The sequence below is a fragment of the Hakea prostrata genome, unplaced genomic scaffold (assembly GCF_041222555.1).
Source record: "Hakea prostrata isolate BN-2017 unplaced genomic scaffold, UWA_Hpros_2 contig_18, whole genome shotgun sequence".
NCBI lineage: Eukaryota > Viridiplantae > Streptophyta > Magnoliopsida > Proteales > Proteaceae > Hakea > Hakea prostrata.
Genome location: NW_028291137.1, coordinates 307,736 through 379,824, shown reverse-complemented (window position 1 = coordinate 379,824; position 72,089 = coordinate 307,736). Strand labels below are relative to the sequence as shown.

The window sequence follows — 72,089 nt, the reverse complement described above, 5'->3', positions numbered from 1 at the left end:
TGTTAAAGGTATAAAACCAAAGTATGTACGTTACGTTTTATAAAACGTATTTATAACATATAGTACAACTCAAAAGAGATAACCCAAACCGCCCAACTCGAACCGGTTTAGCGTCATTGGACCGACCCGTTCCCAAAAAGCTGCTTTTACAGGTTGGACGTCATTGTTTAGATTATTTTAATGGCAGAACAATGCGGGCCCCCCCCCCCTTTACCCCCCCCCCCCCCCCCGCCCCCCCCCCCGCAATTCCCCCGGACCTCAGCAAAATTGTTGTGGGCCGTGACTTGTAGGGATCGTGATTGCCATTAAAGCATTAAATTAAATATGGGAACTTATTTTATCTAATTGTAGCCATCGGTTTAGCTTGTAAGTCCTAGATTTAACTGAGTCATGATGGGGTTAGGGAACGTGGCCATGCATCTTTATGACAAGCTCTACAACGAACAGGCTAAGCAGCCCAAACGTCGCCTCCAAAACTCCCAAAACCAACCCCACGTAGGAAGCCCAAGCGACACCCCTACAGAAGGCTTTGGAGGAGAGCCCAACGTGCCAACTATGCAAGAGACGCTGAAAAACGATTACTGCAATTCCAGGATCAAGGAAGAAAGCAGCAGCAACTGGGAAGAAGGTGGCGCGGATGGGATTTGCTTTTAGAAGTAGGGACTATCTAGCATAGGTACATTATGCTCTATAGCTGTGGCTGCTGCAACAGTTTACATCTTCATTTCGGGAATAAAAAGAGAACCATCACCAAAACCAAGCGTCGATTCCAGTCTTCAAACTTTGAACTGTTGATTGTAAAAGATCAAAGAAACGGTTGATCATGCCAGCAAATTAGATCATGCTAATTCGTAAGTGAAATTTGTACTTAGGTCTTCCGAATCCAAGTCCCTCATTCCCCTCCCCCCTTCAGTTGATTTTGACAAATGCCGACATTTTTTAGGTTTTATATGGCGACTTAGGTGGGTTTAAACATGATGATTGTGAACTCACTTTTATTCTTGCTAATCCTTCTTTTTCTAGACCAGCGACTCCAATCTTTAGCTTCATGTGATTTGGAATTTGTGGAATTATTTCTCATCTTGGCAGTTCAATTATTTCTTAGTTTTGCAGTAATTTATTTGTTGCCACTATTGGGTCCTTGATTTATGGCGGGAGGTAATAGTTGATTCATAATCCCCAACAAATTGCGGTGTTCATTTTCATCGATTACAAGGCATCTTACTGTCATCGACCTCTCTTATTCTCCTAAAGCCACACCCTAATTCAGTTTCTATTCCTTTTTACGTCCTAACCTATTTTTTTTCATGTTGTTGCATGCTGGTAGATATTCATGTATGTTCTTATATATTCTTGGGTTTAGGCTACTTGAAACTATGTCAATAAATTTGAAAGTTGGTAATTAACTATCAATCAGAGTCTATGCTCTGGAAGTTGGACTGGCTGGTCCGATGGTCTGAACAACTCCCTATGATGATTTCCTATTGTCTTCATTATTTCTTCTCCCTGTTACATTTTTGGGATCTTTTAGTGTAGTTTCTCTTTTTAGGCATTTGGTTTCATGACAAATTGGGTTAAATATGTTGTTGGATAGGAAGGACATGCATATTCCAAGACAATGTTGAAACATCTGGCTTCTCAGTTTTTGGTAGGGTTGCCTTATTTTTATCTTTTTTCCACCTGTAGTTGGTAGTCTATTGTGGGCTTCTATTTGATCTTGAATATAATCAAACATTAGGAAGGTGGTGAAAACTCAAATTTACATAACTACTTTGTTGGGGATTTTAGTATGCCTTGTTTTTAGGACACTTGGTTGATGTGCAAGGTTGGCAGCCAACGTTAGAAAACTTTAGCTGAAGCCTTCAAATGTGGATCCTATAAATTTGCTATTTTGTATTTGTTTTAAGATAATTGAATTCATGAACATACATATAGGGATTGATGGAACAGATCATGGTAACTAAACAAAACCACTTTAATAAGGAAGAGTTGAGTTTGGAATTCATTAAATTTAAGCATCTTTAGTGAGGTTCATTGGCACTGTAGCATCTAGAGCATGAAGACCCACAGGTACAGATAAATTATTTCTTTTTTAGTATTTTTTGAATTTGAATCAGGTCATTACTAAGTGGTGTGGCAGGAATACTTGCCCATCAAATTTTTCCTGCCTTGTCATCGGGACTGTTTCAATTTTCCCAACGAAATCTTTCAAGTTCTTATCTTACTATGTTCAACTGACAAACCTCATTGAATACACTTAATGCATGTAAATGGCGTTAATAGAGTTTTGAAGCATAATAATCATACTGCATTTATTCTACTGGAAAAGGGCAGATCATACAAAAAAAATGACTCAGTTGAACAATGAATAGCTGGCACCAGAATAAGTTGTATGATCATAATCTCAACTTCCATACTATAGATAACAATATGTGGTTAGAGACTTTTTGTTATTTGAAGTGTTTATTATTATTATTACTATAATTATTCATGCGCAACTCACTATACTCTCTTGATAGGTTTGGGATTGTGCAAGAAACATGAAAATAGGTATTGAACAAGAGAAAAGATAAGCGAAAGTGATAGCAAAACTTTCCACCACAAGTGTTGGTCAGTTCAGTAACGTACCATATTTGGTTTCTCCACTGAGGATCTCTTACATAACCATTTACTAATAGAAGGAGACATTAATATCATGACCTTCCATAAGTTTTTGAAATCAGATCGTCTTTCTCAAATAGATCTAAAGGGAGTGGTACAAGCTGCTTGGTTTCTTTCAAATTGATTGTCACATCAATTTCTTGAAGATCCCCACACCAAGGTCTCAACACTTATATATTTGTAGGTTTTTATTTGTTCAACAAAGGAATTGGTCCCCCATTTAAGCTCCCATTGATCTCTTAATCCTGTAATTTGACTTGGATATCTCATTATTCTATCTTGGTTTACTCATACAATTTCTTACTTAAGTTAGGCCTTATATGAATATTGGATTATTTTTTAAGGCTTCTAATCTGTGTCGTTTAGACCCAACTTCAATAGTTTCTATTCTGAAAATAGTCAATAGATAAAAAGGGGTGTGTTGAATCATGCGGTACAGAAATGACACTTTTTAGTAAGGGTCTGAATTGTTACTCATGGCTTTCCATGCTGAATAGGTTTTGTTTCTATAGTTATTGCATGGTTTGCCAACTAGAAATTTGAATTGTATTGTGCTATAGGGTTTCTTTCACACAAAGGTCAAGTTAAGAGACCTGTCAGGGAGGGTGACTGTCTAAGCCAACGGGTCTAAAAGAGACGCTAGGAAATTGCATTGACCCTTGATTCAATTCAGTAGGATGTTTGTTTTTAGATTTTGTTCTAGAATTGTAATTTCTGAGAACTGTTGAGTTTATGTGGTACTCATGATGTTGATACTGTTAATTTATTCTGTAGTGTTTAAACCATAAGGACAAAGTAAATGTTAGGTAATAAAATAAAATGATATTCTTTTTTTGAATAAAGAAAATAAAATGATATTTAGTAAAATTGTTTTCTCATCTGTATTTCCAAATTTTTACTTGCTTCAATAATTTCTCTTTTTTCTTCTCTCGTATATACACGTGCATTGCACGTGCAGATTTTGGCTAGTAGTAAAAAAAACCTACTTCCCAAAAGCAAAAAAAAAAACCTAGCATCTTTGTATTTTTTTTTCAAAAACACGAAAAAACTGTGAGATTTGTTATTCATTTTTTACGATGCAATTTTTTGAATTTCAAAATGACTAAAAATATAAGAGTAAAATTGGTACTTCATATGATTTTTCTTAATGAATGTAATATCTTCTTTTGGCTTTATAATTCTAGTGAAGAGCAAAATGGAAATTGCAAACTTAATCTTAATACTTTTTAAACATAGTTAGAAGTTGGGCACATATAACTGGTTTAGTTCTAATTCACCAACGGCTTGAATTATGTTTGTGACACATGGTGCACATCTAGAGTGGCCGTTCTTTTGTGTGCTGCGGAGGATTTCAACCCCATGCACTAACAAACAAGTAGATGTGCTTATGTCATAGCGGTGATACCCTCCAATGTAAAAACAATAATACCAAGAAGGTCTTAGATTCGATAGAGTCTTTGTCCTTCTTGTCCACAATGATCTTTATATTTAAAAAAAATAATAAAAAATGATCACCATTTATAATCATAGCCAAAAAAACATTTGTTTATTTTTTTTGAAAAAAAATAGAACAACATTTATCTGCATCAACCAAAAATGCAACTGTTGCCAACAACAGTCTTTTAAAAAAAATCAAAGCACCATTCAATTCGTAACCCAAAAAAACATTTGCTTGCATCAACCAAATGCTTAAAATGTGAATTTCTTACCAATGAAGACCTATCCCGCTACTTCATGGGGATGGAAGTCGTTGGTTATGGTGCAAGAGAACTGCTAAAGAAAGGCTTTCTGTATATTGATGCATGGATTGATTCTTGGATACATGGAAAACTAGCTCTTGCAGCCCCCCACTTGCTTTACCTCCAGAAGATCATTGTAAACCAATCCGATCGGGTCCTAGAATGTTGGACTGATAAGAGAATGGTGGCCGGCCACCAGACTATGAGGCAAGGTGGGCAAAATTGCCGAATTTCGGTGCTGGGCGAAATGAACCCAAAACCAATCTACAACTTTTCTTTTTCTTGGATCTTGTTTGTTATCAATGGTCCTTTTCTGGTTTCTACCATGATTTTTCGGCTTGCTTATTGCCATTTATGTTCTAGTCTTCCGGTTCGTTGCCTTGCATTCTCTGGATTCTGGTGTTCTTCGTTTCTGCGACTCTAATTTTGTAGATCTTTGGTGTATTTTGCAGCTTCTTTGGTGGTTCTTGTTACTTATGTGGTGGTCTTTGTTACTTTTGTGGTGATTTGTTGAATCTGTGGCGTGTTTCTTGTGGATTGGGTGCTTTTTCCCTCCCTCTCATGGCGGTAGAAGCGTTTCATGTGCATAAAAAAGGAAGCATGGGCGGTTCCAGGGATAAGGAAACGATGATGGTGGCACCACTTCTAAAGGAGGTCCATCTTAGAGGTGTCTGCAAGCGTCCTTGGGGACGATACGCCGCCGAGATCCGAGATCCCTGGAAGAAGACGAGGAAGTGGCTAGGTACCTTCGACATTGCAGAAGAGGTGGCTAGGGCTTACGATGAAGCTGCTAGGACTCTTCGTGGTCCTAAGGCAAAGACCAACTTCGGCAATGGAGGTTTTGCCACTACCTGATCTTCTACTACTCCAATTTACCGAACTATGGGCAAAATCTTGCCGAAATTTCGTACCTTGCTATGAGGATGAGATTACTATGAGTATTATACCATTGTCTCCTAGAGAAGATAAGTATGTTTGGACAAAAATGCATTAGGGATCTTGTCTACTCTGTGGCTATCTTTCCATTAGATTTTAGGGAACTGTGTAAGAAAAGATGGTTCAAAATTGCACAAGGAGGAGATTAGACATTGACACTTTCAGGCATGCTATCGTATCAGTTTCCTTAAGAATTTATTCGTTCCCACCACTTTGTGCAATAGGATTTTAGCGAATAGTCTCTCAAGATACAAGAAAGCCCAATAAAAATTCATTTCAGAATTTTATTATATACTTACAAAATCCAAACCACAAAGTATTTATAGGAATTTAAAAGCTCGTTTTGTGTGTCTAAGGGGTACCTATAGGCAAAGAGATACATATTCTGTAAGTTCATGACTCTATACAGATATGTACCTCCTTATATAGACACATCCATACAAGATCAAATATGAGCCGTCGGATGGTTCGGCCGCATGATCCGATGGTCAAGATTGATCAATTATGTATCAATGGCGATATTCCTTTATCACAGCTAGATTACTAATGCTAATGTAACTATTGGATCTACTTGGATTCTGATGGATCAGCCTCTATTAACCTTGATCGAGCATTGATTAAAACAAACGGTCCAAATTAGATCTTGCTTGAAGCAATGCAAGCGTGCCAAGTGCGTGGGCCAAAAGCGCCTCAACAGCCCTCATTGCGCATGTGCATTTGGATGGTATACTATCACTTGTACACTACATACATGATCGTATCTTACTATTCTAAATTATAACTAATAGGAAGAACCTATTATTAAACTCAAATCCCGAAATCTCGGTTTCCAATGTAAGTCTGAACTTTCTTAATATAGAAACTCAAAGAAGACACTTAATTAATTTAATAAAATCCAAAGTAACATATATCCAACATTTTAAAATTACAACAATTTGAGTACATATTGGTTGAGACTTGTTCTCCCAATTGTGCAAAATATACATCAAAGATTACCTACAGCCGAGCTACTGTTGGCAAAAGAATGTGTCATACCAGGCTGTTGTTCTCTTTGTGGAGCCAATATGGTCAATTAAAATCATATCTTCCTTCTCAGGATAAATTATTCAACTCTATTCATCAAAACCCATCCAAAACCCATCGTCGGACTTCTCATTTTGCAACCCAGCTATCTAAATGTTACAATCATCCAACGTCTCCCAAAGACATCCACAACTTAGATGGCTAGCACCGGAGAAGCATTGTATCCAAGTTAATGTTGTTGGTGCAAGAGATCATGGGAAGAGATCATAATGGTCAGTTTTTATTTTGTCAACAGAAGGACGTGGAGAAATGGGTATTCTTGAAGCGAAGGCACTTGTTGTTCGACAAGCTCTTTCATGGGTGAGGCCGTGAGGGAGAAAGGTCATCCTGGAATCATAACTGAAAGTGATAATTTGACAATGATTCACGTATTGTCACACCAACAAGATCACCCACCTTGGAGAATACATGTAATTTAGGACTCAAGAAGAATTGCAGAAGGCTTTTCGATTGATCAGATTCCGACATATACTAAAAGAGATGCAAACAATGTGTTGTTGCAGATACCGTTCAACCTGATCGAACGTACGAACCCCCTGCAAAAAATGTGGTCGACCAGGGGTCGAGTATCGTTTCTGACGAGCAAGTCAGTCTTCTCTTTCTACACAAAACATGCTACTCTAATGTAAATTTTGAAGTTGTTGGAATAACTCAAGAATGCATAACTGATAATGGTGAAGATGTCAGTATTTATAGCTGTTTGGGAGCGGTTACCTGTTGTTCTCTGTGTTAAGAGTCGTAATAGAGTTCCAAGGGGGCATTTGGTTCCGCAATTCCTTGGAATCCGCTTCTGTAGGGAATCATGAGTCTGTGGAATTTGGTTCTGTAGAATCATATTCGTAAAAAAAAATTGTTTGGTTACCCTAATTCTAGAAAGTGAATCTGTCTGAATCTTTCACGATAATGGTGATCTATGGGAATCATCCATATTTATATTTGGGGTTGAATTAGGTGAGTCTGTTTGGAAACCACCTCTTGAGGTGGTTTCCAGTGGATTCAGTTTTTTAGTGTAAATTGTGGATTCCTGATGATTCTTGAAGAATCTGGATTCCGACTCAACGTGTGAACCAAACGATTTATTTTATTGGAGTCATGATTCCCTGGAATCTGATTCCAGGGAATTGCGGAACCAAACGCCACATTAACTATCTCTCTGGAGTTAGTAGAATTCTATTCAAACTGAGTTGATAAGAGTTGGTGTAGACTCTTAGTCCTATCTTCATAGAGTTTTGTTCTTATCTTTATACAAGAGTTGATTGTGACTAAAAGACTTGACATGTGGTCTACTTAGTTCGATCTTGGTTTGTCCAAGATCTGGTCAGTTTGTAGCAGTTTGGTTGAACCACTTGGTTCGATCACTACATATTTCAATTTGACCACAACACAATACGATGGATATACTGGCAAACCATGTGGCTTAAACACAACACGGCTTTTTCTTGACTGCTTCCCCACCTCCCTTTCTTAATTTTTTTTTTGGTAAACCAACTTTCATTCCAAAGACAAAGAGACAGGATTATCTGAGTTACACATCTTGGCAAACCATGCAGTGGATACTAGTGAGTCTTTCCTACTCAATAAGGAGACTACCTTCCTGGCTAGAGAGTTACCAATTCTGTTGGTAAAAAAAAAAAAAGTTATACATTCCATCATAGTTTTAAATTTAAATAAATTTATTTTCCTACCCAAAAAAGAAAAAGCTCAAGACGTAGAACTGATAAATGTATGCTATTTCTAACAAACAAATAAAAATAAATGTTTGCTACATGGCAAATAAAAGAGCTGAAAAATGCAATATCTAGACTACCACTACTAACCCAACTCCTCTAGAGTCCAAATCTTCAAACCTTTAAGGTAGAGTTCTATGCTCTCCTCATACTTCTTTACCATACATTTGGAGAAGGGCTCATAGGAGACTTATTAGAGTCACACTTTTAATTCAATTTAGTAAAACTCAAAGGTAGACACATCATCCTAATATGTAGTCAGGAGATCATACAGGGGGAGGCAAAGACTCCTCGAGATGCATGCATCATGGACATTTTTTTAAAGCATTCCCCAATTCCCCCACCCCTGAGTCTGGATCATTCCTCATCGGAATAGCACTATTTGCCCCTAACACTTTATTTTTTGGCCTTAATCTCGACTTTCATTTTGAACCTGATCGTTGCCCTAATTTTGGCAGTATCCTAACCCAAATTTTGGCCTTGATCCTAATCCTAATTTTGTCCTTAATTTTGACCTTGATCCGGATATTTTATTGCCGTGGCAAATAGTCAGTTTCAATTTCCCATTTTCCCGAATACTTAAAATACTACATATTTACCATTTAGATTAATATAAGCCACGGTAGATACTTACCGTAGCAATAGTTTGAATCATGTATATTTGAGCACTTTCTTTTATATGATAAATTGATAATCCAACTCCATACGCTACGGTAGGTACCGTGGCGAAAAGGAAAATATATACTACGGTAATAAATTACCGTATTATAAGCATTTTTTTAATTCTCCGATAAAACCCCAAATCTTTTGCTAGGCAATGTCTATTTTACGCGCCTTCTACTTAGTCTCAATTTATTCTGGCGCGAAACTGATAAAACCCTACTTCCTACTTCTCTGAGAATCAACTCAGCAGTGGAGTTTGTCTTTCCTCATCTGATTCTTGAGCTAACTACCTTCTCGGTGGATCAGTTAAACAATTTGTCCTGTAATTGAGCTAAAAGAGAGTGGTTCAGTGGAGAAGGAATTGTTTCTGGAGTTCACGAACCAGGCATTACAGATCACATTAGAAAGGAGAAGCTATAAGAGAGTGGTTCTAGGGTTTTAGTGGTTCCAGCGGAGAAGTAGCGCGCGAAGCTTGATTGACGCGAAAATGTGGTAAAACAAGGAAAGAGATGCTATAACACTTACAGTGTCATCCCTCTGAATTTGAATTTGCTTGAATTGGGAAGCAGCAGAATCAGCCATCAAGCGGATTTGGTTTGAAGGGTCAAAGACATTAACTGGAAAGTGACTGAGGAGTCTTTTAAATCTGGAGGCGGCGAACGACCTGGCTTTGTGAATGTGATTCAGCTTCTGTTGGTGCTGCAAAGTGCAAACTCAGAAGGTAGACGGAGATATTTCATTTTTCCTGATTTGTCTTTCTTCCTTACTGATCGACCATTCCTATGATCTCCTCCGTTTTTGTTTTGGAGCTGAAACTAGTAGTCTCGATAGTTCATTCTTAATTTCATTTCTTTGTTGTTCAGATCTCACTCTTCTCACGGTTTATATCTGTTCGAGGCTGCTGTTGCTGCTGCAAAGTGCGGACTCATAAGGTAGACTGATACTTCATTTTTCCCTGATTTGTCTTTCTTCCATATTGAACGACTATTTCTATTTGGATTAGAAGATTGGTTTAATTAGATTATGATAATTCTTTGCCCACTCTATTCTTGGTTTTATATTGTATTTTATTTTTTCCTAATATGACCATAGTTGTGTTTATGTGTGTTCCTCTGTTGAAGTGTTTGTGTGAGTGTGAGGTCATTGGTTTTGTGGTTGCTCAATCAGGTATTTCATACTTCTATTTCAAACAATAAGATTGATTGGTGACCTTCACTAGCATAAAGACTAAGGTAGTCATTAATCATTCTTTATTTTTTGTTTCCTTCTGGGAAACAGAGTAATATAAGCTGATCAGTTGTATGAGTTGATGTGAAATTTGTGCTCAACTGCTTCTTCTATTTCATTGATTGGATGTCTCTTCTTTAGTAGTCCATCAATCTTAAACTTCTTCAATGACCACTGGAGTTAGAGGGTGGTGGCAACCAAATCTGGCTTTAAATGTTTGCTCAAGAGAGGCCTCTTGATTATTGGTTGCCTGATGGACTCTCAAAGTGTTTAGTGCCTTTAAATTTTGGTTGGTTGGTGATTGCTGACCTATTGTATATGGTATGAGTGCTTTTGTCACTTCTACAATGATCTAGTGGTTGTTTTTGGCATTGCTTGATCTTTTTTTTTGCCATGATAACTTTAATGTGATACAACTCTTGAAAGTATCTTCTAGATTGGCTAATTTTCTTACAGATTAGCTTTTATCTACTTCTTTTGGGCATGTATAACACAACCTAAAATATTATTGCCTATGGATAAATTCTCTGTCAGCATGTCAATGCGTTTCTGGAGTTTATGTTTATTTGTTAGTTCTGCTTTAAGATTTAACTGAAAAATAAAGTTCTGCTTTAGGAAATGCAGCTTTGCTTGTTTAATTTTTCTCTGCTCGTTTAGTTGTTATTTCACTTCTTTCTCGCAATTGGCATGAATCAATTATGTTGGAAGTGCATTGGTTATGCTTATTTTCCCTCTGAATTTCACTGGCCTGCCTTTTGATTTGGACCATGGGATCATTGGCCAGTGCAGGTTAGTGGCAGCTAATTGAATCACTTGACATTTACAACTTGTATGCATGTTTGCCTTGAATCCACCTTGTTTATCTGATAAAACAATGTCTTATGTTTTCTATTTAGACCATTATCAAAGACGGTGTGGTTCAATGTATTGAAGGTTATTCCTGCTGGATCCTTTGGTGGGGTGAGGAAGGCTTTCACCAGAGTGTGAGATTCATGTCCTAGCAGTAAAAAGGGGATATTATTGAAGGCCCATCTGTCCTTGGTAGATTGAGACTCAGAGAACACTGTGCAGTACTTCTTTAAGAATTATTATGGAATCCATTTAACATTAATTAGGATTTGTTCTCCCAAATTCTAGTTCATGTGCATGTAAACGAGTATGGATGAACTGAAGTGGTATTTGTGGCTTTGATATTCTAATCTTATGTTAGAAAACTAAATACAATAAATCAGAATATATGAAAATGATAGTGGTATGTGCTTTCCCCAAATTTTGCAATTTTAGTGAACTGGAACGAAACAAAGTTCACAGCAGCTTCTCTGCTACTCATTAGAAACCCAACAAAAATCATTAAAAGAAACCATTAAGTATCTCGATGGCTGTATATGTTTATTTGATTTTCATGTTGATTAACCTTGTATTAGATTGAATTGTTTCATCATAATAGTTTAACCTTGTATTAGATTGAATTGTTTCATCATAATAGTTTTCTTTCATTTGGTTGATTCAAACTCTGCTACTTCATGCAGGTTGTTGCCAAACATGAGTGACAGTGAGTTCTCTGCTCCATCTTCGAGTGCAGTCTATAGGTAAGAGATTAAACATCTTTAGCAAATTTATGTTGGTTTAACTAATAGTTAATATGTGTATCTCACTAGAATTGAATATTTTCAGGTGGCAAGAAATCTGGAAGAGGGCCGGCTCGAGGGAAGGCGATTGAAGAACTCATAGGCAAAATTGATGATAATGGTCAACCTTGCAGCGAATCAGCTGCAAAGTTGATGACTTGGGTTGGAGTTAAAGCAAGGGATGCACAGCTACTTCCTTTATCCTATCCTGATTGGAGGAAAATCCCACAACCTCTGAAAGATGACGCGGTGAATAAGATATATGTAAGATATATTTCCTGTATCATATTTCTTACCTATATTTAGATGTTTGTATTCATATATTGCCTAGAGCTAGACTAACTGTTACCATATTATATTTGTAGGAAAAATTCAATCTCCCTGATAGTTTAAGGAGATTGGTGGAAATTAAGCTCAATGAAAGATGGAAGGAATTTAAATATGAGCTTAAGGTAAATGTGTTCAACAAGTACGGAACACATGAGGAGAGGTTAGCCCATTTAGATAAGCGTGTTCCATTAGAACAATGGAATATACTCCTCGAGACATGGAGCCAAGAGGCTAGTCAGGTATGATGCCTAGAATTTTAGCTCATCTTGTGACAAAATAGTAAATTATGTTAGCAATAATATTTCTAATCTAATTCTGTGTGTTTGAAAATATTTTAGGCTATGTCGACCCGCAATATTAACAATAGAAAAAATTTAAAATCATTACACAACACAGGAAAGACTTCTTTTGCTGTAATTCGAGAGAAGAAGGTATATGATGTTATTTGAAAGTATAAATGTTGTTTATGGAAGTTCAAATGTTGTTTATGGTAGTTCACATGTTATAATATTTTATTGTTTCTTAATTGTATAGCGTCAGGAGCACCCAGAGAAAGAACCTCCCACTCGTATGGAACTGTTCAAGATTACACGTGACCCTACAGACGAGGTTGCTAATGTGATCATTGTAAGTTATAAAATCATAAATGAGGTACTACCATTTTATAGCTTCAATTAATACAGTTTGTAATTGATTTTTGTGTTTCAAATGTAGGCCAATATGGAAAAACAACTCAATAAACTGCCTGAAGAAATGCGAGGGGACCCTGCTGTGCAAGATGAAGTTTTTAGAGATTGTGTAGGTGAAGATGTTCATGGTCGAGTACGGATGTGTGGAGTTGGAATAACTCCAACACAAGTACACGGGACAGCAAGAGAGCTCAAGAAGTCATATGTTAAAGAGAATACACAATTGCGGGCTAAGATACATACATTAGAGGCAACAACATCGGCGCAGGCTGAAGAGATGGCTAGTCAGGCTGGAAAGATAGCTAGTTAGGCTGAAGAGATAGCTAGTCAGGCTGAAGAGATAGCTAGTCAGTCTGGAAAGATATCTTCACTTGAGGTTGGCTACTCTTCACTCAGGGCTGACATAGAGTTCCTAAAGGAAGAACGACGTACTTGAGGTGAGTATGGTTCTTAAAACAAAATTATTGCAAGGCTTTGTTAGATTCAAAGGTATGCTTCTCTGTTATATTGATTTCAATTCTGGGTTTGAATAGTGTTATAGCATGTTCTGTCTTTAGTATTATAAATAATGAAAATTTTCAACACATTATATAATCATGTTATAGGGTAATAATACATGGAGGCAACTGAGATGTAAGCCATGATCTATAGATATAGAGCTCACAGAGACCGAGCTCATTTTAGGCCCAGTTGCTGCAAAGAGATATAAATGGATCAGGCACAAATATGGAACCAGACCCATGAAAATAACTCGAATGTCTATGGTTCTAGATTATCCGAATTTGGATCCGGATATGGATATTACCTAAACGGTCATCCCTAGTAGCAAATTTGTTTTGAACAGAGCCTAGTAGCAATTAATGTCATATGGACATGGACAGAAAGTATTAATGTGAGGTATCAGCACCACTGCACTGGGATAAAAATCTCACACCAAACGAAGATTATAATAAACAACTGAAAATTTGTGAAATTTCAAATCCAACCTAACATATCTGAATTCTATATGGTGGTTAAAAGCCTAACTGTTCTGTTTGTTATATTGATTTCAATTCTGGGTTGGGTTTAAAATTTATTTAGTTGCTGCTAAGGTTGGTATTGGTACCATTCATTTGAGGCTGTACTATCTGGGACTGGAGTGTACTTGCAATGTTACTGTAATGGTTAAGTAGTTGTAAAATACTTTATTTATTTTGACAGAGGCCATGGAGCAGGCAACTTTACATTGCATTGCATTGCATTGGGGTGGTAGTTTTTGATAAAGCAAAACCTCAGAAAGGAGTGGGTTCTATGATACATCAACTAAGAATGATACCTGAGCATTCTTGAACAGGGGTGTGTATAAAAAAAAAGTCTTTTTTGTTGGTAGGAGTGGTTGGTTTGGTTCAGTATGTAACAGTTTGGGATGCCTCCTATACTGTTGCGTATACTTGGCTTAGTCTTAGACTTTTCATGTTGGTGTAAAACCCTGTTCAACCTTAACTCAAGACTATCAAATAACATAGGATGGATCTTATTGGCTTGAAAAAAATTAGCTTTTCTAGTTCAGCATCCTAACACTTTTTTATTTTCTAGTTCAGCTTCATATCTTACAAGTGACTCTCATAGAGTCATAAGTGAGTGAACATAAACAAATTATCTCCAGATAAAATGAGAAATGAATCTTGAAAGGAAAAGCTATGCTCTATTTGATGTGAGAGATCAATCTTTTGTGATTCCATTCTGAAAGAACCATTGTATAGGAGTAGATTTATTGAAAGGAAATTTGAATTTTCAGATAGTTGAGTTAGTGTTTGGGTACATGGGCAACTCAACTATCATGTTTCTTACATAGAGTGCAAATTGTTTTCACAAAAGTTCAATACAAGCACACTTCTATTGAAACAAATACAAATATACAATGCATAAAGGAATTCTACACTCTTTTATATATGCCTCATAAGCTTCAGTTCTTCTTCACTCTAATATACTTGTAAGTAACCAATTCAGGTTCTTCTTACCTTTGTATATATCTCTTCTCAACAACAGATCTAGAGAGAGATCCCAAAGTTAGTTTTCACCTCAGCCTTGTAAATGCTGAGCAGAGGAGGGTCTATACTGCTGTTCTCTATGCAATGCAGTTTCTGGATTTGAAAGCTAATTCTAACATCAAAGGATGGATCTTATTGGCTCGACTATTCTCTGTTCAAAAGAGATACACGGATGCTGAAGCGGCCATAGATACTGGTTTGAATGAAACTGGAGAGTTGGATAAAGGAGATTTACTACGGACCAAAGCTAAACTGCAGATTGCACAGGGTCAATTACAGAATGATGTTAACACATATGTACATCTGCTTGCTGTTCTTGAAGTTCTTGAGGATTACAGAATTGGGTAGGCTGTGTAGCTCAACTGCTCAAGTATAACGCTAATTCTCTCAGGGTGCTTTATGATGTTTTGTAGCTCTAAATTTTTCTTGTTTCATGTTATCACATTGTGCTTTTTAGAGTTTAAACATTGCTCTTGGGAAGTTACTGTTAGTCTTGGATTCACTATATTGCCACAGATCCTTTTAGTTTTTTATGGTGCCACTGGAGGATTCAATGATGTAATCATGGTAAAAAATTCGAGGGAAACTCAAGTTTCGACCGGGTGAAAATGGGAAACTTAGGTGGAAACTTGGGAAATTTCGAGGAAACCGAGGACTTTTTCGCACAAGTTTCGACAGGTTTTAGACACTATTTTGGGGTGGGATTCTGTATTTAAGCTAATTAGTGTATAAAGAACACATTGGCACATGCATTTTAGTAAAAAAATCAATGTAAATATGTCTTTTAAATTACATAACATTAATGTAAAGATGACCGAGAAGTACACAATAAAGTTAACTATACTTAAGCAAATAAGCATAACATTCAACATGAACATATTAACTTCTAAGCTCTAACTTCTAACTTTTAAGTTCAATTCGAAATATCAAATAAACTCTTAAACATCAAATACAATGTAACTAGTAATAAAAATAAAATGGGAAGTACAACTCACTAAGTCAGTGCCAATAGGAGTGCCTCGGCGGATCCATCCCGTGACTTGAGTAGTACTGTGCTTGTGACATCCTCTCCTCTGACCAATGGACATAGACATCCCATGACATGTGATGCCTATGGTTGTCGAGGTAATCGACAACTGCAGCTCTATAGGTCTGGTCATCAACATGCATAAGATATCCGATCTGAGGGAATGCACAATAAGGATAGGGAAGTCCTTCTTGATGAATCTCAGGGGGTATGGGTTGGGGTTGCACCCCGAAGATCTGCTCCACAAACATCTCGTGCCCCCGAATCAAAGCATCTCGTATAAGTTGCACCCCTATGCACATATACCGTCCTCCCATCGACGCCGGGATAATACATCCTACCCTGTTCCACTTCCACTACCGTATGTCCTCCATAATCCTGAGGAAACCCCTAACAATAAGATGCACTACTATAAGCCCCAGAAGAAGATGCAGCACCGCTCTCGTACGAGTGGGGATCAGCTGTTGCCGGTATCCGGTATCCGACAAGTGGAGCCTCTTGACTCATCTAGACTCATAGATCCTATGGAGCCTCGCCAAGCTATTCACTTCAATGGGATTGTAAGACCCGTACAATGAAGTGTCATCCTCATACCCATGTCCATGGTGCTTCCCTTTCCCTTTCCCCTTCCGACTGCAAGTGGAACTACGACCTGCACCGTGGTCGACATCCTGGGTAGCATGGGTGAATTGACTCTCCCCCGTGAATCTTAATGGCCCTCCATGTCCCTGACTCTCAACCGTTGGCTCTGGTGGTGGTCTCTCCGATGGTTCAGCTGAATCTCGATCAGCTGGCCCGTCACCACCATCATCATCATCACCACCACCACCATCATTATCATCATCATCATCATCACTCCCATTGTCATTCCCACTAGGGCCACTACCAAGTCCATCATCATCATCATCGCCTGCATCATCCTGTGCACGACTAGCGGGTGGCCGAGTAATATCATCATCATCATCATCCGACCATATAATATTATCCTCACCGACACTTTGGATGCACCAGGGTGTGGTACAAAGGGACGGTTAGGCTCGGTGTGCACTCTCCCTCTCGTGGCCAAGAACTCATTAACATCAGCTCCCATCTCTCGTGCAATTTGACTGCTGGGTCGACCTCCCGCCTCATCCAATAATGGCTCTCTGACCCACTCAAATAGGGGGTACTCCTCCTCATCATCATCTATGGCAAAGATGTCAGCCAACTCAATCTTGTCCCCATTACCTTGCTCTTGACCTAACCTAATGTGCTCCTCTCTCAACCTCATATTATAATGAACATATACAAGATCCTCCAGCCGCTTCACCCCCAAACGGTTCCGCCTCTTAGAATGTATCGATTGAATGTGCTCCGATTACGCTCGCAGCCGGTGGCGAAGATGTCTGGGAGAGCACTCTAACGGCAATCTTAATCAAGTACTCCGAGTCTAACCCGTATTGCAGCCACCACTCAGCTGCAAGAAACATAACCAACCTAATTAATAATAGTAAAAATAAATTGTGTCAAAAACTCAAATTGAGCATCTAAGACTTAGACTAACCGACTAAGTGACTAACCAGGAGTGGTGTTCTCCCTAGCCCTGAATAGCGATCGAGCGACCGTAGCTACCAAGTAGCATCTCTAAAAGCCTTTAACTGCGATAAATAATTACAAAGTTAGTATTAAGAAACAAGTATTTAGCCTAATTCTTAAGTACTAGACTACTAGTCATCTCACAAGTCACAACTTATAGTCTTACCTCATTATTAATTAATGCTTGTTTTGTCGCATCCGGTTCCAACCTTTCCACTACTTCATGGACTGCCCGGATCAAATCTGTCCTCATCCCAAGTTCTTTACTGTAGTGGTACATGGGGTTCAAATAATAGGCTATCAAACAAGCCAACAAATGAGATGGTAAGAAACTATAAAACTACATAATAAGTATTACGTTATTAACAATTAAGTATTTAAGTAATAACTTGAAAATTTTAATAACTTTCAACTCACCAGCCAAATGCAATGGATGTTTCAACTGCCTTTCCCACCTTTCTTGGATGATGTTAAGGAATTTCTGGTTGCCCCTAGGATAGACTTTCTTAACCATCTCCTTCATCATCTCAACTGCAGCCCATATATGTGGTAAAGTTGGTTTCCTTTGTTGATCTACCAACTTCAAGACTGTCACCACAGGGTCTAGAAGCTTGATAACAACTCTTAGATTTGCCCAGAAGCTATCACTGGATATGGTAGCCCGTGCTGCTCTCCCTGCTGGTGATTCTGATTGGGGCCAAGCAAACCAGTCTTCAAATGCAAACATAGCACGTAGTTGGGCTTTCTTCTTCTGAAAACTCGTCAAGGAAATCCAATTTGTGGCAAATCTTGTGACCCCAGGCCTCACCAAATCACCACCACATGTCCTCCTCAACATATCCAAAGCAAATCCATGGTTATATATGAATGTGGTCACATTTCGAGCCCGCTGAACCACATTCTTCACAAATTTGACTTCCCCCATGTCTTTTAGCATCAAATCAATACAATGTGCCGCACAAGGAGTCCAAAAGAGCCTATACCTGGGATCCTCCATCAACTTCATCCCAGCCTTCTTGAAATTGGCGCCATTATCGATCACAACTTGCACCACGTGCTCGACTCCAACCTCTTTCACCACATTCTTCAACAACCCATATATGTATTTTGCATCCTTCTTGTGACCGGATGCATCGACAGACTTGAGGAACACCGTCCTCCCATCACAATTCAACATAAAATTGATGATAGACTGTCTAGTGGGACCAGTCCAACCATCACACATCACTGTCACCCCATAGTGCATCCACATTGGCTTAAGGCCATCAATGTAGGCTTTCAACTCTTCCTTATGCCGTGGGAGATATACATTATATATCTCATATGGGGTTGGCCCAACCACCCCACGTCCAAAGACCACCGATCTCATCCACCATCGCCGTATAATAAGGCCCCTGTGCAGCATTTGCCGGAACACTGTGATATAATGCCCACTTAGAAAAGGCCATCCCCACCTTGTCCTTCACATTACCCCACATATGCTTTAATTTCTTCTGTTTTGACTGTGGCCTCGCAAACAAGTCAGGATCAGTGCGTAGTATCTGCACATCAGGATCGGCCTCAATGGGTCTAGAAGCAGTAGATGTGGCACTAGGTCGTGATCGTGGGGCCCATGGTAATGGAACTGACTCTCTGGTACTGCTGCTCCTCCTCATCACCGGAGCTGCCTCCACTTGCCCTCCCAACATCCGGATCTCCGGATGACCCCGCACCCACGGCTCTCTCGTGTCCTCCCGATCTCATCGAGTCTATAAGACTCCCTACTCATCCTGAGTACTCTCTCCATCTCTGCCTCTGGGGATGATGCATCAGCTGGATCTGGATCTACATTTGTCTCTCCCACCTCCACCTCCTCTAAGCATGCTGCCTCGAACTGATCCCTCTTTGCTTTCTTTTGTGCCCTCTTCTCTTGCCCTCCTTTCACATACTTTGTCATTGCCACTTTAACTTTATAAGGGACATTGGGGCATCCAACCACATTGCGGTCCCCTCCCGCTAGATGGATCTTTAGTCTAGTGGCCCCACCTGATCCAATCTTTTTCAAACAATATTTACACTCTGACTTTTTCCTATCATCTGTCAGAGGCTTACCATGCTGCCAAGCTATGTCAGACATTGTGTTTCTATCTGAATCTCCAACTCAAAACTCAAAAGCTTGTGCCTGAATCTGAATTCCTGATACAAACATACATAATATTTAATAATCACCGTTAAAAACTTAAAATAGAAACCCAACAGTCCAACACTTAAATTTTAATCAAAGAATTAATACTTTAACTGTTTAACATCTAAATACAAAAACTAAGAAAAATTCTTCAATTTAAGCTTGCACTATAATGGAACAAGTGAACAACAATAGAGAAGAGAGAACCAGATAATGGCATATTTCATTAACAAGTTATGTACCAAAATTTCTGGATCAAAATTCAGACATCCAACATTGAACATTCCAACTTGAACATATTCTCTGTAAGTCTTCTATTAAGCATGCTAAACAGCTAAAGATTTAATTTTTTTAAAGCTGTAAATGGAATACATCTATTAAGCATGCTAAACAACTAAAGATTTAATTTTTTTAAAGCTGTAAATGGAATACATCTATTAAGCATGCTAAACAACTAAAGATTTAATTTTTTTAAAGCTGTAAATGGAATACATGAGCCAACTTGCAGCAAGACTTGATGCTGAAAACACAAGAATTTCAAGGGGAAAGAAGAGAAGCAAGGAAATGAAGCTAAAAACCCAAGGAAATGAAGCTAAAAGCAAGGAAACTACTGTTCACTAAACCATTCAAAGCTAGGTTACCTTCCAATAGAGCTTCAAACTTTGAAATAATCCACCAACAAGTGCCGATTTCACCAAAGGAGTGCTTGAATCTACTTGAAATCATGCAAAACCATGAAAAAAGTTCGAAAAATGGTCGAAACCTAGCGTCGAAACTCTCTGCCTCCGCCTGCGTTTCCCGATCGAAACTCTGGTTTCCTAGAGTTTCGATCGAAGATGGTGACTTTTTATAACATTGAACCGGCTGGTTCAGCCGGTTCACTTAAACAAAAAACCAAGTTTCGAGATTGATCGAAACCCTCGAAATTTCGCAAATTTTCCCAGGCGGTTCAGACTGGCTCACCCATATTTCGACCCAATAGGAAAATTTCGAGGGTTTCGACCGAAACCAATGATTTTTTTTTGGTACCCACTGGTTTCGTTTCGGTTTTTCAAAAGTGCGAAATTTCAGTCGAAATTTCGCATGTTTCGGTCGAATTTTTTTCCATGGATGTAATATTCTTTATACAAAATAGCATTAATTCTCATCATTCCTTTTACATCCTAATATTTGGTTACTCTTCTTAGTACAGTTTCTTCTTTTTTCTTTTTTTCTTTTTTTCCCCTTTCTTTTCAAGAGAAGATAATTCCTGTTATAAGTTTGTTCAAATCAAATTACTAATATATTCATCTTACTAGGTATAGAGTACGGAGAGAGGGGATGTGAAAATGAGAATACTATAAAATAATAAAAAAAAGAGAGAGAGAGAGAGAGTATTTGCGACGGTAGTAAATTTCCGTAGCAAAAAAGCAAAGGATATTTGATAAACTAAGTTGCCACCGTAAATAAATACCGTCGCATATACTTGACTAATTTGCCACGGTAACTAATTACCGTGGCAAAAGCTAACAGAACCGACCCTCACAAATTTCTGTCGTAAATGCTTACAATGGCTTTCCAACCGACGGAAACCCGACGGAAAGTTGCCGTCGGGTAAATGTATTTGCCACGGTATCTAGGCTTTTGCCACGGAAAATCTCCGTGGCAAAAGCCCTTTTTTGTTGTAGTGTCCTATTCTTGATTTTACCTGATTTTCATGTTAACCTTGATAAGGCTTTGAGTGTGACCTTAATTCATTTTGATTAGATTAAATTATGAGTTCATTTTTATATTATTTTTAGGGTAATTTTTGTTTGGACCCCTTGAAGTTGGACTAAGTCATTTTTACTTTCCAAAAACGTTGAAGTCTTTCATTTTCCTCCAATATGATATCTCAAAATAACTTATCAAGGATGGATAATAATGTTTGTAACTAAAATGCCTTCTTCTTCTTTCTTTCTTTGTTTTCTTCTTTTTTATTTTTATTTTTTTAACTATTATGAATGATTTACAGTTCATTTACTTGTTAAAAAGGTTTTGAATAAGGATTTTTTTTGAATAAAGATATTCATTTATTGAATAATGTGAATGAAAACATACTTTATCAGGGATATAGTCAATATCAAGGCCAAGGCCAAGGATATGGCCAATCAGGGGTAGGGGTAGGGCTAGGGCCAAGGCCAAGGCCAAGGCCAAGGCAAATGATAAGTGAATCTATTCTTTTATATGAAAATAATAATAATAATAATATTTATATTGAATTGAAACCATAAAGGAAAAATGAAGACAATGATGATAAAGAGAAGTCATGGTTGAAATGGGTAAAGGAGAGCATTTCATCCTTCTCCCTAAATCTCAACAATAGAAATAGAAACAATTTGAGATGATTTGTAACAGGCAAGGTGGCGGTAGCTAACAGAGATGGGTGGTGATCGCTGGGGCAATTTTCGTCGAGGTGTAAGAAGAAGATGGTGAAGGGAGAATCTTTTCATCCCCTAGGATTAGATACACACTGGTTACCAAAAAAAATAAAATAAAATTAGATAGATACACACTTAGAAGGACATTTGAATCATTCGCATGAATAAAGGGGTATTTATGTCTTTTAACACATGGAAATTTAACGGTCAATGTTAAAAAAGCTAACGTTAGCTTGGGCAGATTGAAATATTGATCTTTTATAGTGGGCAAACAAGATTTTAGTCAAAAGCAAGTGGGCAAAATGAAAAAAACTCAAAAAAGAAAGGGGATCAAGAGCGTTTGCCCGCTTCCCAAATCCCACCCCAACGTCTCCTCCGCAGTCACTTTCCCGTAACGGGAAAAATCAGCAGGGAATGAATGGCAACCGTAAACTGCTGCGGCTTCCGTCGCCTAAACTCGCGGCCATGGCTTCAGAAGGTCCGTTACCGTTCCTCTTCAACTGCTGCTGCTTCTTGCTCTTCAGCATCCCCATATCCTCCTCCTTTTGATGACTCAGAAGCCCATGAGTCTACTGCAGCTACCACTACTAGTACTAGCACAGCTACACCATGTCGGTCTCAGTCGTTCTTCCCTAAGAAAGGCCAGACATTGGAGTTGGTTTGCGAAACCCTAGCCTTCAAAGCCAAGGGAGTCTGCAAGGTAGCTGACACTGATTTCGTCCTCATGTGTGATCGGGCTCTCCCTGGCGAACGATTTCTTGGCCGTGTCACTCGCAAGAAGGGCAGCTATGGCGAGGTAGATAATTACATAGTTTACGCTTTCAGTTTAAATTGGGACTATTTTCCTCACGGTTCACTGTTGAGTTCACTGAATAATGAATCAGTAATGAATGAATACGCACAGGTACAGAAGATACAGACAATTTCTCCACCCTGGGATCTAGTGGATGCCCCTTGTGAATACGCCTCGCATTGCGGCGGTTGTAAAACGCAGAACCTGTTGTACGAGGCGCAGCTCAGAGCCAAGGAACAACAAGTCCATGAGTTGATGATTCATGTTGGCAGATTTTCTAAAGATGACCCAGATTTTGTTATGGCCATGAAGCCCATTGTCCCGTGCGACATTCAATTTCATTACCGAAACAAGGTTAGCAGTTTAAAACTTTTTGGCCTGTTTGCTCTGTTTGTAATGTTTGGAGTTTCACTGAATTCGGTCTGTAAGTAGCACAGGCATTTATTATTAGTTGCACTGCATTCGGTCTGTGAACTATATTAGTCGCAATGACACAACCTGCAAGTGTTTGCTGTAGATCTATATGACCTTAAATACAACACATACTCCCTGAACTCTGTCCACGGATATATGCTTGCTTAATTTGGTTTCTCTCTCGTGTCTATAGTAATGGAATAGTTTTAACTCATATTTAAATAGTTTTGCAGATGGAATTTTCATTTAGTACACAAAGGTGGCTACCTAGGGATGCAATGAAGGAGGAGCAAGGGGGTGGAGATAATTTTTCTTTGGGGCTTCATGCCCCAGGGTTTTTTGATAAGGTCCTCAATGTTGATAAGTGCCTCCTACAAAGTGAGGCAGCCAATATGGTATGCAATTTCTCCTTTTCAACCATAGATTTTTAAACAGATTATGCAAATGGTTGGTGTTAGATCTACAAGGCCATGTTTTTTTGGGTTATTTTTGGGGGGTTTTTGGAAGGGGGGGGGGGGGGGCCTTTCTATACTGCAATCCCTGCTCTTTTGATCTCAGTAAAAGAAAGTGCAATGAATGTGCGCTCCATCATCAGGCATTTAACTAAATGTTTGATGGAGGTTGTGAGATTGTGCATGCAAGTACGGTGTTGAATGTGGGGTGGAAAAAGGTCTGCAAATAAAAATAATTCTTTTTCATAAGATGACTTTGTTTGAGATTTTTCACTTTCCAAAGTTTTCATCCACTGTAAAGCCAATAATCGAAGCTTTTTTGAATCTCTTATATTCCTCAAGATCTAAATTTATGATAACATTCCATGATTGAATGGTAAGAAGTAAATATCTAAACTGTGGGGTGGTATTGGAAAAAGGACTTGAATTAGTGGGTGTTACTGCATAAACTACATGCTCCTTAAAATGTCTGTTTTTTTTTTTTGTTCTCCCCCCCCCCCCCTTTTCCTTCCTTTTGTGTGTGTGTCCATGTGTAAAGAAGAGAGTCATTGTGCAAGAGTTGGAGTAAGAACAAACATATTTATAAAGGAGAGGAAGGTAGAGATGTACAGGCTATAAGAGGTCACAGTTGTAGGTCTATATGAGTCACACTGGGAGTTTCTGAAAATGTCATGTCACTCATTCAAGCTTGAATTCAGCATCAAAGCAGAGAGCAGGCTAAACACTTTGGAAGTCATTATTAAAAAATCTATCACGAAGGGCTTATGTAGAATTCTGCACAACCAACTCTACTTTTGATTAAGCATCCCGAAATGATTCATTCTTGTTGTAAAAAAGATGTTTTTTTTTTTTTCATTATTTTAGCGAAAATATCCAAATCCTCAAAACATTGCTTAATCACCAAGTGGAAATCTCAAAAATTATAAACCTAGTGGTAATCTCCAACAGTATAAACCTTACTCGAATCATTCTTCCTCCAATTAGCATGGTTGTCCATGTCCTACAGAAAAGTGGGGCTTATGTGGTAGAAAAGTGCTCAATTATGTCCCTCTTGAAAACTGAAACCCCCTTTTTAGGACTTGTACCAAATTACCAATCTTGCTGATATGAGTAGGCCTACTCCCCTTCTCAAACCTGAAAATTTGGCCCAAGAACCAGCCCACTGGTCCACCAAGTGCACTGGCCAAACCTTACAATGGGTAGGTTGGTCTTTTCCCACTTCTTTTGGACACAGAATGTGATGAGGACATTAGTGAGTAGTTCCGAGTTTACCGGCGACGCCGATGTAGAGATCATCCCATGACAACATCTATGTGGATGGATGATGAGCTCGGAGGTTATCAAAGGGCAGCCCAGGCAGCCCAAGCCACCACCATTCAGGCCATAGAATGTAATGTTCGGACCCTTGCAACATGACTTACAACCATAGAGGGACAACAAGGGCAACAAGGACATAATGCTCAAGCCACTAGACTTAGGAATGAAAACTACCAAGTGGACCTCCAAAACTTTGACCACTGCTTCGAGGATCTTGATAGAATTGGGGATAATTTCCAAGGTAATGGACGAGGTAGAGGTAGAGGTCGTGGAGCGCATGGACATCGTGGTCTTATGCATCATGCAACCTATGAGCATGACAATGCTCTTGACACCCATGATAGGGGGTTCGATGAGGGTTCTATGGAGGATAGTCAAGGGGGGGCCGGTCGAGGCCCCATCCTTATGATGGCCAAATAGATGCGAATGTCTTACTAGATTGGATTAGACAAATGGATGCAGTACTTTGATTTTTATAATATGTCGGAAGAGGTTCGCTTTAGGTTTGCTAAGATTAACTTGACCGGGGGCGCCCCCAAGATTTTTGGACAGAATTAGAGTACCAATAGAACAATCTAGGACTTGAGCCAGTGATCACTTGGGTTGAGATGCAAAAAAGGCTTAAAAGGGAATTCTTACCTATCACTTATAGGCTGAACTTGTTGAATGAAATGAACATCCTAAAGTAAGGGAAATTAACTATGACTGAGTACATGGCCAAATTCAATGAACTTAAGATTAGAAGCCGTACTCGTGAGGATGTTGAACAAACACTTTCTAAGTTTATTATTGAACTTAACTCAGATATCCGGTCACGACTTGCACCCCACTTAGTGCGAGATGTCCTTCGAGCCTTTAGGATTGCTTTAGAACTTGAGACGTCCATGAAGACTTTTCCTCAAAAGAATAGCTTTCAGTCCGGAGAATCTAGTTTCCGAAGGTCTACCCCTAACACTACCAATTTCCAAAGACCGCCTGTTAATCCACAACACCCAAAAGATAACAAGGGTAAAGGCATTTTGGGAACTCTCCCCATGAAAGCTGGCCAGCTCCATTGTTTCAAATGCCAAGGATTTGGGCATGTTGCTAGGGAATGCCCCAACAAAAACCTTTATGTTGGAGGGCAAGACCATGTGGATTTAGATCAGGATGATGATCAAGAGCCTGAGTATGAAGACCATAGACCAAATGAGGACATATCTGATGAGGATCTCGATATGGTATATGGGTTTAAGCTTGGAGTTGTGCGTTGTATGGTATCACAACCCAAAGATACTGATGATTGGCGATGGACTAATATTTTTATTACCTACACTAGCCATTAAGGTAAGAACTGTTGAGTCGCCATAGATAGTGGTAGCTATATGAATGTAGTTGCTCAAAGTGTTGTTTCCAGAATGGGGCTCAAACCAGAGGCTCACCCCAAACCGTACAAGGTTGCTTGGGTCGATCAGTCTACTATCCCTGTAACCCTTAGGTGTTTAGTTCCCCTACATTTTGCTAGTTATGAGGATAGAGTGTGGTGTGATGTCCTAGAGATGGATGTTGCTCACATCATTCTAGGGAGACCATGGTTATATAATAGGGGATGTCACTACGTATGGGAAATCTAATATTTGTATCTTTGAATATAAAGGGAAAAAGATTCGATTGACCCCTAGCGCCCCAAAAGAGTTTAAGGTTGTGGAGCATAAAGATAGTAACATCGAACAAACTTGCTCTAAAACACTTGGCATACTAAATCAGCAAGAATTTGAAGTTGAGTGTAAAGAATCAGAAGTTGTTTATGCTCTAGTTGCCTCGCAAAGTAATCCAGATACACATCACATATCAGACAAATTTGTTAATAGAAGTCTAGGGGAACTTGTTGCGTTGTCTTATAAGAGAGTACCTTACCAGTTGGGATTAGGTCCTTACCCAAGCCGAGTTTGCCTATAATAGCTCTAAGAATTGAACCACTAGTTTGTCACCTTTTGAGGTTTGTCTAGGATACCAGCCCAAGGCTCCTATAGACCTTATTCCAGCTATGTCCAGCTTTGGGACTTCCCCATCAGCCGAGTCTTTTGCGCAAAGACATATCCGATTTACATGCAAGTATAAGACAACAAATAGCACTGAGTAATGATCAATATAAGTCCAAAGCTGATGTGCATCGACGACTGCAAGAGTTTCAAGAAGGAGATATGGTGATGGTTAGGATCAGACCGCAACGTTTCACTAAAGGTAAAGTGAGCAAGCTACATGCTCATAGTGCAGGACCATTCGAGATTCTGAAGAAAATAGGAGCTAATGCCTATGTTCTTAATCTACCAATTAACATGGGGATCAACAATATTTTCAATGTAGAGGACCTTGTCCCCTTCCATGGCACTCCTACTACTGCATCTTTTTATCCAGATGACCTTGACACCCTTCCCTTTGTTTTTGATGACCCTGCTGGTAAGACCCCTTCACTCCCTACTACTTCAGTACCACCTATGCCTAAATTTCACAACAGAGTTGAGACAGTTGAAGAGATCCTTGATGAGAGAGTTACAACTACAAAAGAGGGAGGTCACAGAGAATTCCTTGTTAAGTGGCGGGGACATCCTGAGATCAACAACACTTGGATCATGATGGCGGAGCTACAACGACTTGACCCAGACATGCTAGAGTACTACTAGAGCCTTTATTCACCGGAGGTGAATTCTTCAAAGTCGGGGAGAGTTGATGAGGACATCAGTGAGCAATTCCAAGTTTACCAGCGATGCCAACGTAGAGATCATCCCACGACATCATTTATGTGGATGGATGATGAGTTCGGAGGTTATCAGATTGCTAGGATCCTATGGTTCGATGAGAAACACTGCTCCTAGGCAGTTTGTCATGGTATTTTCCTTAGTCTTAGTGGGTTGGGTAGTAGTTTATTATTGAAATATTTTAATTTCATGTTTGAGTCTTTATAGGCTGGGCCTAGAGTCTATTTGGGCCCAATTTTGAATTATTTTGTGTTTGGGTTATATTTACAACTTAAGTTGGGGTTATTTTGGGAATTAAACAGGTAGGGTTGGGAGAGATCAATTTTTTTATTTAAATCTTGTATGGAATTCGTTTTTGGCAATCAATGAATAAAGAAAAGAATTAGAAAAGAAGCTCACGCTGCTCTCTCTCTCTCTCTCCTGGCGGACTAGCTCTTCCCCCTCTCTCCAGCCAGGATCAGCAGGTAACATTATCTCTCCCTAAATATTTCTCATTTATTCTTTGGCAGTAGTTTTGTTTTGAACAAAAACTTCCTAAGACTCCCTTTACATAGCTAATTGTTGAATTCCTTCTTAGAAATCAGATATTGATTAGGATAGCTTTATTTTCTTTAAGTTTCTTAATACCCTTGCATTCAATTTAGTGTTATGGTTCCAAGATCCCCATCCCCGTGTTTCCCTATTGATTCTTGTTTAGTTGTGCTTACTAGTAAGACTTATTGTGTTTATTTCTCTACTTTAGCTATCTTACATGCATGATTAATCAGAATTCAAGTGCTGCAAAATTCATTTCTTTACTATTTGTCAAGAATAGGTGTCTAATTCTAAGAGTCTAGTAGCCCACTTTGTAGGTTCCTTAGTTTCTAGGGTTTCTCCTACATCAGAATGGGTCCAGTAAATTTTCAAATATTCTTCAGAGTCCATATCTACTTTTTTTTTTATTTGTTTATTTTATTTTATTATTATTATTATTAAACTCCTAGTCGAGATGGAGTTCTAGTTGGAATCAATTTTAAAGTAAGATTCATTCTGAATAATTAGTTATTAATTTTGCAAGTTGCTTTTTGGAAAATTCATTTTTAGTGGTTATTTATTTTTTGAGTTGTAAAGGGGATTTAAATTTATAAAGGATTCCCTAGTGGAGTCCAATTTAGTTTCTTGATTGAGTCCAAGTCTTTTCCCTCCAAGTGTAAGGCTATTTAAGCCCCCACCTCCTTGTAAAGAATTCAGTTGAAAATTAAGAAAATTCGAATGCCCCGGAGTCTTGGGAAGCTAGCCCATGACTTGGGTTGAGAGTTTTAGTGAATGTTCTGCAATTGCAGCTTTGTTGTTCTTCCTTCTCAAGCTTGGTGACAGTCCTCTTCAACTCAAATTCAAAAAAAAAAAAAAAAAAAAAAAAAAAAAAAAAAAGAAAAGAAAAGAAAAGAAAGGAAGGAAGGAGAAGAAAGAAGGGGAAAGATTCCAAGATCCATTCAAGATCAACCAAAGCAGCCCATACCTTGATCAATTCATCCCTAACCCCTCCCTAGACCAACCGCATGCTTCGTTTCCCCACCTCATCCTTCCTAGGGTGAGTTTGGATACTCTATTACCATATAAACCATCCCATCTTGGGTTCTGTTAAAACCCTAATTTACCCTAACTCTTGCCTAATTTATTGCAACCCATCTTGGTTTTGTTAATCGGGCTCTGTCCATGTCTTCTCCCAAAACCTAGCCAACCTAAAATCTATCCCATCTTGGTGATTGTTAAAACCTTAACTGTTACCTGATCCTTCCCGCATAATTCTCAACTGCAATTGTTAGTCCTTATTGCTGGTTCATAAGGAGAGTATCCTGGAGCAACCCTAATTTTAGGGTAAAATAATCAAGTGCAAAAAACCCTAAAACTTGGGTTTCATTGTTTGCTTCCAACATGAGCAAATTAGTTCATGAGCAAGCATCATGGTTTGAGATCTTGTGAGATATCTTGCTTTTTTAAGAAAGCGAGACAAGATCAAGGGCGACATTCCCACGTCTCTTTCGAGATCTCGCTGGAACTTTCAATTTTTGCCCCTTTTCTTGTGGATCTTGGTTGGATTTCACTTGCAACTACTCTTAGTACATCTACAACACCAAAGGAAGATCAATCATTTTATTCTCGAGAGTCGAGATTGTGATACTTATATGGATCGAATTTTGATGACATTTAAGTTATTGGATGTGTTTGATACACTTGCTTTTCATTTATATGCTTTAAAAGTTCTATATTACATGTTGTATAACCTTGCATTCCCCAGTTCTGCAGTATTTCGATTTCACACTTAGGGTAGACCCACTGATATGGGCCATCGAGTTGGCCCCAATAAAAGACCATATCTTGACCGAGATCTCGGTTTTTGGAAGGGGCAAGATCTCGCTCGATAGCAAGATCTTTAACCATGGCAAGCATTTTAGTCAATATATGGTAATAATTCTTTCTTTATCTTCTCATCTGGGCTGTTACTTTTGAGGAGAACATGGTATCCTGTTCTCGTATAATTGCTTTTACTACTGGTCTCAATATTTGTAAGTATTTTCTACTTACATCCAACATATGGTTTGAATAGTTTGTTGTTGTTATGATGGATATGATAGTTTCTTTTGCTGAATTGTTGGATTCTTACGCCTCTTTCCTGTGAACTTTCCCTCCCTCCCATAAATCAATTATATACATTTGTTTTGGTTCCTGATTTGAATTGCATTCCTTGTTATAGGTTCTGGCAGTTATGCAAAACTGTTGGAGAGATCCACAGTTGGGCCTTTCTCCATATGATGTTCGCACTCATATAGGATTTCTTAAGCATTTAATGCTTAGAACTGGCAGGTAAACATTGATATGATTACTTAATAATTGTAATTGCTTTGCTTCTGAACATTTTAAGCTTGATATAGATCTCTGTGGGCTGGGGGTGAGGTGTTATGGTTTAACAGGGGCATTGGATGGTAAATAACTGAATTGGGATCTCAGCTGTAGAATGATGTGAAAAGCTATAGTACCATCTGCTTGAGCTACTTGGGAAGTAACCAACCACAGATGTTTGATGAGGATATGAAGGTTTCTAGAGGGTAGACACATAAACATACAGTCACCTGCACTCTGTTCTGTCCCTATTCAGACTGGAGGAATTGAAAGTCCGGTTCCTCATGCTAAATTCAGGGTTTAAGTTCTCATTCTTGAAGCCCAACTCAGGCGGCCAAAAAACTGAGTTGGACTAAGATCTCGCCGAGTTGGTGCACTTAACTTTTGGCTGAATCATAGCCAGGTTTCAGCCAAAGCATTCAATTACCAATATCTCATCAAGATGCCAAGGTGTTATGGAGATATCTGAGATATCAACTCGTATCTCATCTCATCTCGGAATCCCGAAAAACATGATATTGAGATCCAGCAAGTTCTTGATCTATGACTTTTAAGGCTAGCTGCCGCCAAACTCCTGAGGACCCTTGTGCCATGTTTCTCCAATGCAGACTTTATACTGCCACATTTGTATCCGTCAATAAGACAAATAATCAGTTGTACCTCTTGTTTCTAGATGGCAACTCCCTCATCTTTTCATTTTGAACCCTCAATGACATGGTGTGAGCAGGTGCAAGATCAGCTGGCATGTACAAATTAAAGCATTGTTTTCTGCTGTGGTACTTATTGACCCTTATCCTTCACAAGAGTCCCAGACATGTAGTGCTGCGGCATCAAAACTGGCAAAAGTTTTTCTTTAGCTTGGAACAAGCAGTGATGTAGCCTCAATTGAATTGAGGACCAAGTTAGGACCTTAAAATGTGAAACCGGCACTCTGTAGGAATCTCAGATGTCAAAGGGGGAAGAAGGGGCGCATGGTTTGTAGGTTTCAGGTGGGGCTGTAACTTGCTAATACTGATGAGGGGCCTGGCAAGGGCATTCGATCCAGGTTAGGATCAGAGTCCTTAACTTTTGGTCAGTTAAGAAGAATTAGGAAGACAAAGTCAATGGAGGTTCCAAGGGGCTTTTGGGATGTGGATTGAAGGAAGGTGCTGTAAAGGGGTGATTCTCTTGAAAATCTTACTAAGTTCTGATGGACAGGATGTATCTAACCTCTAGTTGCGGGTTTTGAGTTGTCAGAGCTTTGATGGAGTTTGGGTTGTAATGGAGGGAAAGGAGTTGTAAGGTGTACCAAATAGTGGTTCTTCAGAGGGAGTCCTTGCGGGACCGATGGAAAAATCTAATGAAGCTAGGGCTGGAGAATTGGCTCTGGATGGGATTCCACGGATAGGTATACACAGAAAACAAAAAGGTATACACAGAAAACAAAAAGGTAAAGAGGAAAGGGGGAAGTAAAGAAAGGTGGATCCTTCAACTAGACCCATAGCTGGTGGTCTTCTTTAATGTCAGTAACTCTGGTTGGAGTAGAATTGTAGAACACTGTTTCCACAGTCAAAAGAAGGAAGGCCTTGGATATAATTTTTAGTCCCAACTTCAGCGGCTTGGATATGACGCACATGGTGCTTATGCTTGCATGTTACTTATCAAATTCAGTCTGGATCTGACATACCAAACCAGTTTCTGTTATGGAGGAGGCAGCAGCTCAATAGCTATTGCAATCAGCAAAGAGTCAAACAAGCTTATTTTATTCATCCCATGAATGGGGTAGACATAGGATGGCCTTAAGCAGCCAATTGCAATTAAAAGTTCAATTAGAAATAGGAATAATTAACTCCTATCATTAAGTTAACTGTAAGACTGACTTGACTAACTTTTAGGAACATTAAATACTGATTTGAAAGAGTAGGAACTGTCTCATGTGTGCGGCCTTCAAATTGGTCCTAATTGCATGCTAGATAAAGGTAAAAAGGACCCATAAGTCATTAACTTAAACTGGACCGAACTAATTCTAATTAAGTCATCTGACTTGAAGTGGTCACATGATCTCTAAGACAAAGTTGAACTAACTCAAATAACTAAATTCGCTTGATTCTCATAATTTGTACCAAATGGGGATTCCCATTAACAGGTAAAACAATGGAAGAAAAGGCACATTCCTATATGACCAGCCCTAGGCTTATTTTAGGGTAGATAGCCTATTTCATGGTGGGTTTGCATCAATCAGGGTGGACTAAGGGAAGAGAAACATTATTAGGATCAGAGAAGGCTTAATATTGAAAGATAATGAATATATTGGCTCATCACTCCCTTAGAATATGAGCTGGAAAATGTGAATTGGGAATCATCAATCATGAAAACTAGTTGAAGCCGTTTGTCCTTTTATAACATTCTTGGTCCTCTTTATTTTAGCAAAATGAGCAATTTCATCCAAATTTCCTGTTTGTGTGGTTAATTTTAGCTGCTCTTATGATTTCCATTTTAGATGGAAAACTTTATTTTTTACAATAAATGAAAGAGACTTCTGAGGAGATTCCATTTAATAGAATATTGGTGTGGTTGGGTATGTCAACAAGGAGAGTTTGGGACAGGTATCAACAGTATGATACCAAACCCTCGTAAAATACTCAAATGCCAAATTGACCCACCTTGATAGATGTTTATTGGTCTCCTAATGTTACATCATAGCCTGAGTGGAAACTCTAGGGTATTTTAAGTACCCCGTCTGAACTTGGTTTTGGAGGCCTACAGTGGTCCGAAATAACTAGTTGGACGGAGATCTGATTGAGTTGTTGCTCTTTTTTTTGGTTAAAATCAAAGCCATGCTTGGGTGGGAAGCATAAAATCACAATAAAATTCCAAGATATACTGAGATCTCACCAAGATATCTTAGTGTTGTAATGTGAGGAATTGCTCCTCTAAAGTTAAAGTATTCACAAGACCCCAATAGGGTATTTATAGTTACAACCTAATTAAGTCCTATACTAAGTAGGAAAAGGAAATATAGAAAAAAACTCTAGACATATGAGGAAACATAATCCTATTCTAATTAGGAAACCTCAGTCCATGTTTTCAACACTCCCCCTCAAGTTTGAGCATAAATATTTATCATGCCTAACTTACTCATAATGTAATTGAATATCTTCGTGCTCAAGCTCTTTGTGAGTACATCAGCCCGTTGCTCATTTGAAGTAACAAAGGTGATATGGATCAACCCAGCCTCAAGCTTCTCTTTGATGAAATGTCTGTCAATCTCCACATGCTTAGTCCTATCATGCTGTACTGGGTTATAAGCTATGCTAATTGCTGACTTACTATCTGAGAATAACTGTATAGGAACCTCCAAATCTGTCCCAACCTCTTGAAGCAGCCTTTTAAGCCATAGTACCTCACAAATGCCTTGAGCAATCGCCTTAAACTCGGCCTCGGCACTGGACCGTGCAACTACAGCCTGTTTCTTGCTTCTCCAAGTCACAAGGTTACCTCCCACAAGGTTACCTCCCACATATACACAAATACACAGATGTAGACCTCCTATCATCTGGACATCCTGCCCAATCTGCATCTGTATATGCCTCAATCTTCAAATGTCCATGAGCTGAAATTAAAATTCCTTTTCTTGGAGTAGTCTTCAAGTATCTCAAGATCCGATATACTGCATCCAAATGTGAGGAATAGGGATCATGCATATACTGGCTAACAAGACTAACTGCAAATGTGATGTCAGGTCTAGTGTGACATAGGTAAATCAACTTTCCCACTAATTTTTCATACCTTATCTTGTCAATTGGTTCTCCTTCCTTTGCCTTCAAGTGTAGGTTAGGCTCAATAGGAGTCTCAGCAGGCTTACATCCTAGTATTCCAGTTTCCTCAAGAAGATCCAATGTATACTTCCTTTGGGATAGAGATACACTGCTAGTAGAATATGTCAACTCTAAACCTAGGAAATATCTTAGTTTTCCCATACCTTTGATCTCAAATTTAGTTCCCAAAAATGTATTTAATGCTGAAATCTCATCCTCATTACTGCCTGTGATCACAATATCATCCATATATACTAAAAGTATAGTAGTGTGGCAACCATCTCTTTTAATAAACAAAGTGTGGTCTGCATTGCTCGCTTTATAGCCATTAGATATCATTGCCTTATGGAACCTTCCAAACCATGCTCTTGGAGATTGTTTTAGCCCATATAAAGCCCTCTTTAACTTGCACGCTTTCCTATAAGTCTCTGTAGTAGAATACCCAGGTGGTATATCCATATATACCTCTTCTTGGAGTTCTCCATGCAAAAAGGCATTCTTCACATCTAATTGTTGTAAACTCCACCCTTTATTAATTGCACATGAAATAATAGTACGAACTGTGTTCATCTTGGCAACAGGGGCAAATGTCTCTTGGTAGTCAATGCCATAAGTCTGAGTGAAACCTTTGACCACCAATCTTGCCTTGTACCTTTCAACAGTCCCATCTACCTTGTACTTGATCACAAACACCCATTTGCACCCAACAGTCTGCTTTCCTATGGGCAAAGTCACCAAGTCCCACGTTTTGTTTTTTTCCAGAGCTTGCATTTCCTCATCCATAGCTTCTTTCCAGTTTGAGTGAGATAATGCCTCCTGCCAAGTGTTAGGAATAAAAGTAGAGGACAAAGAGGAAATAAAACTTTGAAATTCTAGAGATAGAGACTGATATGAAACATAATTGGAAATAGGATGTTTGGTGCAAGTTCGAAGCTGCTTTCTTAATGCAATTGGTAAGTCTAAAGTAGGATTAGAAGAAGGGTCAAAGACAGACTCACCTGGAGGAAAGGATTGTTCAAGGCCAGGAACCAAAGCTTTTGACTGGCCTGGTTCAAAAGAGGTCACTTGTTATTTTTTTTGATAGGTTTTCAAAGGTATAGTCTCCCCCTGTATATCATCCACCAGCTGTTCCTGTCCGGTCATTCCATCTTTCAAAGGAGGATCATCTGTAGGAATCTTAAGAGAAATATCGAAATGAGGAATCAACATTGGAACCTCTTCACTAAAACTCTCCCCCTGAAGAGGTGTAGGGGAAAAAAAAGGAATTTGTTCCTGGAACATAACATCCATAGAGACGAAAAAACGACGAGAACTAGGATGATAACACTTATACCCCTTCTGTGTAAGAGGATAACCCAAGAAAATGCACTTTAACCCACGAGGATCTAACTTTCCATGAACATGGTGGTTCCGGACAAAGGCAACACATCCAAAAACCTTAGGTGAGACTGTAAAGACTACTGTACCTATAAGAACCTCAAGGGGACAGCGTTGGTCTAAGACTCGGGAAGGCATTCGGTTAATTAGATATGCCGCAGTAAGAATTGCTTCACCCCAAAACCGAAGAGGCACATGCATAAAAAACATGAGGGAACGTGCTACCTCAAGTAGATGTCTATTCTTGCGTTCGGCAACCCCATTTTGAGTTGGAGTGTTGATGCAACTAGTTTGGTGTATGATGCCATGGTTTGCTAAGTAGGAAGGGAATGCGCCACCCAAGTACTTAGTTCCGTTATCCGTACGAAGGTTGATTGTCGCCTCAAACTGAGTCCTAATCATATTATGAAAACTTTGGAGAAAACGTCACCTTTTTGGTGAAGTAAGTAAACCTATATGGTCCTAGTACAACAGTCAATAAAGATAACAAATCTATGACCAGATACAGACACGGTTCGAGAATGGCCCCACACATCAGAGTGAATGAGTGAAAAAGGAATTTTACTACGATTATTTGAAATAGGGTAAACATGCCTGGTCTATTTGGCCAAAATACATGCCTCACAATAAAAATCATTTAAATTGCACCGTTTAATTAGATCAGGAAATAATTTGGACAAAATAGGTAAAGGAACGTGGCCAAGACGACTATGCTACTGTAATAAGGTAAAAAGTGCAGGGGAGGTGGAACTAGAGACCGTAGAAAGAGCTGATGGGGACCCATCCATTAAGTAGAGCCCCCCTTTCTGTCTACCACTGCCAATCGTAAGCTTTGTTTCCAGGTCCTGAAACACACAATGAGAAGGAAAGAAAGTTATTTTGCAGTTTATATCATGAGTAAGGCTACTAATAGATAAAATATTAGCCAAAAACTTAGGAACATGCATGACATTAGATAAGGTAAGAGAAGGCGAACAGATAATAGATCCTTTCCCAGAGGTAGGGGAGAGAGACTCATCAGCCGTTCGAACATCCTGAGCAATAGGGACGGATGAATAAGTATGAAACAAGTATATGAGTCTGTTATATGGTCGGTTGCCCCATAGTCGATTACCCAAGAGGGATAAGTCAAATTGACATTGTGACACCCAAAAATACCTGTGGGGATTTGTGGATCAACAGAGGGATCAATGATAGAGGCTATACTCGTACTAGAAGTCGGTAATGGAGAAGATGAGTTAAGTTTGGACATCAATTGGCGAAGGTGTTGGAGCTCATCTGAGGAAAGAGGTGTTGGAGTATTAAGGGTGTCAGAATTAGCTTGATTTGCAGATGTTTGATTGTTGCCCTTGATTCCATTTCTACCTCCTCCACAAGAATTTGTTAGACGTCCATGCAACTTTCAACACTTATCCTTTGTATGACGCTCTTTTCCATAATACTCGCACTTTACTGGAGGGCGAAAATTACCAGAACTAGATTTATTATTGCCATAACCAGCCACCAATGCAGATCTATCAGATGTTTGAGTGTGTACCATAGCTGTCCTTCGACTGTTCTCGGTATCTACCATGGCATAGGCTTGAGCCAGAGAAGGGAAATGCTCTCTAGAAAAGATCTGTGCGCAAATTTGATCAAATTCTATATTCAATCTTGCCAAAAAATTATAAACTCTTTGTTTATCTTCCCATTGTTGATAGGCAATAGCATCTTCAGCATTCTTCGGTGTAAACTTTCCATAGAAATCTAAAGTCTGGTAATATCCCCGAAGAGTGTCATAGTACTGAGAAAGAGGAAGGTCCTTCTGCTGTAACTGATTGCTTTTTCGTCTAATTTCAAAGCACTGTGCATCATTGCCAACTCTGGAGTATGTATCTTTAGTAACTTTCCAATTAGTTGCCGCATCAGGAAGGAGGAGATAACTCTCTGCTATGCTAGATTTAATGGAGTTGATGAGAAAACCCATGACCAAGCATTCATCTTTATACCACTTGGAAAGTTCCAGACCAGGTGTGAAAGGTTTGGTAGAAGCTCCATCAAGATGGCCAGTAAGACCACGAGCACCAATAGCGAGGAAAACTGAATGAGAGCATCTAAGATAATTTGTCTCATTAAGTTTCACAGTGGTTATTTGAAGCGGAGAAAACTCACGATCCTTATGAATGGAAGACATGGGAGACTCTTCAGATGTACCAGATAAAGGAGATATGGGATCATCCATCATTGCAAGGAGAAATTATTCAAAAAGTCCCTGAACTTTTTTCAAAATTTACGAAAAGTCCCTGAAATATTTTCAAAATTACTCCCACTAATTCATGTGAAAAGTATCTCCTCAGGTACCTCCAATTGGTATATTGTTGAATCAAAGTACATCAGGAAAGACTGGAGGGACACAACCGATCCGCTTAAATACCAGACTCCTTAGACAAAATTAGACTTGCACTTAATCACTCAATATATATTTCCAGGATACCCGAAAAGAAAACAAACATATGAATAGCAACTTCAAAAAAAATTTCTACAGCACCTCTGTAGAATGAAAACAAAACCTTGCTCTGATAGTGAATAGTAACTTCAAATTTTTTTTTCTTTCTACACCACCTCTGTAGGATGTAAACAAAACCTTGCTCTAATACCATGTTGTAATGCGAGGAATTGCTCCTCTAAAGTTAAAGTATTCACAAGACCCCAATAGGGTATTTATAGTTACAACCTAGTTAAGTCTTATACTAAGTAGGAAAAAGAAATATATAAATAAAACTCTAGACATATGAAGAAACATAATCCTATTCTAATTAGGAAACCTTAGTCCATGTTTTCAACACTTAGATATTACCAATATATTAACTCATAGGACATCTCATCTTGGAATTCCGAAAGGAGGTATTTCTGTCGACAAATTCTTGTACCATGCATCTAACCCTTACTCAGTAAAAGTCATACCTTACCCAAAGTCGGGTTGAAGCAGGACAGTTACCTGTTTTCAACTGTCCCATTGCCCTTCCTTGATGTGGTTAGCTGGGATGTCTTCTTCAACCCATTGTCTTTTTATTTCATTCTTTTCTTTCAGTTCTGTATCTCTCTTCTCTTTCTTGTGAATATATGCTTCTTTACTCCTTTGGTTGGTTTCCAGTTTCTAATATTTTCAATGGTCATTGCTGATTTCTGTCAAATACTAAAGCTTCCGAAGTGAATATTGTGCTCTGCATTTGAAATTTTTTATTGACCCTAACGGTGAATTTTCTCTGTCTCAGAGATACAAAGACTGGTTCACACGAGCTTATGGTTAATTTTGTGACTTCTTCCTACAAGCCAGAGCTACTTAAGCCTCTCATTGAGAAGATCTCAGCTATCCCTGAAGTGGTTTGTATCTGCTGTCCTCTATTTTAATTTAAACTGGATTTTTCCCACTGGGTTCCCAATCTTCTGGGACATACATTCAATATCAATCCTAATGGCGTTCTTTTTGGGTTTTCATATGCAGTAATCAGTTTCTTGTTGGGTGTCCAGCAATCAGTGTATCTCACTAAATGAAATAACGGAATACAAAATAATCTTCATCTAAGTTGAGCAGCATTGGCTGTTGGATTGTAGAGTTTTCATGTCAAAACACATTTTTCTCGACTTTCTAGTTTTTTGGTGAAATAAGCAGTTTAGTCCTCTAGCGAACAAAATTTCTTGAAATGTTCAACTCGACAAATATAGTGAATTTTCTTTTATAGACATCAATAAATTTTTAAAATTTGAAATTTGATTACGTAAATCACCATGGTATCCATACATAGACATATATTAAATTTATTGGAGAGTACAACATTCACAGCTCACTGTTTGCTTGTTGTGTCTGTACTTGATGAGCTACACTAATCCTGTTTCTTCCATTCCACTGTATTAGTGCCACATCTTTGTTGATTCACTGGTATTTATGACCTTACTAGTTTAACCCATCTTTTTTTGCTGTGTCCTTGCCTTGTTCTTTTGACACCTTATCTTCCACCATATAACATCCCCTATTTAGCAATGACAAATTAATCAGCATAGGGCTTTGTTTTAAGTTCTTTTACAGTTTTACTATGGATTGCACTTTGACACAACTAGATTTAGTAAATATTGCTTATGCTTCTTCCAACTTCTTCTTTTGTTGGGTTCCCGGGGGGGGGGGGTGTTTTGGTGGAGTGGGAGATGCAGGATTTTGTCAACTTTCTAATTTTGTCAGCTATGCTCAACTCTAACAAAATATTTGAAGGATTCTGCTTTTATACAACAAACTATTCTACGTAGTTGTGATATGTTATGCATGGTGATGACTATGATCAACTCTGAAAAATGACTCACATGGGTTGCCTTAATGGTGAATCAGATATCCATCATCTGGCAATCTTCCTGTTAAAATTTTCAAGTTGTCGAGTTGTCTTTGAGCCGTCATTGGATTTCCCCTAAATTTTATTTCACTGATGTGTATAGGTTAGCATCATAAACAATGTAAATTCCTCTGTGGGCAACACGTCTGTTGGAGAGCAGGAATATACTCTTTATGGGAAATCAAGCATCACCGAAATTTTAAGAGGACTAACATTTCAAATTTCAGCCAACTCCTTTTTCCAGACAAATACACATCAGGTATGTCATGGACTAATAAAATTGATCCAGTCTTACTCTAGTTGTTGGTTAAGTTTGGTGGCTTGTAATATAAAAAACAATTTAGTCAAAATCCAACTGTATCCGTTTCAAGTTTGTAAACATGCATATATGCATTCTTATTTCAGGCAGAGGTTCTTTATAAGCTTATAGACGACTGTGCTGGTATAAGAGGGGATGACTCAGAAATTGTCCTGGACCTCTTTTGTGGAACTGGCACAATTGGTCTTTCACTTGCTAGACGGTCTCTCTCTCTCTCTCTCTCTCTCTCTCTCTCTCTCTCTCTCTCTCTCTCTCTCTCTCTCTCTCTCTCCAAGCACAGAATCTACCTGTATGTAAACCATGAATCATACCCTCTTATTTACTTCTTATCAGAGTCAAACATGTTTATGGCTATGAAGTAGTTGCTCAGGCAATCTCAGATGCTCGCCAAAACGCTGAACTGAATGGTATTCATAATGCTACATTTGTCCAAGGGGATCTGAATAAAATTGACCAAAGTTTTGGTGATGCTTTTCCTAAGCCTGACATTGTCATTTCAGGTACCCTTATTTTGGATGTATTTTTCCTTATGAGCCGTAATCTTTTTTTTTCATTTATGTGATTTAGCTTTCTTTTGTGATGTCATCTGGAAAGGCATTATTATACTAGTCACTTTAAGGTGAAGAGATTGAATAGACCCCCTAAATGAATGAAAAGAGATTGAATAGGACCTTCATTTTTTGTAGGTATGGTTTTGGATTTTTTGGTTGGGGGTGTACAAGAAGGAATATTGTGGTTTCAAATAGTTGGACATTTCTTGAATTAAACTGGGATATTCTTGATCTGTATGGGCATCTGAAAAGAAAATTGAAGATATTGAATATTGAGCGCTATTTTTTGGCCATATCCCTATTATCTAGTTTTGTATGTTTGAGAGAGAATTGCTCAAATTGTGATTTATTCATGGGTCTCAATGGGGTATTTATAGTTTTTTTTTTGTAACCGGGTATTTATAGTTGCAATCTGAGATGTTCCACTTGTGCTCCAAAAAAAAAAACAAAAGAGATGTTCCACTTGAAGTAGAAGAAATTACAAAAACAAGTAGGAATAGAAAAATTAATCCTAGACTGATTGGGAAACTAGTCCAGCACAAAATAGGAAACCAAAATAGAAAAGTTAAGAAAACAAAAAGCATAATTAAAATAGGAGTTTTAAAGCAAACTCCTACTCCAGTTAGGAGTTTAAAGAGGAGTCCCACTCCAATTAGGAAACCCCTTGATCTAGTGCTGGCGCTAGCTAGCATCAAATTGAGATGGATATTTCCCTCTCACATCTAGATTACCACACTTTCTAATGTGACTGGGGTATTCAATTATTCATTGGCATTTAGACTTAAGTACTTCCACTATAAAAGTCTCTTGAAATTTACCTAAACTAGTATATTCCCATTTTATATGAAAACCAGCCTTAGTTTTTATTGTTAGCTCAATAAAAATAAAAAAAATGGCTGGATAGAACTGGATGAATTGTTTTTCCCCCTCATAATAGGCTTTTCTTAAACTTAATTCTCCTGCAGATCCTAATCGTCCAGGTATGCACATGAAGTTGATTAAATTCCTACTGAAGCTGCGAGCACCACGCATTATCTATGTCTCTTGCAATCCTGCTACCTGTGCCCGTGACCTGGATTACCTATGTCATGGTGTGGTATGTTGAAAATCTATTAATTTGTCATTTTGGGTGTTTTTTCCCTGCTCAGAACGTAATCTGTCTTTTAGGTATGTGACCCAACTAAAATTCTGTGCAGGTGGAGAAAAATTTAGAGGGGTGCTACCGGCTAAAAGAATTGCATCCAGTGGATATGTTTCCTCACACTCCTCATATTGAGTGTGTGTGCTTGCTAGAGCTTGTTTAAATGTTATCTTTTTCAGATGCACACCAGTCTCGAAACTTCAGTTTTTACTCTGTAGCCGAGTTTGGGTTAATATCAAGTTCTTCAAGAGGGTCCAAGAAAGAGTGATCCATTGATCAATGGGAAGAAGACATGGGGTTTTACTTTCAGAGCTTGTGCCTTATTGCTCACTGTAAAAGAGAACTTTTGACACATCAAGCCTGGATCAATCCCTGATAGAAGGTGAGTTGTAACTGCCATTCCTGTATTTTAACAGAGTTTTCCAATTCTTTCAGGGCTACATAATAGAGATATCAGCGGGGAGGTGTGATATCTTTGCCCTGATTTATGTATTTTTTGTAGCCGTTTGTGTACTTTTGATTCAGGTGGCACTGGGAACTAGTGCATACATTTTATACTCCATTTCATATGATGGATCTATTTTATAAGAGATTGAAGAGAATCCTTCTTATTTGCAATTTTTCTTGTGGGGCCTAGATTTGGTTAAACTTGATAAGGCTTTGGTAATGTCTTGCAAGGTATTAAGTTCACAAATTGATTAGTCAGATAAGGTACTTATTCACGTAGTCAAAAGTCCATGCCAAGAACAATGCCTCATAGTGCAAGGTCAAGAGCTTGAATCTTCTTGGGGTCATGTGCAAAGTCCTATAAATAGTTATCACCCCCTCCCCTTGTCATAGGACTGGTCAAATGTGCATAAACTAGCCTAGGCAAACCTTAGTGAGACTGTCCATAATTGCCCATCGATGCGAAGTGCCCAGATAGTTCACTGCCCAAGTTCCGGCTTCTGAGACCATGTGTGAGCATGCAACGAGCATTGTATACTGATCAAGAGGCCAATCATTAGCTGAAGGACTATGCAGTTTTTTTTTTATTGTTTGTTTGTTCTCAGAAGAAAGTACCTGAGACGTTCTACGCAGACTGGTTTCTGGGTGTAGATTCAAATAAAGACGAGATACCAACAAGAAAACATTGGTTAGCTATGTCTGGGGAGATCTACATGAACCAAGACGTATGAAAGTAACGCATGATCAAACAACACGAATTCTGAGGTGGGCGAGTAAAACCCCAACAAGGTCAAACCCAATCAGCAGCGTTTTCTCATGAGAATATTCAAACTAAAAGCACTACTAAGGGTCTGAGTCATTCAAGGGTTTCGTACCATAGCATATTGAAAAGCAGCAAGAGAAGCCAGGAAGAACAAAAATGCAATATTCCATCGTGTTTGCCAAGAGAAGCCTTTCTCATTCATCTACTACCTATAATTTCTCACTTGGTTTTTTTTTTTAAACAGGGAGGGGAAACTGTGACGACAACCCCCATCAATGTAACGAAGCAATTTTATAGAGTAAACTATTATTCAAGTAATCTTATGATTCAGATAGGGAACATGGCTCTGCTCCGTTTGTTTCACTGTAAATTTTCATTGATATGAAAAACTCAAGTTCTGAAAATTTCCCCTATTCCCCCAATTGCATAAAAAACACCCCCATGCTTGTGATTTGGCTCCTCGGCTATAGGCAAATTTAGAGTAAGAACAGAGATTAAATCGACAATCTCACCAAAGCACGCGAAGAGAAAATTAACAAACTAGGATGCTTTTTCAACCATAGAGCAACCTAGAACAAGATGGAAAAAGGTAAGTCCTCTCTGAGTTTAAGAATCATAAGCTGACGATTAGGAAGGTAGGGATGCTACTGCAATATGAGAGGCGAAGTTACCCGAACATGATAGCATCACTTGAGAAAATAAACATACACAAAAGGTTAATACCATGCTTTCTATTTGCATTATATGCTGGAAGGCTGTCAGTTGCAAGTCAAGAGCATCTCTTATCAAATGAGTAGCAAACCACTCCTAGACATAGTATGCCTATGTAATTTACTTCCAATAGTAAAAATGTAGTCAGAATGTCTCTTCAAGGTACAAAAAACTTGGCCTTCACATCAACAAAGATATGCTTCCTAGAAGTTCTATACATAATTCCACCCCCAACCTGTGCCTTGCTGTGTGTATGAGAGAATCACATTCTACTTCACCACAACAAAATTAGCCTTAAGGTTGGATACCATAACTGGGCACTGTCCCTCCTCATCATAGTCTGCGTACTCTTCTTGTGACAAGTCAATCTCATTGAATTTAGTCCCATTTGTCTACAGAAGTTAGAGATACATTTGTTAGTTTGAACTGAGACAACATTATTAACATGATATTAGAAAACACAATAAGCAACACTTACTCAAAATGCAGTTGAAAGATTATTAAATGATGTTAAAAATGTAACACCCACAATCATGTTTTACTCGTAGTACTATTGAGTACAAGCAGTAGAATTATAGATAAAGAACCAGTGGGGATTCAAGAAGAGACAACTTTTTCTGATAATAAAGCTTTCATGTGGTCCATGGAATTCATCAGGAGATCGCAAATCAATTTTAGCTAAAGTTAAATGAGAATATGTCTGATAAAAAAACCCTCCTACCAATACAGATTTTATTTGTCACAAGATACATCAAAATGGGGAGTTCTTATTCTTCAAATTTGAGGCAAGATAAACTCGTTATCAAATATTTCTAACCCAACACGTGAAATCCAAAGTCATGCCTTCATAATCTACTAGTCATTCTATTGGATCTGAAATCAAGTGAGTTAATGATGGACGACCAAACGGAGATCCTTAACCTCCAATTTGACAATCTGTCATCCAGATATCATTTTAAACCAAACAAACATCCGACATCTATGTACACATCTAAGGTCCAGATGTTTATACACCCCTTATCATTTTACTTGCCAAGGTAGCATTGATAATCTACAACCAGTTAAATAATTCTGGCTCCAGTATTTCATTTGGCGTCCAAAAATATCACAGTAGAGGAAATTCTAACAATTTCAGATGTCCTGCTCTCATTTAGGTGTTAAGGTTCATATCATAACTTAACCAATCTCAGCCATTCAAATTCTTCTTTTACTCCTTCAGACCATGCATTTTATCACATCTTTCTTTTCCTTTTTCCTGCAAGATAGTTAATATAGAAACTATACCAATGTGCGCAAGTGTTTCCATGCTAGATAAACTAGGATCTAATGATTTTCTGGTCAAGTGGTTATATTCAATCAAGATGGCAATTTCTTCCATTTTTTTGTCCAAAAAAAAAAAAAAAAAAATCATTTTTGCGCTCCCCTAAACTCACCCCTGATTCGTATGCATAAACGAATATAACTGATGGTCATGGTGGAACCTCCAGAATAGATCCCCATGAACCTACAGAAATGCTAAAGCAGGAAGAAGGGAGACATGCAGACAAGAGGACAGACATTAGGTTGTGTTGCCTAGTATTATTTCCAGGCCAGGGCACATTGTAAGGCATGCTGCAATGCAAGGTGGAATTAGAATTTGTATATGCCATCCCATGTAGTGATAAGATCCCCCCTTAAATACAACCTAAACAATTAGTAAAATAACACACCTCGGAATTTTTTTATGCAAGTGTTGATATTATGGACACAAGACAGGATAGTGAAATTAATAATTGCTCATCTCCACCAGCTTATTGTATCAGAGCTATGAATTAAACTGGTTACAGCATTACCGAGAAAAACAGGTGCTGCAAGTGTGTATGGTTCGTAAGGGATCAAACTAGATGTACATGAACAGGACACTTCATATCAATAGAGATTCTCATGTCAGTAGAATAATACTTGTTTATCTTGATAAAATGAGACTTCACACAATTAGAATTCCACTAACACAAGACTCCTCTATTAAGAAAAGACTATAGACCACAAGTACACTCCAAGACTACACATAAAAACCATCATATTTGTCAAGAAAATACCTAGGCAACCTGAAGCAGTAACCTCCTTTTATATTGATAAAACAGGACATATCAACACATTCTTCAAAATGCGACAGCTTATGTATCACAGCAGAACAAGGCACCATCAAAACGGTAGAACCCCTTCTTTTTCATATTGGATTAACTAGGATATAAATTTTTTTGCTTATTTTCTTCTTAGCTCTGATGCCACATCAGATTGAACGAATGAAGAGTAAAGTGCTTATGGTTGGGAATCAAAATCATTCTTTATCTCCAGCTACCATATTTGTTTATGGCATAGGCTGGGCACACAGCTGGAGTACCATGAGCTACCACCATGTCTATCTCCCACTTCCCCCCTGAAATAACCCCCTGCCCCTCCTGTATAATGCACTACCCCATGATCCCATTGTTGCCACCCGCTAGCTTACTGCAAGCTGGTGGTATGCCTATCTCTCTACTCTAGTTTTTCTTGATTAAATGAGACTTCAAACAATAAGAATTCCACTAACACAAGACTCCACTATTAAGAAAAGACTATTAGGACAATTATGCTCCAAGGCTACACATTAGAACGATCATAGTTGCAAAGGAAATACCCCTGCATCCTGAAGCCATGATCTCCTTCTTTATACATCAGTAAAACAGGACAGTCATTCCATATGACAAGAATTCCGGTGACACAAGACTTTCTGTTAGAAAAGACTGTAGGCCAAACTACCCTTTAATATAATACACACAAAGACAAACAGAGTTGTTGTTGAGAAGGGAGCACGAGAAAGAGAAGAGAGCTCGAGAAAGAGAATATAAGAAGTTGAGAGAAGGACATGGGAGATCTCTCTCTTGTTGTGAGGAACTCCAAATAACAGCTGCTTTATTTATAGGAAAAAAATAAAGCATCATATAACTACTGAAATAACACATAAAAGAGTCCTAAATGGACTCAAAAACCAGCCAAGACAATCAAGGTGGGGTGTCTAGATGCTAGGTATTGCCTTGTCCACTGTTAAAAAATAGAAGTGCAAGGACAGAATGGGGAGACAAAAGTTCTCAAGATTTAGTGCCTGGGGTGTTGCCTAGACACCATGATAACTATTAAAAGAAATAGTTTAGACACTACAAGAACCCCAACCATAAACTTTAGCAAACAAATAACAATGATATCCTACATATAAAGGAAGGATATAAATAAAAAATAATTAAAAAAAAAAAAAAAGGAGGAAGAGAGACAGGGGTTGGCATTATGAAGCTGTCATCCTTAGTTTGCTTAAAAGGCTAGAATATTAAAATCTATTAGGTTCTACACAGCACTACAGATTGAAGTGCATTGAAATGTATGGATAAAAGTATGTTTGTCTCATGAGTCATGTTTTATGTCAAGAATAAGTATTTAATTTTGGTGCAGAAAATACAAGAAGTGACAATCTGCATTCATTTCCATAGTTTGGACTCAATAGTATAAAGAAATAACAACAATAATGATATCAAAACTTGCAGCACACAATAATTTAGACAATAAAACACAGGGTTGGCATTCTGAAGGACTGTAGTACTCATTATGTCCTTAAAAGGTAAAATGTCAAAGTTTATTGGGTTCCAGACAGTATAAGATGACATCGAAATATAAGGTTCAAGGTAAACAAACATATTTCATCTTAAAGATAACTTCTTGGAACAATGTTATTTATATGGCTCCTTTATTTTGCACAATTTACATGAGTATCTTACAAACAAATGTTTCATCTAGGTATAGAAATTACAACAAATGAAATTTCCCAACAATTTCCATTTGGACACAGTAATATTCAGATAACAACTGCATAATCATTACATAAAATATCAGGAAGAAAAAGGTAAGAAAGGAATTTCCAACAAAAATAGCTAACAATCACAGGAGGGAATCCTACTTAAGAAAATATTAAAGGTAATTGCTACATTTTTGCCAAACTCAAAATACATCCAGAAAAATCAACCTAATTGCCTCACAAAACAAGAAGAAGGCCAAATGGGAGACAAATTGCAACTTACCATGTAACAATGCAAAGAAAATAATCCAGTACTTAGCATTCTCAGAAAGAACAAATTATTGAACTGCATATGACTAAATTTGTAGTTGAAGATAATTCAAGGCATAGTCATCGGTGGACATTCACATGCACCAGGGGTTATGGCGAATATAAAAAGGGGAAAAGAAAGGAACTTACAGATTCTGCTTTCCATCCATCTCCAAAAACAAAACCTACAGGCTCAAGGCCCCTGCAATCAAATACCATCAAGGGGCTGTATTTTCCAGATTCAGTAGTTTCTAAAGTCAGTGGGAGACCACGGCCGGGGATCATCAACACAGTTCCTTCCCTCCCACAAAGTTTGCACTGGGGAAAACCCAAACATTAAAGTAAATCTGAAAGTCAATGAGTAATAAATAATATGATTCTGGAAGCTAGCATCCATATACTCCAATAGTTAGTCAACTAAAACTTACCCTCGTTCTTTTTCAGGAGGAAGAAGGGGAATACCTGGAGAACAAAATATTTAAGGAGAACATGGTAGTATTGTTAAGCATACTATAGTGTTCTCCAATTCATATGCATCCATTTGCAAGTTTATCGTAAGTATCTTTCTATTTTCCCATGGACCGATACTCAAGAGTTTGAACTCAAAAGAGAAAATTCTCATGGAACATTTAAAATCTTTCATTATGGCTCAACTGCTTAAGCCATCCATGAACGTTTAAAGCAGGAAAGTCAAAAATAAAATATTTCCAAATGGAAGAGAGATTGAGAGACCTTCTGAACGAGATTAGTGGTACCCTTGCCATTTGGAGCAGGAACAGTTTCATCCAAGCTCAGACAGGTTTCTTTCTTACTAAGCTCTCCACAGTTATTACATTTCATCTATAGGGGAAACAACAAACAACATTTCAGTAACCACAACCGAGATCAAGAAAAGAAAAATTTTGGAATAACACACCGAGTTCAACCGAAGGAAAAAATTAATAATTTCAGTAAAACCTAGAATATTAAAGAACGCAAACATTGCGATCCAATTCTGGAAAGGACCTTGAAATAGTAAGTGAAGTTGGGGTCATCGCAGCCATTCTGTGGCTGGAGATTGGTGAGATTATCGAGCTCAGCGGTTATCATCAACATGTAATTCACCATTTTTTCGATTCCTTCTATGGGCTTAACAGAAGATGATCTGAAGGTATAGCACGACGATCACTTTCGTGTCTAATTAATATTTCCCTACGCTTTCTCTCCGTCAGAACGATTCTCTGGAAGTCAGGAATCTCTGGGTGGAGCCCGTACAGACTAAAACCTGTTACAAGTTACAACCTGTTACCGTATAGGATTTTTGTTCGCGTGCAACTTCTTGCCATGTGTTAAATTATAAGAAAGGGTATTATAGTAATTTTATAATCTAATTAGAAAGAAAAGTTAGAGTTTATAAAAGGCAACCTTAGTAACAATCCAATTCACAAAATAAACCCAAAAGCTAATCAGAAACGAGATTGTGATTGTGGAAACCCTGGCAGACTGGCCTCATCATCGGTGACCAAATCCATCCAATGCCATTGTGAATTTGTTTTTTCATTTCGATTTTGGGTTTGCACTTCTTTCTTTTTGTCTATTTTGAGGAGAACCACGAAGAAAGAAGAGTTCTAGGGTTTACCTTCCACTCGAGATTTGCTCTGCTTGGCTTGAAATTTAGGTTTTTTTTATTGGACGCATGAAACGGTATTGCATTTTTTGACATTACTTCGTGTATTTGAACTTTTACGGAGCTTCGATTTGTTCTCTTTCTCCTGATTCAGTGGTCTCTCTCAAGGATAATATTCGAATTCGAGTTTCACGGGTTATGTTCATCTTGTTGTGCTCTTTGTATTCTTTCACCCAAACTTCTTTTATGCATAAATAATCTTCAATTTCTTTTGCATTCATTATGGCAAATCTTTCATGATTTGTGTTTTATTCAGACTTTTGCGATCGCATCAAGGTTAGGGTTTTTCAAAAGAGAAAAAAGTTGAGTTGTGGGGCATTTGGCTAGGGTTTTCACAATAAAAAAGTTCTTCAAGCTGAAACGATGAAAAATTCAAAGATATTGGAAGTTAAAATGAAAAATTGGGTCTTTTACCTAAAACGATGAAAAAACCAGAGAGATCCAATTGTGATGGTGGGTTTTGGGTTAAGGTTTAGATTTCTCGTTTCTTGTATCGTTTGGCTTTTTGGGGTTCATTCGGTGAATTTGAGTTCTTGAAGGATGAGTTTTGTAAATTTAAAAGTTTTTTTTACCCTAAATGATACAATTACAAAAGTACCCTTACTTTCTAGTTGTTGGATAGAAAAATTACAAGTGTTATATTTCTGTGCTTGCGCACGAACAAAAATCCATATAGGGGTGGGGTCTACTAGATAAATATTGAAAATTACTAAAAAATAATAATAACTGGTGGACTCCATCCTTATTATGTGATTATAAACCATCAAAAGACTACATAAATAAAAATTAATGAAAAAATGAGAATTAGTGGGTCCTACTCCTACTATGTGATTAAAAACCGTTAGGGGAGCACATCGTTCTCCCTTGGCAAGGAGGTGATCAGGACTTGCTCTTGAAGGGTCTTGCACTCCTAAGAGGATAATGGACTTATCATTTACCATAAATGAGTCCACTACACCATGAATCTAGTCACTTTTTTTTTTTTTTTGAAACTCATTCATTCAAGCAACAGAAACAAACATGTGGGGATGTTAATAGAGTCATCCAGCCACGGAGTGGTAATAGGCCATGATGTTGAGCTTGGAATCGACAATGCCACCTTTGCTAGTTTATCGGCCACAACATTGGTCATTCTAGGAATATAGGTAAAATTACAACTCACAAATTGAGACACCAAGTATAGACGATATCTGGAATTAGTGGCTGTGTAGATAGCAAACTAGTCTTGATATTATCCACCAGTAGTGAAATCAGCTCCTTGTTATCAGCTTCAACCAAAACAAAGATATCCTCCTTCTAAGGCTTCTATCAAGGCATCATGCATTGCTAGGGCCTCTCCATCTAAGATGTCAATAAATGGTTTTGGAATCAATCTAGCAAGTAAGCATTGACCACCATCATTTCTAATAATAAAACCAAGACCAGATCTACCTGAAGATTTACTGAATGTTGCATCGGTGTTTATTTTGAAGTAGCCAAACCGGGGGGGGTCCATTGTATCAATTTAGATTCCTGTGGCCTCATCCTATTCTGCCTCCTTCCTTCTTGGTACTCTCCATGTGAAACCCAGCCCTAACCCTGACCCGGAAACCCTGTTGTTTGTAGGTCCAGCAACCCGAAGTAAGGCAAGAAGTCAACTTTGGGCCATTTCAGTTGAAGACTTGATGGCTGGAGTGGAATCCTTGAGTATGGATGTCAATGCCCCTTCTATGGAAACTGCACACTGATGGAGATTGGATTAGTTGATGGACTTGGAGTGCTCTCTGTATTGGTTCGAAGGCATTTCTACCTACTAGGTATGTCACTTTAGGTGTGTGCAAAACCCCTTGATGTTTGGACTTGATCTGAGCCTTCAATTCCCTGTTTTTAAGTTGCTGTTCTGATTGGTCGACTGGACCAGTCGACCAATCAATCGACCAATTGATTCTGTTTTTGATTTTTGAATCGTGGCTACTCTATTTAAGTCTAATCTCGGGAATACTCCGCCTCATCTGCCTCCTAAGCCTTTGGAACGAGTTAGAACCCTATTCTGATCGATTCCCTTGCATCCTTGGTTGATATCCCGCAAGAACTCAAGAAATCTTCATCCTCCTACATCAAAGGTACGTGTATGATCTCTTTCCTCTCTATCTCTGATTTTCTTTTCTTAAATCTGTTCTTGATTGAGATCAGAAAGATGATGCTGCATTTTTGCAACCATCTATTCCATGATCTCATCATGTTCCTTGAGATCCATGATCATCATCATGATCTCAACCCATGTCAATTGAATCCTGGAAACCCTAACCCTTGAAACCCTAACCTTGTGTGGTCATCAGGAGAACCTTTTGGTAAACCGCCCATGTGAGGAAAACCTCATGGGTAATGTGGAGGTTGATATAAATTCAATGTTCTTTAATTCTTCTTGTTGTAATTGACCTAACAATTTACCTCCCTTCATCCGGAACTCTCAACCTTTTCATGGGAGCCAAAAATGTTGAAACCCTAATTTCTTGGGTAAGATCAAGAACCCCTATTTTGATCATGTTAGAAGACTCTCACTTTATTTTCTTTACTAGAATTGTAACCTATTAATTTTATTTCCTTACCCTTGATCATATTATATTTTTCCTTCATAATCTATGTTTAACCTAATTAGGTTAACTTTCTGGTTCCTGAGTTGTGACCTGGAAACTTGATTTGATTAATGGTTTGTTGTCCTCTATAGACTTAGATGTTTCCATTAAAGTTTCCCCCTTATTTTGTACCCTTTTGAACCACCAAATTCGGATTCATATTCTAAAAATTCTGATTTTTGAAGGCTATCTCTTTGTTGGTCGACTCATTGGTCGATCAGGCGATAGACCAATCGATCGACCAATGGGTACAAAGAACCCCATTCTTGGTCTGTTTTGATTGAATTGTAATCTTTCCTTCTATGTATCTTTCCTAACTCATAGTATACACTTGTTTAAGACTCTTTTCTCAGGTTTAGTCAAGGTCTTACTTGATTCTCTAAGTTCCTTTGCGAGTTAGAAGGTAAGGACAGTTATTTCCTTAACTACATAGATTACTTGTTCTTTGGTTTCTACTTTGTGAAACTATGAGATTACCTACTGTTGTTGTACTTTAATTCTGATCTCCTACTATGAGAACAATAGCACTTGTTTATATCATCTTTTTCATTATTCATGTTATATGAATTACTTATTACTGCTTAATTTGATTTTGCTTTTACATTCTCTTTTATATGATGAACTACTGGTTGTGTATGTCATGACTGATCTGAGAATGTGTTTGATTAAGTTTGGTTTGGGATTGGGAGGTGTCCTTTTGACACTTCTGTCCTTGGACATTATCGGAAATAGTATGGGATGTTTCCGGGGTTGCCCATCGACACTTTCCCGAATCATTGGTTGTCATACCTAGGGTTGTCTAGCAGTGTTGGTTAGGTTGTACCCCTGTTATATTAGACCCGATTCGGAAGGGTATTGATACCGAACGACCCGTGGCAGCAATGGGGATTCACGGGCGCTCAAGACCGGTGAGTTATATTCGTGAGAGGATGGGAATCACATTGTGGGGGCCATTTATTGGAGGGTTGCGTATGGCTAGACTTGGGCTTATGGGCGCTCGAAATCGGTGAGTTATATCCGTGAGAAGACATGAGAGCTTCCCGTTTACCATATGTGGATAAGCAATAGGGTTGATGAGTCCGTAGTCCGGGACTATTAGGACTCTAGTGGAAAGGATACCGGAAAGGATCGCTCGGGGTGAAGAATGGAGGTATCTGGACCTGAGTTGATGTAACTGAGTAGATGACTTGCATTGGGCTAGGCTTTTCCCTGACATGCGCCGGTACTTATGCCAAATGGTTGTGAGAGAGTGTGTTGACTTAACCCCCTGCCATGGTTTGTCCTGAGGGATGCCGGACCCACTACCAGCAGGAGCCGTATGCGTGACCTACCCAAAGAAGTACGGTGCTATGACTTAAAGCATGTCTGCCATAGAGACCAGCATACATAGAGTTTAGATGCATACATACCTTACTTGTTTCATATTGCATTGCATCTTGTTATGGTTTGCTTCCATGTTATTTATGTTGTTATGGATTAACTACCTTACTGAGTTTCTTCGAAACTCATTCCTTTTGTACATTGTTTTTGTTAGATTATTCTACATGTACTGATTCTATGGCGAATAGTTCGATGAAGCGCAAGCCGATGAAGCGTACTACACGCAAGGTGTTGGCAACCATCAAGATTACTCTGATGATCCCTCAGTTGATCAAGCTGCGTACTACGATTAAAGACAACTTATACGTGGAACGTCTCAAATGGATTGATGAAGTCCACTATTTTGAAGACGTTATTTATAGAATAGAAAACCCTGATGTTAGATATTTCTCTTAGTTCCATTGTTTTAGATATTATTTCTTTTAGACTTACATTCTACGTTCCGCTGTATTTTGTGGAGTGAGTTTCCGCCTCACTCTACTTCTTTTGATGTGATTACATCTGGTATCATTTTTGCACTCTGATTATATTGATTATTCATTTCTTGACTTTAATCTTTTGTTTATAATATTTTAAACCCTGATTATTTCTTGTTTATGATTATGTTATTGTATATGTGGGAGGATGATTTCCTCATTACTTGATCTTCGGGGCTGTGGATCACACTCTTGGGTATGCCAGTTAGGGTACCGGCTGGGAGGATGTGACACTCCATATATTCATTAGCCAAATGAAGTGCCTTAGCAATTATCCTGTCTGGTTGTGGCTCATCCCATTGAATATTTTCTCAATTGCTTGAGCTACTTGGTTTGGTAGCCCACTATCAATTAACTTTGGTATTGATTCAATAACAACATTAGCTGAATGGATCTTACAATGGAAAGGTTTCTCAGCTGCAAAAAAGGAGGAAGGTAAAAGATTGGAGATCCGTTGGATAGGGTTTGCTTTCTCTCGTTTAAGAGTTCTCGAAGAACTTCGTCGGAATTTTTAGTGTGGCCAGATTATCCAACTTACTGTTTCCTATCTCGCTAGGATACTTTCTAACCTTGTGCTCGTTTCAAAGATTACTGATGTAAAAACCCCATATTTCTAACCCGGAATCCGTATTGCAGGTACGATAACCCGAAGGTCTAGCCGGGTTAAGTTGTGGAGTGTCTGGATAGAAGTCCATGATCCATACCCTGAACCCATGGATCTGGATTCTCTTGATAAAGAACCTACCTTACTGGGAAGTTGGATCTCTGGTGGAAGGCAAGTGGCATTTGGAGATGTCCGGAATGAAGGTAAGACTCCCCCATGTGTTGATTAGAGTTAGGTTGAGGTTGGGTGTCAACCCCTTAAGCAAAGCACCCAAGTATAACAATGTACTAGGGGGCGGTTGCTTAAGGCAGTTGATTGAACCAATCAACCGCCCCAAGTGACCGCCGTTCCTTGATTGCCGAGTTTTGCCCTAATTTTGTCCTTGATCTCTATAAATAGCAACCCTCACCCTATTAACGTATTATTATACTCAAAATTTTTGTTTTGGACGGTTAGGTGGTAATGGAGACGTGCTGGAAGGTGAGCGAAGTGCTGATTGAGATATGGAATCTTTCCTCCTCTGTTCTTGCTGTTCCGGTTGAGGTAAGTGAATCCCCTTCACTCCTTAACGTATTATTATACTATAAATAGCAACCCTCACCCTATTAACGTATTATTATACTCAAAATTGTTGTTTTGGACGGTTAGGTGGTAATGGAGACGTGCTGAAAGGTGAGCGAAGTGCTGATTGAGATATGGAATCTTTCCTCCTCTGTTCTTGCTGTTCTGGTTGAGGTAAGTGAATCCCCTTCACTCCTTTCTCTTCTTTCAACTTTTGATTGGTGTTGGATCCATCTCCATCATGTTGGGGTGACCTAATTATGATTGGCTGGTTACCCTAATCAATGTGTTTGAGAAGATCCTGTCCGAAAACGAATCCTTGCATTCGAATAAAGGATGGGTCTAATCAAGGGAGGTGATTTGGGTGTTAGATCTGTGTTAATTTTAGGTTGTTGTTTTGCTCCTTTGCTATAGACTTGTTAAGATTGAAATTCGGATTAAGATCATCCCAAAACAGATTGAAATCGGATGATCAAAAGTTTGAATTTTGGAGTTGGAAAATTATCTATAACAGGGGCGCTCGCTTGACCCAAGCAACCGGCACAAGCAGCCGGCTGGGTCACGGTAGCTATGTGAAGTTGTTTGTTGCTCTGATTTGACTCATGACTCTTGTGTACTTTGTAACCCTGTATTTAGGTGTTCTCTGAGTCTACTAAAGGTCTTGTAATGTGATTGGATTGCACTTTAATAAACTTTTACTTAATTACAGGTAAGGACATACATTCTTATCTTTATGCAATTACATATACATGATGAATCCGCTGCTTTCGTTACTATTCTTTAATCATGTATCTTGCTGTAACTGTATAAGTGTGTTGATCCTACTGTATACTTACTGTTTGTGATGTTCTTTTATGTACTTTATCATTTATGATATTGAACAACTAGTTGTAGTATTGTGGTATGATGGTGAAAGACGTAGTGTAGTTGTGATGGAAAGGGTATTCCATTGGGATATCTTGAGATATTAGAGGGTTGTGGTATGGGACACATGCTCATTGATGCCTGCAACACTATCATGACTATTGGATGACATACCTAGGGAGTCTAGAATTGCATGGCTAGGTACCCCACATACTACCCTTTCGGTAGGGCAATTAAAGCCGAATGACTCGTGACGATGGTGATGTGTCTCTATTTCATCCTACAGAGATAACTAGTCCGTGCGGAGATTCAGTGGTCCACTGTTGTTCATGCAATGGTATGTTGCATATGATAGGGTTGGGCTCATGGATCTCCAAGGAGCGGACCAGGTGTGAAATCCAGCCCAAACCTAGCCAGGACACCCTATTTGTTTTGGGTTAAAGAAAGGCATGTTTAATGTTAGACATTGAAGTCGGACCTTGATTTCAATGTTGCTATCTTTGAAAGCCTTAGGAGGTCATGACCGACCTTTTCCTTAGGGTAGATCCAATGTCCCGAAGTGAAGGAAGAAGTCTCTATGGGTCCTCTCTGTAGAAGACATGGTGTTTGACTCGAAACTCATGGATATTGATGATGGTGCTCCATACTTGGAAGCATTGTTAGTGACTGTTAAGCAACTGTGCATCGAAGAGGGTTGAATTATTTGAAGTGCCTAATGAACTTCCATGCATGATCCGAAGGTATTTCCTGAAACTAGAGTTCTTGATTGACTTGTAGGAGAAAACCCCACTCAATTTGACCTCGTATAGCCCTCCGAATCCCTGTCCGAAGTTGTTGAACTATGTCTGGCCAATCTTGTTTGGTCGATCCTGCTTGGTAGATCCCATCGACCAAGGAGCATCGACCAAGGCTTCCCAGCTGCAAATTAATGATTCTTTTGGAATATTCCACCCCCTATTTATGCTAGCCTCGTGTTTTGAACCCTATTCTAATCATTGCAACACCTGAGAATGTGAAGAAGGTTCCCCAAAGCTCCTCCTTGATATTGGTGAAGGATATTCTACTCTAATCATTGTCTCTTGCCTCCATTATCATCTACAAGGTAATATTCTCTCTCTTGCTCTCTATCTTACTCATCCCTCTTCTTCTTCTTACTGTTGAGACCATGGCCAAGGTGCTGCAACCTTGCAAACACCTTGTCATGTGTGTCCCCTCCCATTTACATTAGTTTCCCCTTCATTCTTGCTATGCCTCACTCTCATTTTGATCCTTGCATATGCATTACCATGATTCCTTACTTAACAACTTGATTTCTTGTCCTAAACTGAAGTGTGAAGTATGATTAGTCTAAGTATTGGCTTGCAATGATTGTAATCTTGTTCCTAACCCATTCCCCAACTAATTCCCTAGCTTCCCTTTCAATTACAATGATTTCTCATTGATGCTATGATTCTTGTCTCTAGAACTTAGTATTCCAATTTGGGGCTTTCTAATTAAACCATTAGATGATGTTAATTACTTTCTTAGATGTATTCTTATATTGTTATTAATCATCCCTCCAAGTTTCAGATCGATCCGAGCCCCAGAAGACCGATTTCGGACCAAAATCACCAAGATACACTATGCAACCCGATACTAATCCTTGGTCGATCCCATCAACCAAGGAGCATCGACCAAGCATGCTGCTAAACTTTGTTTTTTGCCATTTTGACCAATTCGATCTCCGATTTTCCTAATTTCTTCTCTAATCTTTCATTTATGTTTGTTTAGGGTCTTAATACCATCATTGGATCATTCTTTTGTGACCTTTGGATCATCATCATCACAGCTTAAGGTAAGGATGATTATTGCCATATAACATAGACTGTATGACTTTTACACTGTTGTTGGCAATTTAGTAGACTTAGCTTATTAGTTGATTTTAGACATCATATGACACCTGTAATTACCATATGACAGTAGCACCATGCTTAATTACTTTGTTTATCATGTCTATTTATTCTTGTCATGTACTTATACACTTGATCATGAGATGTTATGACATATCTTTTCTTATGATGATGTATCGTTGATATGTGATATGATGGAAATAAGCATGTGATTGCTTAGGTATAATTTGGGATTGGGGAGTGTCGTATTGACGCTTCTGTCCTTGGACATCAGAGGGAATAGTATGGGATGTTCTCCGAAGATGCCCATCGACACTTTCCCGGGTTATTGGATGACATACATAGGACTTATCTAGTGGTGTTTGGCTAGGATGTCTCTGTTGTGTCAGACTCGAATTGGAAGGGTATTAAGACTGAACGACCCGTGGTAGCAGTGGGGATTTGTGGGCACTCAAGACCGGTGAAATGATCCGTGAGAGGTCACGAATCACATTGTGGGAGCCATTTATTGGTAGGGTTGCAAATGGCTAGACTTGGGCTCACGGGCACTTAAAACCGGTGAAATGATCCAGGAGGGGACGTGAGAGCTTCCCGTCTACTATTTGTGGATGACCAATAGGGTTGATGAGTCTGGTGAGTAATATCCGTGACTCTAGTGTGAAGGATACCGGAAAGGATCTCAAGATATCTTAAATGGTTGAGGAAGAATGGAAGTATCCGGATCTGAGTTGACATGACTGAGTAGATGACTTGCATTGGGCTAGGCTTTACCGTGACATATGCCAATACTTATATCAAATGGTGATGTGAGAGAGTGGTGACCAAATCCCCATCCAAGGAATGTCCGAGACGGATGCAGGACCCATTACCAACCGGCTGCCCAAGATATCTTAAATGGTTGAGGGAACCCAAGATATCTTAAATGGTTGAGGGTGTGAGCGGACCTACCCAAAGAAGTATGGTGCTATTAAAGAAGTATGGTGCTATTACTTAAAGCATGTCTACCTTAGAGACTAGCATTCATAGAGTTAGAATCATACTTGCATCATGTGTTTCATATCATATTGCATCATGTTATGGCTTGTATCATATGGCTTATGTTTTATGGAATAACTGCCTTGTTGAGTTCTTTTGAACTTACTCCTTTTGCAACACATTCTATTAGAATTTTTTGCAGGTACTACTACTGTTGACTATAATGGCCAAACACTCTGAAGACCAAGTTGGTGACTCACACAATACTGGTTATGGCGACTAAGTTGATGAAGACTATCAGTACAAGATTGGTACTTATCTGGAGCAGTCCGGCTTTTACACTTGTGTGATAGCGATGGGATATCGTCCTATTCTCTTTCGACCTTTTATTTGATTCGTTGAGACTGTAGTTTAGTTGTTCCCCTTTTTATTTTGGGAACCGGTTGTAACCTTTACTTTTATTCGATCTACCTTCCGCTGTTATTGTGAAGTGGGGTTCCCCCTTCATTCTGCTTTTTGACTATGTATTTTATTGGTATCTTTTCCGCACTCTAATGTTCTTTTTTGATCCTTCTAAGGTCCTTCTAAGGTCCTTTCTTGACTTTTATTATTAAAGTAATTGAATACAAATATTTGTTCTTGCTTTTGATTATATTATTGTGCTAAGTGGCTATGATTGTTCCTAAACTTGATCGGCGGGACTGTGGATCACTCCCTTGAGTAATCCATATAAGGTACCCTAGGTGGATTTTAGGGTGGATGTGACACCGGGTGTCGTGAGGAGTCATGAGAGCATCCGCCCCAATAATATGTGGATGACCATAGGGTTAGGGAGTGGAGTCCAACAGTGATATCCAGTCCGTGAGGGTTCTCATTCCTAGGTTGTGAATGATACATAACCAAGTTGATTGGTGCCATAGGGGAAGTATCTGGACTTCATGTAGTGTGTTACCAGTATGACTTGCATTGGATTAGTAACCCCGACATGCGCTAGTACTCTTTGCCAATGGTCGTGGTAAGAGAGTGTTGACTTAATCCCCAGCCATGGATTGCCTAGTGAGGACTTTACCCCTTTACCTAGGATCCCAACAGAGGTAACTAGTCCATGAGGGATCAGAGTGACTAGACCTACCCAGAGGAGGGTTGGTGTTATATCTTACAGCATGTCAACTGTCTAGAGACTTGCATAGTTAGATCTTAGTAGCATTCATACTTTTGCATATCATTCATATCATATATGCATTGCTGATTGTGTTGACATATGGATGAGAAACGTGTTATCCTTACTGAGTTTGTCATAACTCATTCCTTTTCTTTTGTATGTTAAACTAACTGTGCAGATGGTTTCACAACGTCCGAAGTCGGAGATAATCCGCATGACTGAACATTCTCGTATGAAGAGGATGTAGCACCGTTAGTGGGAGATGGAGATAGCGTGCACGAAGTGTCCTGCGGATGCTTGGCGTGCGCTTATAGCACCCATTGATGGCAGAGGGAGACAGATTGCCAGACATTTTGCTGACTGTCTGGAGAAGAACTGGAGAACCCCCTTTCTTGACAAGCATGAACAATTTATCTTAGCTTTAACAAAAGAATTTGAAATGAAACTTATTTAGTTTATTTTGATTGCTTCCACTGAACTCATTATTCTTTTAGAAACATTGATTATTTCTTTGATTATTTTATTGGAGTATTTGGACTCCTGTAATCATTTTTATTAATTATTGAACTTGCTCTTGCTCTTGATTATCTATACTCGCATTTATTATTATTGATGGGCAAGACCGTGGATCCTGTGACGGATCGCACCCACGGGTTGTCGGGTAGGTAACCGAGACCAGCAGGTGGGTGTGACAACTGAAGCTCGGGGTTTTTCACCCTCCTGGGAGGAGTTGTAGGATTTAGGTCTTTGCCTTTACTTCACCATCAATATTCCTGATTGTGCTTACGATCTATCTCTTCTATTTTTTTAAACTACTTGTGGCTTTCTACATAGGGATTCACAACTTCTTATTGTGTGTTTGTTTTGTTCTCACCTAGGATTTCCTTCTCCACCTAACACTTTGTTTAGTCATTGGTTTGTGTGTTGTTTTATGGTTTGGTTATTGAATTTGTAAGTTCTATGGAGACCCCACCGATGGCTCCTTCTTCAAGTGAAGAACTAGTGTTTTCTATGGATATTGTGTTGCCTGAGGAAGATCTGTCTGACTTCAATTCATTAGTAAATGTAACTATTGGAGAAGGTCACACCATCTTGATTGGGAGAGTCATTACCCGCAAACGAAGTTTAGAGTCACCTTGGTCTATGGTCACCCCATGGTGGAGAATATCAGATCTGGTATGAATTATTATCCTTGAAAAGCTCTACAAGTACTTAATGGCTTGTTCTTATTGATTTTAATGAGATTTTTTGCAATAAAGAAAAGGTGTCGGGGGGGGGGGGGATCTAAGCCCCAAGCTCAAATGGATGCATTTAAGTTATTGAGGCTTGCAATCTTTTTGAGGTTAAATGTACAAGATCCAAATTCTCCTGGTTAAATAGAAGATATGGTAAGGATTTGGTTAAGGAATGTCTTGATAGAGCATTTGTAAATGTTGAATTCCTTGATCTTTATGGGAGTGTTCAGGGTCATAGGTATGCGACAGTGGGCTCAGATCACACTCCCCTTGAGGTGACCCTTCACCTGGAAAATAAAAGACCCATGAGGTTTTATGAGACCAAATGGGAAGACCACCCTAACCTCTCTAACCAAGTCCATATTAGCTGGAAGGCTGCCAATTTGGGATCCCCCACAAACCACCTTCACCATAAAATCAAAAGTTGCACCAAATCCCTTAGATCCTGGCGTAAGGCCACTTTTTAAAATGCTTCTTCTAAGATTGCTAAGCTTTCCCAATTGTTGGAGGTTTTCCAACAACAACCCCCGCTAATGAGGGAGGAATTGGAGCTGAAACATGACATTGAAAAATATATCTTGGCAGAGGAGAAATTCTGGAGCCAAAGATCTAGAGTCCAATGGCTTAAAGAGGATGATAGGAGTACCAAAATTAATTTTTTCATGTTTCCACAACCCAGCATTGGTAGAAGAAATCCATCACCAAACTCAAAGACAATCATGGCAACAGTTTAATCGAGGAATCCTAGATTCACTCCGAAATTTGCTTCCATTTCTCATCACTTTTCTCTTCTTCCTCTCCTATTCCACCCCCATGATTTTCTCTGTAGCTCTCCCACATGCATAACTGCTTGAGATAATTCATCTCTTTGTTCTCCCTTCTCCCTTGAGGAAATAAATAAGTTAAAAAAAAAAAAAAAAAAAAAAAAAAAAAAAAACTCTCTTTCAGATAAAAGGTACCAAAACCCCTAGCTTTGATAGTCTTCTAGCTCGCTTTTATCAAAGGCATTGGGAAACTATTGACCATGATCTTATCAATGGTGTGCTGCACTTCTTCAGTAGGGGTTACATGCTTAAAAGTTTGAACAAAACCATCATCTGTGTAGTACCTAAGAGAAGTCATCCCTAGGATGTTTCACATTTTTGAATTCAGTCTTTGTACTACTCCTTATAAAGTGATAACAAAGTATTTGGCTAATCATTTAAAACCCATTCTAAGGTCCCCCTTTAGCCAAATCCAGAGTGCTTTCGTTCCAAGTCAAGCCATATCTGATAACATTTATTTATCCCATGAGTATCTCCACTTCATTAAGAAGTCTAAAGTTACTCCTAGTTATAAGGCCCTTAAGCTTGACCTGTGAAACCCAGCCCTATCCAAACCCTGACCCTGACCCGGATCCCTTGATGTTTGTAGGTCCGAAGACCCGGAGTGGTGGAAGAAGAGACTTGTGGGCCCTTGTAGTTGAAGACTTGGTGTATGATTCAGAGCCCATGGACATTGACAGTGATGCCCCTTACTTGGATGCATTGTCAATGTTCAGTGAGAAACTACACCTAGAAGAGGGGAAGCTTAGTTGAAGTGTTTGATGCGCTTCCGGTCTTGTTTCGATGGTATTTCTCTACTCTAGACTTGTTTGACTTGTAGGAGAAAACCCTACTCAATTCGGATCAATTTAGCCTTTCATTTCCCTGGATCAAGCATGTTGTCCATGCTTGGTCGACTAGGCCAGTTGACCAAGCTAGTTGACAAAGGTTGCCCAAATCCGAGAAAAAGATGCTTTTTGGATATTCCCTTCTCTACTTAAGTGATTCTCGTGTTTTGAACTCTATTTCACATTCCTAATTTGCTGAGAACGTGGGGAGAGCTTCCCAAAGCACCTCCTTGGTAGTGGTGAAGATTATTCCATTCAAATCATTGCTTCTTATCTCCATTAACACCTAAAAAGTATGATTCATCACTCTTACTCTCTATTCTACTCTTTTATTTTCTTTTCTTGCTGTTGCAACCTTGGAGTTGATGCTGCAACCTTGCAACCATCACTCCAAGTGTTCACTCTTAGCTAATCTATGATCTTATTCCATTTCTATTGATGATATGCTCTCATTTCAATTCTTGCATATGCATTGCTATGATTCTCTTCTTAACTTCATGCATTCTTGTCCTAAACTGAGGTATGAAGTGTGCTAAGTCTATGTTCTATGCTAGCATATGATTCTAATCCCTTTCTTATCAGTTCCCCTAGCTAATTCCTTCATTTCCATTGCAATTTCAATTGATTTCAATTCATCTGATTATTGTATTTAGAACATAGGGTTTCGATTTGGGAATTTCCAATTAGACCATTAGATTGTGTTAATTACTTGATTAATATTGTTCTTATACTATTACAATGAATCTCTCCAAGTTTCGAATCGATCCGAGCCTCGGAAGATCGATTTCGGGCCAAAAAGCACTATTCAGCCCCGACATTGTTCACTTGGTCGACTGGGTCAGTTGACCAAGTCAGTCAACCAAGCAGTTGCTGAATTGTGTACTTCGCCGATTTGATTCGTTCGACCTCTAGGAAACTCGAGTCCCTCATCTACTTGCTTTTCAATACTCTAGCCTAAACGGAGTTAGGTTTCGTGAGAAGCCTCTATTCTTGTTTTGCCAACAGGGCTTTGTTAATGGAATGAAGGTCTCTAAAGCCTAAACCACCTTGTTTTTTTTTTTTTTTTTTTTTTTTTTTTTTGAATTACAAGTATCTCCCATTTAATCCAATTAATTCATTTGTTCCCCTTGTTCTTCCACCAAAATTCCTTATTAAGCTAGAAAGTTTTGTGCACCTCTCTTTTAGGATAAAAAAAATTCAACATAGTGTATGTGGGTAATGTTGTTGCAGCTACCTTGATGATGATTTATTTCCTAGCTTGAAATAGACGTTTTTCTTTCCAACCATCTAGCTTCGTTTGTAGCCTTCATATAGGTATGAGAAAACTTAGGTTTTTGATTTTCCAACGTTTGAAGGCAAACCCAAGTAAACTCCATGAGAGGATACTTTAGCTATATTAAGGAAGCTTGAAATTTGTTCTTTTGTTTGGTTTGAGGTTCCTTTGCTAAAGAAGATTGAGGACTTTGAAATATTTATATGTTGACCAGAGGCTTCATTGTTGATAGGTCGTTTAATTGCATTAATATTATATCAATTCCTTTATATTTTAATGAGATTAATTGGTTGTTTATTTGAATTTTTATTATATGGACAAATTAGAGCGTTTGAATTTCAAGTCTAGAAAAAAAAGTGGTTTAAAACCGCATTACCACATTTTAATATCAAACGAATACTGAACCAAATCAAAGAACCATGCCCAAAGGTGGAGGATTTGATTATGTCCAAATCTAGAGGATTTTCACAAAATGTTTCAATTCAACAATCAAATATTTCATCCCCTCTAGCGAGCGTACATTAAGGAAAAAGCTAAATTGGAAAGTAACTAAAATGGAAACCATTGTATGGGCTGGAAGGAGAATGAAAACAACTAAATTGGGAAGAATTGCTTTGCTAAAGAGAACAATGGGAATGAAAAATTGGAAAGGATGTAGAATTGAATATCCTTTTGATATTTCCTAGTCATATGTAAGTTATTGACCATTTCTATCTTTAATTTTGTGAATAACATTCTTTTGCCTTCTGTGATTTACCAGAGTGAAGAAAATCAGTGTTTTGTATATCTTTCTTGTAGCCATTTCACCCTAGATCTTTGATGCCAATATTTTTCTTTCTCTATAAGAAGCCTAGACAATTTATAGGAGATTTCAACTTCTGCTTGGGCTTGAGTTTCTTAAGGGTTTTGTTGTTTGATTTCTTCTAATTCCTTTTGGAGATTTTTTATTTCAAGAGAGGCCACAGAGATTATTGATTTCCTCCAATTTTTAAGAGATTTTTTTAGCAATTGTGTATCTTTTTCGGACCCTACCATTGCTAGCTTGTGGGTTGAGATGCCATTGCAAGAGTTATTATTTGTGCATTAAAAAAAAACTTATCAATATTTTCCTTTATTATAGTTTTCCTTGTCTCTTGTTTGACCATGATTATTCTAGCCCTGTCCAATTAAGTTCAATTATCCCAAAATTTGAGATTCCATTTCTAAATTCCTCCATTCCCCTTCCCAAAATAAATAAATAAATAAATAATTCATCATTGCTCCAAAGTTCATTAAATTCTCCTAAGATAACCCAAGGGGTGGTTATAGTTCTTCCTAATTGGGATAGCTCCTGCCAATTTCTATATCTATTTTCAGCTTTTGGATCACCATACACCAAAGTTAATCAAACTTCAAAACTCATGGAATGCACATATACAATAATATCTACAAATGGAAAGAACATGAGAGGAGAGTTTGCACAGTCCCCACTTAAAGAACCAATTGGATTCACAAAAAAACTATTAGAAAAGCCTAGTGATGAAGTAATCATGTTCATAACTGAATAGAAGCATCACTAAGCAGGTCCAGAGGATTTGCATAAAATATGCAAATATTGCTTAGTCAGGTTTTGACCACACCCTGACTGCTAGCATATCAGCCTCATTAATCACTTGGGAGATGATTAAGGGTAGCCTCCTTCACCCTGTTTGTTGTTTCTTCAGTTGCATTTTTTTTTGTCACAATTGATTGAGTGTTTGCTAGAATCACCCATTGATAACATTTCTCTTGGCCTGTTGTTTTTAACTTCCTGTTGTGAGATGAATTTTAAAGCTCCAGAAATGCACAATTTTCTGAACTGGGGAGTTATCTGAAGGTCTTCCTCTAATTTCCTCTTGTTACCCAGGTTCTAATGTTCAGTGCTGATCTCAATTGAAGGTGTCTCCTCAATAGTGACCAAGGAAGAGGGAATAAAAGGGTTACCTTGTTCAACTATGAAGATCACAATTTCGTGAGCCACTGTTAGAGCATTACTTAGCCTAGAGTTAAGATTTCTATCTTTCCCTTCTCCTTGTTCAACACAATTTCCTGATCCCATTCCCATTTGAGAAACATTTAAATCCTAATGTTCAACCAGTCTGCTGGGGCTCTTACCCTCTTTACTGACCTAAGGTTCCCTTTGAAAAGTGGAGATATAAAAATTCTACTCAATGGTTTGTTCATCCTGAGAGGGGACCGATAGAAGTTTTGGAATTAGTTTCTGGTTTTCCTTTATTCCCGTAGAGTATATCCATAAGAGTTTCTCTGTTGCAAGGTATTAGATCTATTAGGTTTGAGGACCCGATATGGCCCAAAAGCAAAGAATTTGGTCCAGAGGAAGAATGGGCCTCTTACATTGTTGGGGGCCTAAATCCTTCCCAAGAGAATTATCCATACCTAGCTAATGATTTGGCAGTGACTCATCCATTAGGGCATTTGTGTCACCATGGTCATTGATCTGATGTGGAAGAGAAGGCGGAGCAAGAAAGGCATCATTGTTGAGTGGTGCCGGAAGAAATTTCTCGATCACTTGAAGCACTCCCGGTTCTGGTTGCTTTGATGGATTAGGGCCTGTCAGATCTTCCACGACTTTGGGAATCTTTTCAGGTAGAATAATTTTCCGGTCCTCTCTTGATACAAGAGTGATCAGATTTGCTTCAATCAATATGGTTTTGGCCAACAACCATTTGAGATGTTCTCTAGGTCTCCTTGCTCACTTTTTTTTTGGATAGTAAAAGAAGTTTTATAAAAGCTTAAGCAGTACAATTACAACATACATGCATATTGCAGTTTGTATGTGCTAAAGTAGCTATGAAAGAAAAATGTTTTTGGAGGGTTGGGGATTTAAACATGGTGATATGAATCTTAATACAATCTTTTAGATCAAGCAACAAGGGTATAAGACAACAATTAAAGTTCTTCATTCCTGGATATAGACTGACTAAGTTCTCTTCATTGCACCAAATTTCTTGCGTTGCAACTTTCTGTTGATCTGCGAAATTGAGTCATTTTTGAATTTCATGAATTATAGCTTGTGGTTTTGTCCTTTTGTTGATGATACCTTTATGTAGATATTGTATTTTTCCATTCCATATGAACCCAACACTCCATGCTGCTCTGTCTAGTCCCAGAGTATAAATGCCTGCACACAGTAACATGGGTAAGTGGCTATTATTAATGTTATCACATATGCAAATTGGTGTACTTTCATCAGGCATCTCTGAAATCTGTTGAGTTTGGGTGGGCCCTGACATTTGTGGTGGTTTAAGTTGAAGGTCCCCGACCCATCTAGAGGTGGCTTGAAGTATCATTTCAAAATTTGGCACTTTATCCGAGAAAGTGGCATTATTTCTTTCCTTCCAAACAAGGTGGCAAGTAATGATGAAGACGGACATTGTCCATTTGGTAATTGCAGTATCCATTCCCCATGCTCGAATCATGGCCTCACAAAGGTTGAGAATTGATTTTGATTGTGTTGTAATGTTTTCTGTTTTAAGTCCCAGGAGTCCTGTAGCCCAAATTCTTTTGGTCCATTCACATGAGATAAACAAATGCCAATAAGTTTCATTGGTCTAATTGCACAATCTATAGAGTGGTAAGGTATTGATCTAGGGTGTTAATGTTGTGGCCAGAGGTAACCCTTTATTTAGTAACCATCAGAAGAAGATCTTAAACTTTGGGTGTATCGGAAGCTTCCGTAGAAGTTTCCACCAGCTTCTGCCCCCCAGAATATTTGTAGCTGGATTCATTTTTTGTAGTGCTTCTCCAGCAAGTTTTGTTGTTAGGACACCATTAGACACGACAAGTGAAGTCCATGTATCTTGTCCTGTGGTCACCAATAAATGAGGGGGTAAGGAAAGATGGTGAGAGTACTCCCTGTTTCTGAACGCTGGTGAATTGACTGCATGCTCTACCATCGAGTTGGTCGGCCATGGCCCTAACTGTGGATCCCCTACTAGATTATTTGTGTTGGAGGTTAACCATGGTTTGAACTAGAATGAAGTGTTTTTCCCATTGTTCACTTGTCTCATCACCAACTGTTGTAGGGTTGCCAAGATGGCACATATGCTGTTCTAAGTCCAAGATCATTTCTTCTTTTTTGTTTTGGGATCAAAGGGGGATGTTTTGGAAAGTATTTTGCCTTTAGGACTCGGGCCCACAGAGACTCCTCTTCTACTAGCATTCTCTAGCCTTGTTTGAGCAGTAATGCTTCATTCAGGTTGGCAATTTTTTTGAACCCAACTCCTTCCTCCTTTGGTCTACAACATCAGTTCCACGAGATCAAAGTTAGGTGCTTTCTTTTTGCTGGATTTCCTAGCTAGAAGCATTGGCAGATAGAGTCAATTTGAGTTCATAGACTTTGTGGAAATTTGAGGTATTGCATGTGGTAAATGGATTGTGGTTGAATAACTGATTTGATTAGGACTTCCCTTCTTGCAAAAGAGAGATTAGACGCTTTCTACATGGATAATTTTCTCATCATGCCAATGACAGGTTACTAAAGCGGTTAAAGGCTCAACTTCCCTAGGGGAGGTCTTGGGTTCGCACCTGTTCGGCGGCATTAATTATATATATATAAAATCTCCCTTGAGGAAGTAATCATGGTGCGCGTAAGCTGGCCCGGATGAACCTCATCCAAAAAAAAAAAAAAAAAAAAAAAAAAAAATTTTCTCATCATTCCATCAAGGATGAATTGGAGATTCTTTACTTTTGATCTTCCATGGAATAAGTTTGTGTCAAGATACACAACATTTTTTTTTTCATTTTACTTATTCCAGTGATCCCCAAAAGCACTCTTTTCTTTTTCATCGGCACATTTCTACTGAAATAAGCTCCACTTTTTTGCAAGTTGATCTCTTGCCCTGTGAGATTTGAAAAAAGTTCTTTGCAGCCTTAATTGCAAGCACATCTTCCTTTTTAGCTCGACAAAAAAGAAAAGTATCATCTGCAAAAAATAGATGAGAGATTTCTGGTGCCCTTCCGCCTACTTTTATTCCCTAGAACAAATTTAGTTGCCTATATTCAGCTAGAAGTCTTGAGAATACTTCCATGTTAATTAAGAACATGTATGGGCTGAGAGGACGCTTGTCGCAATCCCCTTGATGCCGAAAACCAATGGTAGGGAGTTCAGTTAAATTTGATTGAGAAGGAGGTTGAGCTAATTAGGGATTGGATCATCTAAATTCAGTGGGAGTCAAATCCCTAGAAGGACATGAACATTGTTATGACTCCCCACTCCGCTTGATCACTTCCATATCGCATCCAATCTCCAAATTCCATGTTGCAAATCCGGATAGCTACTGTTTTAGGAAGTGAGTTGAAGATGGGAAAACCTCTCCTATCAATTTGGTCATTGATGAAACAATTTCAAACTTCATGCCCTAAAAATCCGCAGTAAGAATTGGGCAATTATGGGAGAGAGTAATTGAAACTCATTTGAGACACTTAACCACAATTACGGAGAACCAATTTGGGTTTATGCCAATAAGATCTACAATAGAGACTATTTACCTAATTAGGAGACTTATGGAAAGGTAGAGAGAGTGTAGGAAAGACCTTTATATGGTATTTATAGACCTAGAAAATGCTTATCATAGAATTCTTAGTGTGTTAATTGGCAAGTACTAAAGAAAGAAGTGTTGTAAGTAAATATGTAGACATAGATAATGATATGTATGATGGTTCAATGACAAGTGTAAAAACAGTGGAGGGATAAAGTAATAAATTCCCAATTACATGGGCTACATCAATGATCAACTCTAAGCCCATATTTATTTGCAATTATAATGGATGAAATAATCAAAGACATTCAAGACGATGTCCCTTGGTGTATGCTTTTTGCTGATGATATTGTGTTGATAGATGAGATTCAAGTGAGAATTAATATCAAGTTAGAATTATGGAGAGAAGCTTTAGAATCAAGATGCTTTAAATTAGGTAGAACGAAGATAGAATATCAGTTTGCAACTTTAGTCATGATCGGGCAAACAATGAGGTGGTGAAACTTGAGATGAGGAGATTCCTCAGAGTGATTATTTTAAGTACTTAGGTTCAATCATAAATAAAAAAGGTGATATAGAGGATGGCATTTCCCAAATAATTAAAATAGAGTGGATGAAGAGGAGAGGTGCATCTGGGGTCTTGTGTAATCGACGTATTCCATTAAAGCTTAAAGGAAAATTCTATAGAATCGTCGTTCAACCAGCTAAGGTGTATCATGCAGAGTGTTGGGTTGTTAAAAGAATCATATAGATAAACTCGTTGTAGCAAAAATGAGGATGCTAAAATGCATGAGTGGCAAAATTAGTAAGGACAAGATAATGAATCATTATATTAGAGTTGGTTTGGGAGTTGCTCCCATAAGTGATAAGCTTTGGAAAAATCATTTAAGGTGGCATGACCATGTTCAATGGAGATCTATAAATGCCCATGTACGGAGAAATAATATAATCTAGATTGAAAGAACTAGAAGAACTAGGGGTAGACCTAAGATAACCTTAAGAGAAGTGGTGAGAAATGATAATGCATAGCTTAGGCCTTGTATCTAGCATGACCTCAAACAGAATTAATTGGAAGACAAGAATCCATGTAGCCGACCCCATTTAGTTGGGACAAGGCTTATTGTTGTTGTTATTGAAGGTCCACCCAGTATCTTTTGCCTACTTCGTTGCTCACTCCTAATACTTATGTCAATCTTCATCTTCACTAGTTTACCAATGTGCCTTTAAACAATTTGACATCATCACTTCTTTAACCACTTCCATTTTCTTGGGGTGATGGTGCTAGTACCAGATCTGGCATAAAAAAAATCCTCTAGACCTAGTGATAACGACACTTCCCTCGTTGAGATTCATTGACCTCTGCTAATCAAGACAAAACAAACAAAAAATGGTTTAAAGTAGGCGTGAATAATAAAGTGCCATAACTAAGCTTTTTTTTTAAATTTCCAACCACATTCTGTGTTGGAGATGACTCCATGGGATCAAGAGCCAAATAATTCAAGAAAGAAAGTGGAAGATAAAAAGAAGAAGAAAGGGTTACACCACTTTTAGGGTTCAATGAAACTAGAAGTAATAGCCCCTCATGGGAGGGACTAGAAACTCACAGCGTGGCCGGAGTTAAACCTGGAAACCTTAACTGTAGATTTTTCACTATAATCTCCTGCATCAACTACTACTCAGGTGCTAGAATCGTTCATCAACTAAGGGGTCGACACAGCCTCAATTTAATTGACTGTTATTACCATTAGCCTTGATTTAGCCATGAAAATACTAACCAAGACGTACAGATATATATCATATATCACATTAGCAACTGGCGGAGTATACTACTTGGTTGTGTAGATCTTGCACCAGCACAAGAACGAACGAGTGAGAGAGAGAGAGAGTCTCTTGTTGGCACGTTCTGTTCAGCTTTCTATGCTCTTTATATCCGCCTTTCTGATTGTCTTTTTGTGTTACACCTCATACATAAAAAAAGAAAATATTCTACAGACTTCCAAACTAATTAATTACTTCAAGGAGAAAAGTTCAATGTAGATAGGGGCATTGCCCAAACTAGAGGTGGCCAAACCAACAAGCTAGCTACACCATTAAACTCAGCCCAACAAGAGCTGATAGAAGGGGGAAAGAAAAGGGAAAGAAAGAAGAAAGACGAATGGAAAAGAG

The 72,089-nt window shown here is 38.5% G+C and overlaps 3 protein-coding genes and 1 long non-coding RNA gene across 4 annotated transcripts; 3 read left to right on the top strand and 1 right to left on the bottom strand.

Annotated features, from left to right (window-relative positions):
* The first annotated feature begins 8,998 nt into the window (after positions 1-8,998).
* On the top strand, positions 8,999-11,627 carry LOC148999288 (uncharacterized). Its single transcript, XR_016170983.1, has 3 exons — positions 8,999-9,530; positions 9,673-9,741; positions 11,566-11,627. It is a non-coding gene; the product is annotated as an uncharacterized LOC148999288 (long non-coding RNA).
* Positions 11,628-11,739: 112 nt separating this feature from the next.
* Positions 11,740-15,270, top strand: LOC148999287 (uncharacterized). The gene is made up of 5 exons (XM_089141302.1): positions 11,740-11,928; positions 12,030-12,233; positions 12,333-12,425; positions 12,529-12,621; positions 12,709-15,270. The coding sequence occupies exons 1-5, from the start codon at positions 11,818-11,820 to the stop codon at positions 12,991-12,993; spliced, it is 786 nt and encodes a 261-aa protein (XP_088997428.1). The 5' UTR covers positions 11,740-11,817; the 3' UTR covers positions 12,994-15,270.
* A 6,911-nt stretch (positions 15,271-22,181) lies between these two features.
* LOC148999286 (uncharacterized) lies at positions 22,182-42,667 on the top strand. The gene is made up of 10 exons (XM_089141304.1): positions 22,182-22,674; positions 22,783-23,025; positions 23,319-23,480; positions 30,327-30,436; positions 38,901-39,009; positions 40,111-40,266; positions 40,413-40,528; positions 40,660-40,826; positions 41,843-41,973; positions 42,074-42,667. The coding sequence occupies exons 1-10, from the start codon at positions 22,297-22,299 to the stop codon at positions 42,179-42,181; spliced, it is 1,680 nt and encodes a 559-aa protein (XP_088997430.1). The 5' UTR covers positions 22,182-22,296; the 3' UTR covers positions 42,182-42,667.
* A 1,250-nt stretch (positions 42,668-43,917) lies between these two features.
* On the bottom strand, positions 43,918-49,332 carry LOC148999285 (uncharacterized). The gene is made up of 4 exons (XM_089141305.1): positions 49,059-49,332; positions 48,786-48,893; positions 48,204-48,371; positions 43,918-44,331 (listed from the first exon to the last, which is right to left on the bottom strand). The coding sequence occupies exons 1-4, from the start codon at positions 49,158-49,160 to the stop codon at positions 44,209-44,211; spliced, it is 501 nt and encodes a 166-aa protein (XP_088997431.1). The 5' UTR covers positions 49,161-49,332; the 3' UTR covers positions 43,918-44,208.
* Positions 49,333-72,089: the final 22,757 nt, after the last annotated feature.

Excerpts from the sequence above, each read along its gene's own strand:
- LOC148999286 (XM_089141304.1), top strand. The coding sequence starts at position 22,297 with ATGGCAACCGTAAACTGCTGCGGCTTCCGTCGCCTAAACTCGCGGCCA. Across the intron at positions 23,026-23,318 it reads AATTTCATTACCGAAACAAG|ATGGAATTTTCATTTAGTAC; the intron begins GTTAGCAGTTTA and ends ATAGTTTTGCAG. Across the intron at positions 30,437-38,900 it reads TTAATGCTTAGAACTGGCAG|AGATACAAAGACTGGTTCAC; the intron begins GTAAACATTGAT and ends TCTCTGTCTCAG.
- LOC148999285 (XM_089141305.1), bottom strand. The coding sequence starts at position 49,160 with ATGGTGAATTACATGTTGATGATAACCGCTGAGCTCGATAATCTCACC. Across the intron at positions 48,894-49,058 it reads ACTTCACTTACTATTTCAAG|ATGAAATGTAATAACTGTGG; the intron begins GTCCTTTCCAGA and ends TTTCCCCTATAG. Across the intron at positions 48,372-48,785 it reads CCACTAATCTCGTTCAGAAG|TGCAAACTTTGTGGGAGGGA; the intron begins GTCTCTCAATCT and ends GGTTTTCCCCAG.
- LOC148999287 (XM_089141302.1), top strand. The coding sequence starts at position 11,818 with ATGACTTGGGTTGGAGTTAAAGCAAGGGATGCACAGCTACTTCCTTTA. Across the intron at positions 11,929-12,029 it reads ACGCGGTGAATAAGATATAT|GAAAAATTCAATCTCCCTGA; the intron begins GTAAGATATATT and ends TTATATTTGTAG. Across the intron at positions 12,622-12,708 it reads AGGTTGCTAATGTGATCATT|GCCAATATGGAAAAACAACT; the intron begins GTAAGTTATAAA and ends TTTCAAATGTAG.